This window comes from Rhinopithecus bieti, unplaced genomic scaffold, assembly GCF_001698545.2.
Source record: "Rhinopithecus bieti isolate Rb0 unplaced genomic scaffold, ASM169854v2 scaffold_15087, whole genome shotgun sequence".
Lineage (NCBI taxonomy): Eukaryota > Metazoa > Chordata > Mammalia > Primates > Cercopithecidae > Rhinopithecus > Rhinopithecus bieti.
Window position 1 is genome coordinate 332,844 of NW_016808547.1, and position 72,089 is coordinate 404,932.

The window sequence follows — 72,089 nt, forward strand, 5'->3', positions numbered from 1 at the left end:
GATGCATAAGCTACATTCTCAAAGAATTTCACGTCAAACCAGTGGTTATAAATGGAACCCGATTTTCAGTGCTTGGAGAGAACCTACACACTTCTGTTAAAATCTCTTAGCAAAGTGAAATACAACCTGTTAATCAGCATTTATATAAGGCAATATTTTAAAAATCAGAAAAAAACTTTTTTTAAAGGCAAAGTTGACAAGACAAGCTGGATGAATCAAATTTCTGCTTTGTTCTGCTTTCACTAATTCCTGACAGAGCCAAGTTGAGGCCTGATTATAAAGCTGTGCTTCAGCTCCCTTAGCAAATCTGTTGCTGGAAGAGAAGGAGCAAGCACTTACTTTTTGAAAGTAAACTGTATTTTAAAAGCACTAGGGGACTGGTCTATTTAAAAGAACAATGGGGTGAGTGGCACTCTAATGATGGACTCCAGCTTGGGGGCTTTGACTATCCTAGTTCCTTCTTGGGTCCCTTTTGGCTGAGAGTGAAGCAAATAAACAAACACCCCTGATGAAGAGGTCCTTAACCAGGGTGTGCAGCAGCATCACCTGGGGAGCCGTAGCCCAGAACACACGCCCAGTCCCACCCACCAGCATTACTGAGAAGGGAAGGGATCCTGGCTGTGTGAGCTGGAAAAGCTCCCCAGGTGATTCCGCTTCAAGCTTCCGGTTAAGCACCCAGGCTAATGAGCCTTATTTAAAAGCTCAGGTTACTCAGCAAAATCTGCTGCTTTTAAAATGGACCACCTTTAGAAAAACCAGCAATGTTGCATGCCAGGATGGGACTCTCTCCCCGGAAATGAAAAAAGCAACCCCTGAAAAACGGCGCTGGGACAATAGGAGGGCCAGTGGTTTCTCCTCATGTCCTAGGAAGGAAAATCAAAGGGGGAGGCTGCAGGGAGTTAAATGACTTAATATGCAGCTAACCAGCCTTTTATTTAACTTGACATGCCAGATAACAAAGCTATTACTAAGTGATAATTTCTTAATTGAAAGGGGGAAGGGAGATTTGTTTCATATTTTCAAAATAATCTATAATGAGCATTACTAATTTGACAATCAGAATTTGTGTGTGTGTGAAAAATGACTATTTTGAGCTATTAAAAGGGAGGGTGAGCAGACCTGCATACGGCAGCTTAACTTGCTGTGTTTTTGCCTTAACTGGTAGCCGGTGCCTGATAGTGCATGACTGAAAGTTGGTGTGGTTGATTCTATTAGTATGCAATTGTTTGCAGGCATTTTACCTAGAAATCACTTGTGCCATCATGGCCATAGTATTTTTCCAGCCTCATCTCTTACTGAACTGTACCTCTAGCTCTGAGTCCAGTCACAATGAACTAATTTGTAGTCTCTCAGTCATCCATGCTTTGCACATGCAATTTCCTCTCCATGGAATATGAAATACCTCCCCTTCCCTCCTCTTCCTTCCCTTCAGCTTCCAGACTCCTGCCAGCAAGCTTATAAGTAACCTTTCAAATCTCAGTTCTCCTCTGAGACCATCTCTTACTCCACTGGCAAGACTCGGGGGCTCCATCTATCTCCTGGGATCCCTGGACCAGGCACTCTAGACTGTCATTATAGCAACTCATTGAGTGTATTACAATGGTGTGTTTTTGTGCCTGTCTCCCCACCATTCATAATAGTCGACACACACTTGGTAGATGTCATTTGATCACTGCAGCAATCCTACAGGGTACCTTTTACTGTGACTCCCATTTCCTAGTGGAAGAAACTGAGGGTCAAGCATAGTAGCCTGCCCAGCTCTCACTACAAGTAGATGGTTTACCTGTGATACAATCCAGGTTCATCTTGCTTCTGAGTTTGTGCTCTTAACTGCCATATGAGCAAACTTCAATCAGAAACTGTCTTTTCTTTTTTCTTTTTTCTTTTCTTTTGAGACACAGTTGCTCTGTCGCCCAGGCTGGAGTGCAATGGCACAATCTAGGCTCACTGCAACCTCCACCTCCCAGGTTCAAATGATTCTCCTGCCTCAGTCTCCCGAGTAGCTGGGACTACAGGCACCCATCACCATGCTCAGCTAATTTTTGTATTTTTAGTAGAGGTCAGGTTTCACCATGTTGGCCAGGTTACTTTCGAACTCCTGACCTCAAATGATCCACCTCGGCCTCCCAAAGTGCTGGAATTACAGGCGTGAGCCACTGCACCCTGACTGAGAGAGACTGTCTTTTCAAATTTGTATCTTCAATGCCCAGCCTACAGGAGGTGCTCAGTGGATAATGATGGATAATTATTTGGCAGTTATCCATTGCCAAAAGAATGGATAACGTCACTGCTACCAGCTTTGGCAGATCTCACTCCAGGTAAATCATCCTGGGGGCATTAATTACCTGCTGGAGTTCCCTGGTTAAAACACCTGTGACACCAGCCTACACATATGCACAGGGCTCTGAGGTGATTTTTTTTTTATGACAATAAAGACATAAAAAGATGTAAGGTGAACCTACGTGGGCTGCTTATAGCACTGTCAGTTATGTGTGTATTTTCATTTGCTTGAAAAACTGAGGATATTAAAATAAATATGACTCTATTCCATCTAGTTGAGAGTGTCATTTTTTTTTATTCATAAGAGAATTTAAGAAATGCTGACTTTATTAACAACATTGGCATAGGACAGTAGCAGATTGGATTAAAATACTGTATCAATGTTGAATTTACTAAAGTTGATCACCGTAGTACAGTTTTGGAAGAGAATATCCCCATTCTCAGAAAATATATACTGAAGCATTTAGGGGTAAAGGGCTGTAATGCACACAACTGACTCTCAGATGTCTCAGAAAACAAGTGTGTGTGCATGTGTGTGGTTTGTATGTGTGCCTGTGTATGAGGAAGTGAAAGGGACTAATGTTAACAACAGATGACTCTGTGTAAAAAATAAATGCATATTCTGGCCGGGCACAGTGGCTCACACTTGTAATCCCAGCACTTTGAGAGGCTGAGGCAGGAGGATCACTTGAGGTCAGGAGTTTGAGATCAGCCTGGCCAGCACAGTGAAATCCTGTCTCCACTAAAAAAAAAAAAAAAGAAAAAAAGAAAAAAAAAAATGCTGGGCATGGTGGCATGCACCTGTAGTGCCAGCTACTTGGGAGGCTGAGGCAGGAGAACCACTTGAACCCAGGAAGTGGAGGTTGCAGTGAGCCTAGATCGCTCCACTGCACTCCAGCCTTGGAGTGTTTTGGAGTTTGTCCACCTCAAAAACAAAACAAACAAAGAATGAATGCGTATTCTTCATATTATTCTTATTTTTACAAATGTTCTGCAAGTTTGAAATTATGTCCAAATGAAGAGCTAAAACAAATTGCTGACCTTGGAAGAAATGAACATCCCTGAGAGGAAGGTGTAATGAGAGTGTTTCTTTGAAATACAGTGAGCAAGAGCTGGTAAGGCTGGTCAGTGCCTGACAGTGGAATGAGGTTTCTTTCGGGCTGACTTGTAATGGCTGGTTTTCTTTACCTATTGATGTGTCTTGAATATGTTTACAGTTCAGCTGGCCCAGTTCTCTGAGAGGCAATTGGGTTTCTTTGCAGATGTGCCGCTGGGAGGACAGTGGTGCCTGTGCCTGGAGAAGCCCCTGGCCACGTGCTGGGACAGAGGGACATATGGTGGCACGACTCCAGCCACAGATGCAACTCCCTCAGGAACAGTGGGGCCTGCAGTTGGAAGGGGCCCCCTCCGGCTGACAGCACTGTGTGGACAGTAGCATCTGTGTGACTGCAAACTCGCCCACTGTGAGTGGGAACAGTCAAGGCTATCTGTGGCCTTGCATCTGCTGGTCCCATTCACCAGGGCAACACTGTGCATGGCCAATTCTAGACCTCCTGGACGCAGTACATGCAACTCAGCATTAGAATGTCAGTTTCAAAGTACTAGAATGACATTTTGCGGTTACAGTCACCCCACAAGCATTTTCTGAGCATCTTCTACTTGGGATTGCTTCCTTTTTGCTAGGGACTGTGTCACGTGCATACACATAGCATATTTTTAGCTCTCATGCTGACTTTATTGAACACGGTGCAGTTAATATGCCCCCCATTTTCCATAAGTAGAAAACTGTGACACAGAGGTTAAGTGGTTTCTGAGGTAATGTAGAAAAAATGTGTAGCAGAGATTTCCTAAACAAACTTGCAGCCTGGCAGGAGGGGTAAGAAGATGCACAAGGAACACTGGACCAGGTGGAAGGAAAGAGGTGCCAAGAGAGACCCAAGGTCTTGGTTGGGAGGTGAAAAGGAGTGTGTCCACTTTTGATTCTGGGGTAGGAGGCTTTCTTTGGGAGGTGGCATTTGTGTGGAGTCTAACAGGATGATAAGAATTTTGAAAGGAAAATCATAAAAAAGAGCTTTCCAATGGAGTCGAGAGAACATGGTAAAAAAACAAAGTAGGAGTTGAGATCATAACAACTGTCATTTATTGAGTTTTTTCTATATGCTAGGAACTGTGAAAGGCACTTTAGATAAACCAACTCATTGAAACAGGAGTTTTCTGAAGTGAGCCCTATTACCATCTTCATTTTAGGGTAAATGGAGGCATCCGTGGACGGTGACATGCATCTAGTGTGGTGACAAAGCCCACAAGCTTAGAAAGTGCTTCATGATAATAGTGAAATGATGATCACAATAGGAAAAAGGAGGGAGAGGAGGAGGAGGGAGAGGGGAAGAGGAAGAGGTGTGGGGGAAAAGGAGAGGAACATAAGGAGAAGGAGGAGAGGAGGGGAGGGGGAGGAAGGAGGAGCAGGAGGAAGAGTGGAAGGAGAAGGGGAGAAGAAAGAGGGGAAAATGGGGAGGAGGATGAGAAGAAGGGAGAGGAGAAGGAGGGGAGGAGAAGAGGAAGAGGGGAGAAAAGAGGGAGGAGGGGAGGAGGAGAAGAAGGCAGGGAGGAGGAGGAGTGGGGGACAAGGAGGGAAAGGAGAAGGGGAAGAGGGAGAGGAGGGGGAGGAGGAGGAATGAGGAGGAAGAGGAAGGGAGAGGAAGAGGAGAGGAAGGAGAAGGGGGAAAGGGAGAGTAGAGAAAGGAAGAGGAGGGAGGAGAGGGAAGAGGAGGAAATGAGAAGAGAGGGGAAGAGGAGGGAGGAGTTGGGAAGGAGGAGGGGGAGAAGGGAGAGGAGAGGGAGGAGGAGGAAGGAAAAAAGGGAGGGGGAGGAGGAGGAAGAGGAGAGGGTGGAGTGGGGTTAGGGGTTAGTCCTGGAGGCATCAGAAGCTTCTCTAGGGAGCGTGGTTTCTATCCTACTCTGCCTTAGCCTTGAGCAAGCAGGCAGATAGCAGTAGTATTCACTCCTTGCTTGGGGGCACTTGAAAAGTTTATAAAAAGTTGTAGGCTGTTAGGATAAAAGATGCTCTGGAGACAAGACGGTGCATCTTCCTCAGTCACTTCCTCATTCTTTTGTCAGCTCTGATTCTGGCGTTTGATGTTTACCCAAACCCGGCAAAGAAAAAATCCCTCTACTCACTGTGCGGTTTCTAGGTAACTTAAAGTAAATGCATTCAGGTGGTTACTTGCCTGGCAGGGTGCAGGGATGGTGTGGGATGCAACCAACCCCTCAGAGGGCAAGGGCAGTTCACTCACAGTGGACAGGATCCCTAGGGCAGCCTCGGGCGTCTGTCCCACAGCACAGGACACTCTCATGAGGCGCTGGAAACTCAGCCCAGGGCGTGCCAGGTCCCACGGGCGCCTTCCAGCCTGGGACACCTGTGCCAAACCTGAACAGGGAAGGTGCAGAAAACCGTGTGTGTGCTAAAATGTAAATTAACAATTAAGGGTTTCCTCTGCTGGATATTCTCTGCAGTGGGGAGGAGCGGTGGGAGAAAGAGGCTGTTTTTGCCCCTTGGGGTATGTTTGCCCAATTGGTAAAGGTAGAATCGTTCTTTTCCAAAGGAAAGTTGTGTGGGAGTTGCTTCGTTACTGAAAACAAAGAAAAGCATTAGTGAAAAGATGTAAGATCAATAGACAATCAAAAATGCACACTGCCAGTGTTAAGGGCACAAGAGAATTTTCCTTATAGGATTCTCAATACACAGCTATTTTGAAATAAAATGCTTCTAGGTCTTCCCTGCCTAAACCCATGTGGAGACTACTAATAGCCAGGTACAAACTTCATTAAACTGGCCACAGCTGAAAGGAGCTGGTGCCAACCCACTGCTTTTCGCTGACCGAAGTATCCGGCTGGGTTTTTGCCTTCATTCTGAAGTGACCGCTGCCCATCCCCTAAACCTTGAGCATTGTTTTACTAGACATCTTCTAGTGTAGGGTAATTGGAAGAAAAGTAATGGAATGTATCCCTGCCTCTTCTATTTCGTGGTGCAGGGACACTGAGGGGAAAACGAGTTTCCTATAAGTGCTTGGAGATCCTCCCCCACTCCACCTCCCGATTTCCATAAGCATTTGGCATCAGAGTCTTCTGGTAAACCCCCCACCTTCTATAATTGGACAATTGGCTTTGTATCACTGCAGGAATTCGTGCCTCTCAAGTTTCTAGGGAAGCTCTACAGCAGCAGTAAAGTAGTAGAGTTGTTTGAATAAAATTAGCTTCTATGCTTGTAGGAAGCATACCCAATTCCAGTTAGCTGTATGAGATGCATCCATTTTGGAGGTTTGTGAAAATACGCAAGGCTCCTGTCTTCAGGAGAAAAACAGATTTACATTCCTCCCTGTCTCAGCAGGGAACCTTCAATCAAAGGCAACCAACAAATCAACACATGATTATGTCATCACATTGGTCCTGGTTTGTAATTATACATTTATTTGTGTGTGATCAATGCTAGTCTCCTCACTGTATTCTAAACTCCCTGAGAGCTTTTCTGTCTTAATTACCCTGAACTCCAGTGCCCACACAGTACCTGGCACATAGGTCATGCTGTAAATATCTGTGGAAAGAAGGAAAAAATGGAGAAAAGGAAGGGAGGAAGGAACAGAATGGAGAAAGGAAAAGGGAAAAAAATAAATGTTCCAGGTGGAAGGATTTTTTTTTTTTTTTTTACAATCATCCTGTCCAACAGTATATCCAAAGATCACAGGTTTACTTGTGATGTTTTCTCATACATAAGATGGAGACAATAGTCTTTGTCTCAATAGTTATTTTATGTTATTTTCTAACTCAAATAGTTAAAAGTCATTTGTAGGTCCCTGCTCTGGGCCCATGCTTTGCAGGATCTCACTATTGCTGTCCTCAGCTGTGCCCCTTCCTACAGTATGAAGTCCCGGTGGGACTTTAAGCTTATTCTTCCCTTCCCCTTCCTCAGCATCTGTGTGGACTTCTCCCCGACAGTTCACCCAGGTCTCCACCACAAGTGTGCATGCCCTAGGCCCAAGGGGTATCCAAGGAGTGACTATTTGCAGGGGATGAGGCATGGATGGAACTGTGGTGTGCCTGAGACCCTCTCTCATTGTGGGATGGAGCCCGCAGTGCAGTAGGGGGAAAGAAGGGAGGTGTGAGTTATGGCTCTTGACCCAGGCCCACCTCTCTCTGCACGGCCAGGGTTCAGGGCAGAACCTCAGGAGGCTGGAGGTTTTAGATTCTAACCTGGCCTTTCAGGTCATGATGAAGGTCTATTTATCAGGGTAAGAGGTTCAAACCTCCTACAATAGTCCTATTTAGCATCTGATAGCTTGGTTTATAACTTTTGAATATTTAGATACATTCCACGTGGGCGAATAGGAACACACACGTATATATGTATATGTGTGCATTTGTGTGTGTGTGTACATGTATAATTCTAAAGTTCACCCGTCAGTGTACTTTGATGATGAAAAGTGAGGGAGGACCCTGACTTTGGACAGCATGGATCTGCCCACCACTTACCAGCTAAACTGTTTCCTTAGGGCAAAAATAGAGACAACAATAGTACCTATTCAGTTGGATTATTGAGATTATTAAAAGAGAGTAACTAACATACTCCTAAAATATAAGTGCTCCATGCATATTATAAACTAAAAATTTTTTCCTGCTCCTTTCACTTCATGCATGAAGACATATTCACTCACTCATAAATACTTGCATTGTATTTATTATCTATCTATCTATCTATCTATCTATCTATCTATCTATCTATCAATCAATCACTCTGTCGCCCAGGCTAGAGTGCAGTGATGTGATCCTAGCTCACTGTAGCCTCGAACTCCTGTGCTCAAGCAATTCTCCCACCTCAGCCTCCAGAGTAGCTGGAACTACAGATGTGCACCACCACGCCTGGCTAATTTTTGCATTTATTTGTAGAGACGAGCTCTCACTATGTTGCCCAGGCTGGTCTCGAACTCCTGGGCTCAAGTGATCCTCCTGCCTCAGCCTCCCAAAGTGCTGGGATTAGGGGTGTGAGCCACCATACTCGGCCATTATGTATATTTCTTATTCAATCTGAGAACTAACTATAGTATTATTCATTTACTATTTTAGTTCAAGTTGATTTCCCTTTAAAACATACACACCAAGTTTATGGGTATTGATACCAGTGGTTTCCCAGGTGGTTTTTTTTTTGTTGTTGTTTGTTTTTAACGGATTCTGTTGCCAGACTGGAGTGCAGTGGCACTATCTTGGCTTACTGTAACCTCCGCCTCCTGGGTTCAAGTGATTCCCCTGCCTCAGCCTCCCGAGTAGCTGGGACTACAGACACATGCCACCACACCCAGCTAATTTTTGTATTTTTGGTAGAGATGGGGTTTCACCATGTTGGCCAGGATGGTCTTGATCTCTTGACCTCATGATCCGCCCACTTTGGCCCCCCAAAGTGCTGGGATTACAGACGTGAGCCACCACGCCCAGCCTCATATAGGTATTTCACAAAATGATTTCCTCCATTAGGATCATATTCAAAAAGCCCTTCCCCTACTCCACAATTACAGAAACAGTCACATACATTCCATCTGATTCTTCTCTATGATTTCATTTTTGAAAATTCCTTAACCCACCTGGAATTTATTGTGGTGTGGCTGTGAGGTTAAGAAAAAAAAATTCAATCTAATATGTTTCTAAAAAGCCAGTTGTCTCAGCATCGTTTTTGGAATAATCTTTCCCCTCATTCATTTACATTTCTACCTTTGTCACATAGTAAATACTTTTTTTTCAACTTGGGTTTCTTTCTAAACCTATAAGTCCATTTTAATGATCTAGTTAACTTTTGATGCCAGTATATACCGTTTTAAGTTTTGCAGTTGCATAACATAGTTAATACAGAAGAGTGCAAGTGCTGCTTATTTTTCTTCTTTTTCCCTTTTATTTTGGGCGGCGGGGGAGGGAACAGGGTCTTGCTCTGTTGCCTAGGCTGGAATGCAGCGGCGTGATTACTGCTCACCACAGCCTCAACTTCTTGGGCTCAAGCCATCCTCCCACTTCAGCCTCCTGAGTAGCTGGGATTACACGGATGCACCACCAGGACCAGCTAATTTTTTTTTTTTTTTTTGTAAAGACAGTGGTCTTGCTTTGTTACCCAGGCTGGTCTCAAACTCCTGGGCTCAAGCCCACCTCAGCCTCCCAGAGTGCTAGAATTACAAACATGAGCCACTGTGCCTGGTCATTTTTCTTCTTTTTCAAAGTTGATCAATTATGTGAACATCAACACTAGAATCTGCAAATGTCACTTCCTGTATCAGCAACGAGGAAGCACCCTTATTTTACAGATAAAATAAGCACCCTTATTTTACAGATGAGGAAACCGAGCACAGAAAGAAGAGACACTTGCTCAAGGTCACAGAAACAAGGTAGGTCCAGGAACAGTGAAACACAGGTAGTCTAGCTGCAGGGACCATGATCATAAACTTTGCAAAGTGGGGCAGATCCAACCTGAGAATCAACCTCCTTCAAGTCAGAGCATTTTCTCCGCATATCTACTATTACTGACTTCTTGGTATTGGTTTTATCTATTTGGTTGTTTTATGATTTCATATGTTTCATTGTGTTTTGTTATATACTTTCTATTTATAACGCTTCTTAAAATTTTCTGAAGAAATTTACAGACTATTTTCTTTCTTCTATTCTGAGATGTGGAACTTATCATGTTCATACTTTAAACTTCTTGGCTAGGTTTACTAATAATTGTGCTTACCCAAAAGCATTAACAGCTACTTCTTTGGTTTTCAAGGTCAGTGAATCTTCCTATGGCCGCATACACATTTTAGTACAATGATAACTGGAGAATTTTAATAAATAAAGTTGTAGAAGATATGGTTTATGAACATAAAATGATTCTATTATTAGATAAAATTTCAACAGCACTGTGACATAATTTTTATTGTTTTAATTAAATTGCATGGAAAAGAAACAATTTTATCACGAGAATAAAGAGGATGATAGTTCAAAGTTATTTGTGAGAATATCATGGCTGTACTGCATTAGCATCTTGACTTTTAAGGTGATGTTTAATAGAGACACAACAATTCTTTAGGTCATAAAGGCAATTCTTGCTGTTTTAAAAAATGTTATGAGAACAGGTGTGATCACATAAAGTATTAAAAAAGTGAAAGAATTTTAAATATTTTCCACTCTATATTCTACTGCTTTATAAGAAGACTGACAAGAAAACCCTCATTTCACTAGATCATATCTACATCTCACTGGCAGGAAAGAAGGGCCCATATGAGTTACCTACCTAAGTAGGAACTATTATTCCTGCTTTACAGATGACAAAACCAAAGCTCAGAGGCTAAGTGACTAGTTGAATGTAAACAGACCAACTGAAGAAAACTCAAAATGTCACCACTCACCAAATTCACCTGTCTATCCAGTCAGTGCACATATCCTTGGCAGATGTCTCCTAATTAAGTGGAGTAAGTGTGTGTGTGTGTGTGTGTGTGTGCACAGTGAGGTGGCCCACCATGCCTGCAGGCACCTCTAAGCTTAAGGAAGTTCTTATCCTATTCCGGTATCCATCTTCCCCTAATATCTATCCATGTTCTGCCCTATGGAGTATAAGCCTCCCATTGAGTAGTTTTTAAATATTGGAAAACTACCAATTTCCTCCATCGGTTACTATCCCTTTTCAATTGTGACTGTTTTAAACCTTATTTACTGAGTACTTTTGACTATGTGGCATTTTACCTTGTATTTATTTATTATTAATCTCATTGTCATTCTCAACTCTGAGGAATAAATGCAATTAGCCTCTGTCTAAAAAGTAATAGTTTCTTTATTTCTTTTATATGATGATTTTGAGTCCTTTTGCAGTCCTGGCTGTCTTTTTATGAGCACATTTCTACTTGAGAAAGTCGGCAGGAATCTGGATTCTGGAGTCACTGAAGTCCCAACGCTAGTTCCAACTCTTCCTAGAAACGTGATCTTAGAAACGTTAATTTATATAACAGAAATGATAATACATATATTACAGGTATGGTGTGAGAATTAAATGAGAAGGTGTCCATGTATTGTTCCTAACTGGTTTCATGTGTCAATGCATACTGCTCATTTTATTTTGCTTTATTTCCATGCTATGGAGGTTCTTTTAAGAATATTTGCCCACTGTGGCCGGTAATCCCAGCACTTTGGGAGGCCGAGGCAGGTGGATCACAAGGTCAGGAGATCGAGACCATCCTGACTGACACAGTGAAACCCCATCACTACTTAAAAAAAAAAAAAAAAAAAAAAAAAAAAAAAAAAAAAAAAAAAAAAAACGTAGCCGGGCGTGGTGTTGGGCGCCTGTTGTCCCAGATACTCAGAAAAAAAGAAAAGAGAAGAAAAAGAAGACTATTCCCCCACTGTGGAATGACTTTTGCTGCTGGTGACTCCTCTGTCTCCCTCAAGCAGGGTTATATAGTTCCTTGAGACATTCCCTTCACCAAAAGGCATTCCTTAGCTCAGGGAAAGGAAAGTGGAGAGGAATGGTGAGTGAGACCATCTTTAAATGCCCTGAACTACTGCCCCCTTCCTTATTGTCTACTATGTAGATTTGGGGAGTGATTCTCTTAGCAACCTCTTAGGTTTGATATCAGCAATATTGACCCATGAGGCTACCCCAAAGCCAAAGCATGAAACATGGAAGGTGTTCAGTAGGGACAATACCAGATTTCCTTAAATCACAAAGCAAGAGAGCACATCACACTGGATGTCTCACTCTGGCTTCCTGCCCCGCTCCATATCAACGGGCAATTGACGTTTGGGGGGGGGGTGCCATTTCCTATTCTGGCCTTCAGCTTGCGGTTAGATGAGAGTGTTGGACCACACACTCTCTAGCATCCTGCGATTCTAACTTTCTATGGATTTCATCAGTTTTATAGATATGAGTTCAACCTACGACTTTGGGAAACAAATGATTCAACTGCAAAAAAACGCTTGAATCCCACTGATCTATTTTATCTCTGCTCAGGAAGAAAAAACGACACCTTCTTCCTGAAGATTGTGTTTCCAGGCTCCTTGAATTCTGAGAGATTTAACAATTACTTTCTATTTTTCTTACTCCTTTCTGCTATTGCAAAATGCTTATTACCAATTATTAACTAAGTGATGTTTAATTTTAGAAGTCAAGCTACTTGTAAGGGCCCATATAAATGTGTGCTAGGGTTAGCTTTAGATTTGTTTTCTGCTTCTATTTACAGCAAGGACAGGATTGGGATTGGTTTTATTTTATTAAGCTTTTTAGCATGATTTAATTTTTTAAACTCAGCACGTATTACTTTAAAAAGTTAACTGAATAAAGATTTATGTTCATAACTTGAACCACACAGAAAAGTAAAATACAAATAAAATTGTGATCTCATTACTTAAAGAATAACATCGTTGGCCATGCACAGTGGCTCACGCTTGTAATCTCTGCAATTTGGGAAGCCAAGGCGGGCACATCACTTGAAGTCAGGAGTTCAAGGCCAGCCTGGCCAACATGATGAAACCTTGTCTCTACCAAAATGCAAAAAAAATTAGCTTGGCATGGTGGTGTGTGCCTGCAATCCCAGCTACTTGGGAGGCTGAGTCAGGAGAATCACTTAAACCCGGGAGGCCAAGGTGGCAGTGAGCAGAAATCGCACCACTGCACTCCAGCCTGGGAGACAGAGCAAGACTCCATCAGAAAGAAAAGAAAAGAAAAGAGAAGAAGGAAAGGAGGAACAAAGGAAGGAAGGAGGGAGGGAGGGAAAGAACCATTGTTAAAATTTTGATGTAATTCCTTGTAGCCTATTCATTCACTGTTTCTAATGCTTAGTAAGTGTTTAGTAACACATACATGCACACTGCACACACATTGTCTCCTTTCTTCTTCACTCAACATAAGAAAAGCATTTCCTATATTAAAACATTTTAAAAAATATGTGTGTGTGTTACATGTGTTATATGTCACACACACTTTAACCACACAAAGACAACAGGAGAACATCAAAAATCAAGATGCTTTCACGTCCCCTCACACATGTGATCCTTATAATCCTGTGTGAGAAGCAGGACTGGAAATGTTTTCAACTTCCAGCTGAAAATGCATAGCTCAGAGACAGGAAGGAACTTAACATTGGTTAAGATCACAGGCTTGAGGTACCACACACCAACTGTATGACCCTGGGCACAATAATGGATCTAAGATTTGTGTACCATGAAGCCTGTATCATTTTAGGGGTTCTCCTTCAGGAAAATAATAAAAAATTTACTTGTGAAAATTTTAGTGATTTCATGTGATCTTGTAAGTATATTGCCAGGACCTCTCCCAGGGCCATGGAAGGGTCTGTGTTAAGTGAGGAGCCCTGTAGCTTCATTTCACCTGCTTGGAGGCAAATCTGCCTCTGTTTGGGTAAGTGACTTATTTTCATCTGTAAAATGGGGATAATAAAAGTATTTGACTCTGAGTGGTTAGAAAGATTAAACAAGATACTGTATTGTAAAGCATTTTGTAAACTTCCTGGCACATAAGCACTTAAGGGTCACCTGTGATTACTAATTTTATTCAAAATCGTGTCATTGTGGTTGGTGTCATTTGAGCTGCTTCCCAGAGACTGAGCGATTTATGTACATACTTAAAGTTACACCTTCAAGATGCTACAGCTTGGCTCACTCACTCATTTAATAAGCATTTATAGAGTTCCTGCTAGATGCTATGCACTGTGCTAGGCTCCAGTCTCAATTCATTCTCACACCACATTCATTGGAAGCACAATTCAGGTATTCCCTCCTCTGGGAAGCCCTTCTAGGACCCTAAGTGGACTCACTATCTGGGCACTTATCTCGCTGTGTGACTGGGTTTGGACATGACCAGTATTCAAGGAAAAGACACTCTCCTGCCCCTCTGCCACCCTGTTCATTTCAGTTCAGTATAATCGATACTTTTCTCTGTGCCTATAATACATTATGGAGGTGCTCAATAATCTTAAATGAGTTGACTGAGAATGTGTTTGTTCTCACAGGAAGATTTCAGTTTCTTTTGCAAGCTACTTAATTTGCAAAAGTAAGCAAGATGTGCGCGAAATAGTTTGAGACATTTGAAAACAAAACAAGGTTGCCTCATTGTTCATCTTGTTTTGTGTGATAGCTTTTCTCATTTTATGACAACTGAAATTCTCTATTATATTGCCAGACCTCATTCTGCAAGCTTCTCTCTTGTGCTAATAAAAAAATATTATGGCCACATCGGGAAGTCCTTAGGGAATGTGTTCCACATCAGGAAAAGTAGTTAAGCTCTGGGGTCCTAAGGGAGCCTGGGAACGTCTATCCAGAAACTATGGGGTTAGGATGTATTATCTATTTAAAAACAGAACTGGACTTTGCAAGTTTTACGATATCTTGGCTTATTAAAGCCATTAACTGAGAATTAAAATTTCTGGATTGTTACTTTTATAATAGCAGTCAAGTGTCGGAAAATATCCTGACCAGTCAGTAAGGCATACAAATAGAGCAGGCAAGGAGTAGCTGTGACTAAAGCGCCAACTACATTTGCTTGGTACCTGGGAATTTACGAGTTAGCTTTTGCTATCATTATCCGTCTCGCTAAAGCAACCCTATGAGGCAGGTGGGAAGCTGGATGCCAGCCTCTTTTGACAGACAACACTGAAGAACAGCTGGGGCTGGAAACCAGATCTGTCAGACATCGTACCGCTTCTATCACTCTCACCACCCTCCCATGCTCTTGAGAGTGCCTTCGATGTTGTGGGTGTCTTCAGAAAAGCATGCAGATCTCTGTTTAGGTTTTACTCAAGTATTCCTCTCCTTGGAGGGTGACCTGGGCTACATGAACATGGGCACCTCAGGATCAGCAGCTTTCCATGAATTCCTATGGTAAGGGGTTCAGCTTATCCTTTATGTGGGTGAAGATGTATGATTTCACTGAACATTGGCAGTTATAGCCAAGTACAATTCCTGCCTTCAGGATCCAGAAGGGAAGAATGACATTAAGCATGTCACCTTGGTGAAATGTTGCAATCACCTTCCGGGTAATGACCTGGCAACCCCAGGGACTCCTCTGAAATATCCAATCCTCTAAGTTTAAACACATTTCAGAATTAATCCATCTGAATTCTTATCGCTGCCGATGCAAGCAGAAGGAGTTATGGCAGGTCTGAAAATACTAGTGGCCAAGCTCCCTAGCAGAAGCAGACTCTCCCTACACCCCATTATCCGTGCACAGCTCCTCATCAGCGGAGGAACAACTTTACCTTCATTACATTTTCTACTTGGAAAAAAAAAAGAAATCTCAGTGGGCCCAATCCGAAGGCTATGAAATTCAGAGAAACAGAGCTAAGAAGCGAGAAACTAGCCCTTTGTGTTAAATAGATGGAAATGCTCCAAGCTCCTTTCCAGTCTGCTTTCTGTTTAAAGGCCTTGCGTGAGCGCCGGAGGCTGGGCCTCATCTCTGGCTCTCCCCAGGCAGGACCCCTTACTCAAAACCCTCCATCTCGGCAAGAACCCTTATTCCCAAGTTAGTTGGATTCCAAGTCCATAAACCGGGTCAAAAGAATACAGAAATTTCCTACTGGAGCTCTAAGTGGTGGCTTTCACGGAGGACTCCGCATCATCCTCCCACCTGCCTCCTCCCATCGAACACTCCCTTTTAAGAAAAACACACACCAGGCTCCGGGAAGCTGACGTAAACATCCTGAGGAAATAACCACTGTAAGTGGCTTCTAAACCCATTTCCCCAAGGAAATAATCAGCACCTCTTTCCCAAGACAGCTCCAGGTGAGCAAGAGGGGAAGGGAGCGGCACCTCCGCGTTCTCAAAAGTAAAGGCGCTTGCGGAACTGTCTACTGATTCCCAAGCGCGCGCCCATCCACTGTCGCATTTAATCTTCCGAACGACCCACGAGGTGGTAAGGGCGGGGATTTTTTTTTTTTCATTTTACAGTTGAGAAACCAACGCCCACAGCGCTCGTTCCCTCTAGCCGGGGTCACGCAGGGCACACCTAGGGTAGCCTCTGCCTTCAAGCTCTGGGACCGCCCCGCGGCACCACGAGGTCTCCGGAGTTAGCCAGTGTGCGGCTGCCGCCGCATGTCCTCATTGTTTTGGGCAGGCGTCCCGCTGTGCGGGCCTTGGGCGACTCTATGAACCGCGGGCCCAGCCGCTCTGCGGAACGGTCCGCGGTGGGACGCAAAGGGCGCGGCGAGCCAGGCGGCTTCAGGAACAAAGGACAGGAGAGCGCGCGGGGACCGAAGGGGCGTCCGCCCTGGTGGGCAACAGAGGGGGATGCGACCGGAGAGGAGCAACGCGCAGCGCTCCGGCCCGCCCCTCAAAGCCTCCTTCCTTCTCTCTCGCGCTCGGAGACTGTCCCTGGGAGATCCGGGAGGGGGCGCAGCTCGCAGTCCTCGCCGGCAGGTCCCGTCGCAACCTCCCTCTGCCGCCACCTCCACCCCGAGGAGCGCACAAAGAGCTGCAGGGCACTGAGCGCTCACCTCCCGTCGGGGCGGTGCCGCGGTCGGGGCCGACGCGCGCTCTGCACTGCCCGCCTTAAAGGGCCCGCCCGCTCCGCGCGCGCACTGCGCATGCCCGGCCGTGGGGCGAGGAGGGGAGGGATAGGGGAACAGCGGGCGCGCACGCCCGCGCCGGCCGCTGGCGCTGTGGCCTGCGTCCCGCGGGGGCCGGGCGGCGCTCGTGCGCCAGTGTCCAGAACCCGCAGGGTCTCGGCCGGGCGCCGGCGTGTGCTGGACTGTGGTGCCACTGCATTCCAGAGGTCGCCAGCGGCCCCCGCTGGCGAGCTCCGCGGCCAGCCCAGCTTTCCGTTCTCAGTTTCAAGGGCCAGAATGGGCGAAGTGCTGGCCCAAGGAGACAGAAATGCAAACGCGGGAGCGGCGCGCGCTCAGTGGTGGGGGCGGGCTTGTGCTTTTGTGTGTCTCCTGCGCTCCCGCGCAAGGTGGACAACCCGCGCCGGGAGTCACTCGTGCCGTGCGTCCAAGACTTTGTGTCCCGTTTTCCATGTCCGAGTAATCGGGTCGCGTTTTTGGCGGGACTAGAATCTTCTCCCCAGAGGAAGCTTTGGCTCCACGGAAGGTTTATTTGGAGCCACTAACTGGACTTTTCGTAGGACCGCTCATCTATAAGCCCGGGCCAGGCACGCAGGTTTGGGCGCGTTTTCTTCTTCTGAATCAGGCGAGGGAGAGACTTGGGAAATGATTGTCCTCGCTGTAGTAAATACAAGTGTCCCTGGCCTGCCAGTCCCGCATTAGACAACAAAGACGTTAGCGGCGGCGGGGGAGGGGCGCGGCCCGGGAGGAGGACGGGGCGGGTGCGGCCGAGCGCGAGTGGGGTGAGGTGCTCTCCCTTCCGCTCGCGTCAACGCGGCTCCTCCCCCCCGCTGCGCGCGCCAATGCTCCCCCAGCGATAGTGTCAGTAGCATTGTGGTGTCAGCTCCGCCTGTGAGCTTGCGCTCCCTCGTCCCCCTCCGGAGGTCGTCTTGGCTGCAGAGGCTCATCAAGAGGCCGGGAGGAGAGGAGGAAAAAGCGCTGAGGGCGGGCCGCGGGCGGGAGTGGAGGAGCCGGGGAGGGGCTCCTTAAAGAAACGCTTCTGTAGCTCGCCTGCTCGCTTTTCGCTCGGCATCGCGGCCAGACAGCCGGGCACTCGGGGGGCACGCGCGGCCACCGCTAGAGCTCTGCCCCCACCCCACCCGCCAGCAGATCTGGGGTGGGGACCCAGGCGGGGCCTCCTGCAGCCACTGCCCGGTGGGGACCGCACAGAGCGACCCACTCCTCCCGGCACCGAGGAAGAAACAACGGAACCCTCAGCAGGCGGCCGGCCTCCCCGCCCCTGACCACTCGCTTCCCGGCTGCCTTTGTGGCCGCAGCTTCTCGTCGCCGAGCCGAGGGCCGGCGGGGGCGCGGCGCGCACGGCCGAGCGATGCCAAGCTCGCTGTTTGCAGACCTGGAGCGCAACGGCAGCGGCGGCGGCGGCGGCGGCGGCAGCGGAGGGGGAGAGACCCTGGATGACCAAAGAGCCCTGCAGCTCGCGCTCGACCAGCTCTCCCTGCTGGGGCTGGACAGTGACGAGGGCGCCTCTCTGTACGACAGCGAGCCGCGCAAGAAGAGCGTGAACATGACCGAGTGTGTGCCGGTGCCCAGTTCTGAGCACGTTGCCGAGATCGTAGGGCGGCAAGGTAGGTCGAGGAGGGATGGGGAGGTGGGGAGCGGTGTAGGGTCTCAGGCCACTGCCTCGCGGGGAAGGCGTGTTCAGTATCGGGATCTGCGGCGTGGGGTGCCTTGGGGAGAGAGGAAGAGCCTCGCGATGGACCGGCGCCCCAGACAAAGAAAGTGCAGGCAGGCTGTCTCCCGGAGCCGCGCCGCTGCCCTGGCGGGATGCACTTTCTTCTGCAAAAATCACTGTCTTCTCCCCTAACGCCCCACACCCAGCCCACCTCCAAAAAAACATTTTAAATGTAAGATGCTTGGGGGAGGGGGCCTTTGATCAATCCTTTGGGAGGAGAGAGGAGGAGGAGTGAGCATAGGATGGGAGGAGGATTCTGGATTTCTGCAAAGCGGAATGGAGCCCACAGGAGGAACAATGCGTCCCAGGACTCACACCCCACCCCCTGCCCCCAGTCCACCAGCGCTGAGGCATCGTGCCTGCAGCTGCATTCCCTGAGCCCCTTCCCCGTGTCTTCAGAGCTGACGGCGCGCCCAGCTGGATCCCAGCGGCATCTCCCCAGATGACTTTCTGGGATTCTCGGGTTTGATTCGGGACGACTGCAGTCACTGGGGGAGGGCCAGGCAGCCAATGGGCTGTTCCTCGAGCGTCTCGCGGGTGGGATTCACTGCCCAGCCCGTGGCGCGGCCCGAGGTCAGTGAGGGAGACGCCCCCTTTCCGCCCATCTCTTGTCCTGCCATCTCGCTGTCCTGAACGCGGGCTGTCCCCGGTCCCCGCAGTTACCCCAGGATAATGGGCGTGTCTGTCTCTTTCCCACTTCTTCCTCCGTACCCTGGTTCCTAGGTTGTAAAATCAAAGCGCTGCGGGCGAAGACCAATACTTACATCAAGACCCCGGTTCGCGGGGAGGAGCCTGTCTTTGTTGTGACGGGCAGGAAGGAGGATGTGGCCATGGCTCGGAGGGAGATCATCTCCGCTGCCGAGCACTTCTCCATGATCCGCGCCTCTCGGAATAAGAACACGACACTAAACGGCGCGGTGCCTGGGCCGCCCAACCTGCCCGGGCAGACCACCATCCAAGTGCGGGTGCCCTACCGCGTGGTGGGGCTCGTGGTGGGGCCCAAGGGCGCCACGATCAAGCGCATCCAGCAACAGACGCACACGTACATCGTGACACCTAGCCGGGATAAGGAGCCGGTGTTCGAGGTGACCGGCATGCCAGAGAACGTGGATCGCGCTCGAGAGGAGATTGAGGCGCACATTGCGCTGCGTACCGGCGGCATCATTGAGCTCACAGACGAGAACGACTTCCACGCCAACGGCACCGATGTGGGCTTCGACCTGCATCATGGGTCCGGCGGGTCCGGTCCAGGCAGCCTCTGGAGCAAGCCCACCCCCAGCATCACACCCACCCCCGGCCGCAAGCCCTTCTCCAGCTACCGCAACGACAGCTCCAGCTCGCTTGGCAGTGCTTCCACAGACTCTTACTTCGGCGGCGGGACCAGCAGCAGCGCAGCTGCTACCCCGCGCCTGGCAGACTACAGCCCCCCCAGCCCCGCCCTGAGCTTTGCGCACAACGGAAACAACAACAACAATGGGTACACCTACACAGCGGGGGAAGCCTCAGTGCCATCCCCTGACGGCTGCCCTGAGCTGCAGCCCACTTTTGACCCGGCTCCCGCTCCCCCACCTGGGGCACCACTTCTCTGGGCTCAGTTCGAGCGGTCGCCGGGAGGTGGACCTGCAGCTCCCGTATCATCTTCCTGCTCTTCCTCCGCATCTTCATCTGCTTCTTCCTCCTCCGTGGTCTTCCCTGGGGGTGGCGCCAGTGCGCCCTCCAATGCCAACCTGGGGCTACTGGTGCACCGCCGGCTGCACCCTGGCACCAGCTGCCCGCGCCTGTCCCCGCCCTTGCACATGGCCCCGGGGGCGGGAGAGCACCACCTGGCTCGCCGGGTGCGCAGCGACCCAGGCGGAGGAGGCCTGACCTACGCCGCTTATACCAACGGGCTGGGGGCGCAGCTGCCTGGTTTGCAGCCGTCGGACACGTCGGGCTCCTCCTCTTCGTCCAGCTCCTCCTCCAGCTCTTCATCCTCTTCCTCCGGGCTTCGGCGTAAAGGCAGCCGCGACTGCTCCGTGTGCTTCGAGAGCGAAGTGATCGCAGCGCTGGTGCCCTGTGGCCACAACCTCTTCTGCATGGAGTGCGCCAACCGCATCTGTGAGAAGAGCGAGCCCGAGTGCCCGGTCTGCCACACCGCGGTCACTCAGGCCATTCGCATCTTTTCTTGAAGGCAGCGGTGCGCACCGTGCTGGGGGAAGGGGGAACCCCTCCCCATCCTCATTCCCCAGCGCTCGCCTGCCTCCCTGGTGCCCCCCTCCCTTCTCCTTCCCGGCCCCACCAACACTCTTGAGATCCGAGAGGAGCTTGGAAAGCTGTAGTATCCGCTCATTTTTAAAATTTAATTTTTAAGTAAAGGAATTTGCCAGGATATCTGCATCAAGAGTACTGTAGCCTGGGAAACCTCTGAACACCTGAAATGCATGCTCTATAAATAATAGGAACGGCGACATTCTAGTAATGATAGTTTTTACACTGTATTTAATAGGAAGCTTCCAAAAGAAGAAAACCCCACAAGTTTTCCATTTTCTTAAAGTAGGAAAAAATGAACAGTAATGATGATGAAGATGATAGTAGTGCTGTGGGATGTGTGGACTGTTTAGTGTGTTCCCCTTTGTGGGTGGGTTCCTATGATACTATAGAACACAGTGGATCCTTTTTGAATGTTCGTGGAAGGGCCAGGAGTTCCTGTGAAACCAGGATACTGCAGCTTTATTAAAGTTAAAGAAACTGTAACATATCTCTTATATATTAAAAACGTTTAAAAGTTTTAAAGAGAAATTGCATTAATACAGATTGAAGTATTTTATTCTTTTTTGACTTGAAAAATTATATTTCATATTGCAAAGATGTTTACAAGTATTTTAATTTAAGTTCAGTGAACTTTTTTGTAGCTGGGTTAAATCTTTTTATTTTAGTATGGCCTTATGGCAAAGAACACTGTATTATTTTAATAATCACACAATTGTGACGGAATTACAAACCATAAAATGTGTAATGTTTTGAACAGTATTCTGTTGGGATGGAGATTTTATAGGTTCAGACAAATCTTCTAGATCTGCTTCACCCAGCATATTTTCTATTCAGTGATATAAAGCATATTTTATTCTATATTATTACAAAATGGAAATGTATAAACATGTCAAAAGAATTGTTGATGCTTTCTAACATTTGTATAAATAGAATTCAGTGCAAGTTACAAAAATTCTGTTGCACCACTATAGTTTTAGTATTTCTATTTTAATACATTTGTTTACCACTTGTTTATGTATATGTAGGTGACGTTACTTGAGCTTAAATGTACTTTACTGAGCAAAGTTTAAAAAACAAAGTATATTTTATTTTATGATAAAGGGCCTTTAACCTCATGGTCAAATACTAATATTATATTTGCTGAGACAAGATTTGAAATTGTATCAAGAGTTTTATTTTTCTGACATTTAAAGTTCTACATAATAAAGGTAAAACTTAAGTAATGGTGCTACTTCATTTTTTAAGTATTTCTATATAAATAAAATATTGAAAATCTTACCTTGTGTGGTGACTTGATTTTTTTTTTTTAAGCCTCTTGGAATCTAACTAAGGGATCACTTTAAATTGATGAGTTGAAGTACAGAATTCCCAGGTACCTTTTGTATATTATGAATAGAATGGATTTTCAACACAGCCCAGGGTTGTGCTCGGTTGGATGGGTGGCCATGGATGACAGCATTTTTTCTAAAAATTGTAGTTATCTACTGAATTAGGGCCTCCATTAGACACACAAGTCACAGTGCCTAGGGCCCATGATACTTTTAGGGGTTCAGGAAACTATTTTAAAAATTAGAGAAAAAGGAAATTAAAATATTCAAAAAATGTTTTAGTTTTCAGCCCCACAAAACATAGCATTTTGCCTAAAACATTAAGAAAAAATATTGAAATGTTTTAAGTTATATCAAAAACGAATACTAATATGGATATTAGGAAGGTAAAAAGGGCCAGGGAATGTCATCATTCCACCCAGCATGGGCCCCTGGGAGGATAGTGGGTCTAAGGATCTTTGCCTACTTGGTGGCAGGGAGAAGTTGGTTTCAGCTCAAGGTCACTCCCTTGGGGAAGCTGAAGAAGGAAGAAGGGATGACAGTTTCTGCTTGCAGAGGACCCTGCTGGATTTGGGCACTGGTCTTAATAGGCTTCTGCTTGTAGGGCAGACTAATTGGTGTTGACAGGCTGCGGGTGTTAAGTGTTTGTTGTTGTTTGAAGGAAGTTTTTGTTTGCTTTTGGCAGGCTCCACCTGCTCCCTGGCTGTGGGGCTTTGTCAAGGGGAGGAGCCACGTGCTTTCACTTAACCTGAAGTCAGTCTTCTAGAGAGTATTTAGGAATGACCAGAGCAAGTCACTGAATTTCCAGCAAACTTCCTGGCTGAGTTGCCCCTGGAGAACAGTATCTGACTGGAGTATGGCAGGTATTTCTTTTCATCTCAGCAAGTGAATCTGAAGAGTAGACTAGTATAAGTCGATCTTGGTGTAGTCCCTCTTCCCTTTGTGTTAATTTTTACCTGTTTGATGATTTAGTCACTGCCTACATAGCTCCTGATTCAGTTGGTTTACATGATGCTGTGTGAAGGCAGTAGACAGGCCTTTGGGGTGGGAGGAGTAAAAGGAGTGGCTCTGCTTGGAAAATTTCTGGCATCATCTTCAGCTCTGGAAAGTTCCCAGGCAGTGTTTACCCCCTTTGCTTCTCTCTCAAGGACTGGAGGTTAGCTGAGGCCTGGCAAGGGGAAATGTCACCATGTCCAAGTCCCCCTTTCCTTCAGCTGTCTGGAAATGCCTAGAACAGAACGAAGATTCTTTTTGCATGTAACTTTCTTTAGTCATGTAACTTTGCTCTTCTGCTTTAGCAGAATCATTACAGACAATGCAAGGAAAAATAATAAAGCCTTGATTGGTTGATATCTAATGGGCCCTTACTCATTCATATAAGATTTTTTTGTGGTCCATGTGCCACTTTGGGAAATGAAGAAAGATCAGATGTTGAGACTGCCAACATACCTTAGGATGGCCTGTTTTTTTTTTGTTTTTTTTTTTTTTTTTCTTTATAGTGAGAGGTTCTCTTTGTTGACAAAAAAGTTTGGGGATATATTATTAATAAAATTAGGATTCTTGAGAGGAGAGCCTGCTCTCTAATATGGGTCTCCCCTGCTAAGCCCAGGTCCCTGTTACCAGCAGGGGATGTGGGCACATGCTAATATTATAGATGGCAGTCACTTTTGGTTTGAGTTACACCTTTTGTCCCCTCCTCCAGCTTCCCCAGGTGACTTCCATGGACATGACCATTGACTGTGGAGGTGACAGTCCTCTGGCTGGAAAGACCAGAGGTGCCACATTCATGTCCTCCAACTACCAGCAGCTTCCTTTTCTACTTCTCCACCCCTCTGAAATCTGTCTTTCTGCAGCAACAAAATACCAGCTAACAGACATCTTTTCCCCTAATTACTGTTCCATGTTTTATTTCTTTAGGTAGAATCGCTTTCAGTGGAGATAGGGGAGGGGATGATTTTGCACCCCTCTATTTTGGCAATCTCTGGAGACATTTTGCTTATGATAAAATGGGTAATTGTACTGACATTTAGTGGGTAGAGGCTAGGGATGCTGCTAAACATCCTACATTGCACAGGACAGCCCCCACACACGGAATTATCCAGCTCAGGGATGAGAAACCCTGATGTAGAGGAAGCAAATGTATCTTTCTGCTCCCTTCATTCATTGCCTTGAAATTGGTGGATTTCTTCCAGCATTTACATGCCTAAAGGCGTTCTAGGATTACCCACGACCCAGTGTGGCTCTATATCAGGAACATTGTAGGCAAGATCAAGGCTGATGTCTGAGCATAGGAGGTCACAACAAAGGGACTCTTTTTATTCACCCTAGTGGTAGATTGTGCCCAGTGAATGATAGTAATGATTACATAGAATGCTCAAAGCATTCTCATTTCCATTCTCTCCTGTGAGCCTTTCTGCAACCATGAGGCAGGCAGCCCTGATATTTTACTGTGCCTATTTGCAGTAAAACACATATTACTCAAAACACAGTCCCAAGCCCCCTTACCCAGAATCAAACCTCCGTTTCCTAATCTAGCTGGTCTCTTTATGTTTTGTTCGGCTTCCTGTAACTATGAGATAAAATGTACTGAGAAATTTCCAAGTGGATCTGTGCTAGCATGCATCTCTTCCCCTTTCCCTATTTCATGGGTACTCCTGATACTACCAAAATGGGCTCTTGGGAAAAGTTCTGATATCCTCAGTGAATTTCAGTCACTAAGTGATGCAGCGCTCTTATCTCTTAAGTCTTATCTTTCTAAGAAATATGAACAAATTTGGCCAGGTGCAGTGTCTCACGCCTGTAAATTTGGGAGGCCTAGGGGGGCAGATCACGAGGTCGGGAGATCGAGACCATCCTGGCTAACACGGTGAAACCCTGTCTCTAATAAACATACAAAAAATTAGCCGGGTGTGGTGGCAGGCGCCTGTAGCCCCAGCTACTGGGGAGGCTGAGGCAGGAGAATGGCGTGAACCCGGGAGGCGGAGCTTGCAGTGAGCAGAGATTGAGCCACTGCCCTCCAGCCTGGGGAACAGAGCGAGACTTCGTCTCAAACAAACAAACACACAAGCAAACAAGATATGAACAAATTTGTCTTCTCTCAAGCGGGTTTTGAGCCTGCTGGCCAATGCAGTGACTGGGAGTAGTAGTCCAGAAGCTTTGTTGGGGCAAGGTAACTCGGGAAGGGAGGGAATTTGCATTGGGCACACTCACTCTTTTTCGCCGTAAAAGAGTAATTCCCTCCCTGGCTAGGGAAAAAGGGCCCTTCTAACACTGAACACTGCCTCCCCTTTGGCTTCCTCCCTTCCCAGACCTAGTCAAACCTGACCTTGCCCACAAGCGATGCTTAAAGTGTTAAAGGATCTCTTCCCCCACTGTTAAAGGATCTCTTTCCCCACTGTTAAGACCAACCGACTTTCCAGGAAGGGAGAGTGGGAAGAGTTAAGCATCACTTACATTAGCTCAGGGAAGGTCAATGATAATTTCTGTAGTTTACTGAGCCTCTCACTCTGACCCAAGCACTTTACTTTACATTGGTCCAATCCAATGGGGCAGGTCTGAGTAAACCCATCTCAAAGATAAGGAAACGGAGGTAGAAGTTACACTACTTACCTAAGGCCACATAGTCAATAAATGTTGGACGTAGGACTCCAACCTTGGGTCTACCTAAATCCAATGCTTCTATCTTTACCACTTCAGAAAAAAAAAAAAAAAAAAAAAGGCTTTTATAGGAGGTATTTTGAGAAAAAGCAAGCACTTGTTTGTCACAAAATAGTCAACTATGAGAATGATGTTCCTTTTAGTGATAACGTGAAACTGACTTGAAAAATGAAGCCCCGCTGAGTTACTGTGATGCTGCCAGGCCACATGAGGAGAACCATGAACGTGAACAGCACCTCATAGGCACAGGGCATTTCTTTGACATTAATTCTAAGTAAAGACTTGACTGCCTTGTAAACAATCAAACATTATTCTGTAATGTATTCTTTTCAGGTGGACAAAGAAAAATTACCACTGGATGAGAAGAAAATGAATACAGAAATCTCTCTTTTCAAAAAAGCTCAATAAAAATGTCACATGAACTAATTTAGACAGTGACTAAAAGATGCCAGAACCCTGACTGAAAAGTGTAATGTAGTCAATTGTTTGGTCTCCTGAATGCCAAGGTCTTTGTTTGACTGATTTTTTTTTTTTTTTTTTATTGACTTCATTTTTCAGAGCATGTATTAGAATTGCAGGATCTGTGCTGGGTGCGGTGACTCACGCCTGTAATCCCAGCACTTTGGGAGGCCGAGGTGAGCGGATCACGAGGTCAGGAGATCGAGACCATCCTGGCTAACACAGTGAAACCCCATCTCTACTAAAAATACAAAAAATCAGCTGGGCATGGTGGCGGGTGCCTGTAGTCCCAGCTACTCGGGAGGCTGAGGCAGGAGAGCAGTGTGAACCCGGGAGGCAAAGGTTGCAGTGAGCCGAAATCCAGCCACTACACCCCAGCCTGGCAGACAGCAAGACTCCGTCTCAAAAAAAAAAAAAAAGAAAAGAATTGCAGGATCTGAGCATGGTCTAAGAATGGCATTATGGGTGCTACCCACCCCATGAGTCTTTAGCGCTGGTTCCAACTGTAGCACATGTTTTTATGGAAGGTGTGTGTGAAACAAATGGCAAATCTGTGACTCGGTTTACTCATCTGTGCAAAGTGAGATGGTGTCCTTACTTCTGGAGTTATCAGACATGTTCAGCCCCTTACCTGATACCTATACCCCTTCCACAGTGATATCTTCCAGACCCTTTCACAATTGCTTACTTAATTGTCTTTTCTCCCTCTAGGCTGAGAATGTATTCAGAGCAGGGGTCTTATCCCTCATCTCTGTGCCTCCAGCACCATCTGACACAGAGCCTGTTTCACAGCGATGTTCAAGGCACACTTAACAAATCAGTGAAAGGGGTGTTTTGCTTGAAATAACCTACATACCCATCTATAGGGGACTTGCTTATGAAGATATGTAGCTTCTGCACATGGAATTCTAACTGTACTAGTAAACGAGGGGATCACTTTGATATCTGTAAAGGCAAAATGCAAAGGATATAAATTCTGTAAAAAAAAGTTTTATTTGTATAGAAAAGTTCTAGAGGACTGTCATGGTGCACAGTCTTTAAGATGGCCCCCAGTGATCCCTACCTCCTTGTGTGACCCTCTCCCCTTGAGTGTGGTTTGGACTTTGTGACTTGCTTCTAATGACCGTATATGGCAGAAGTGAGGGGATGTCACTTTTGAGACTAGGTTATAAAAATACTATGGCTTCTGTCTTGGTGTGATCTCTCTCTTTCCTTCTGTCTCTCTCTCTCATCACTGACTCTGGATGCAGGCAGCCCTGTGGAGAAGTCTATGTGGTGAGAAACTGAAGAGGGCCTCTGCCTCTGGCCACAAGTACTTGAGGCTCTCAGTCCAATAGCCCATGAGGAACTGAGACCTGCCAACAACTACAGGAATGAACCTAAAGCAGATCCTCCCCAAGACAAATCTTCAGATGAGACTGCAGCCCTGATCAACATCTTGATTGAACCTAGCAAGAGATCTTAAGTCAGAGGCACCTGGCTAAGCCACACCCTCATTCCTGATCTATAAAAGCTGTGAGCTAATAGATGCTTATTATTGTTTTGTTGTTGTTGTTGTTGTTGTTTGTTTGTTTGTTTGTTTTGAGACAAAGTCTTGCTCCGTCCCCCAGGCTGGAGTGCAGTGGCGCGATCTTGGCTCACTGCAAGATCCACCTCCTGGGTTCATGCCATTCTCTTGCCTCAGCCTCCCGAGTAGCTGGGACTACAGGTGCCCACCACCACACCCTGCTAATTTTTTGTATCTTTAGTAGAGATGGGGTTTCACCATGTTAGCTAGGATGGTCTAGATCTCCTGACCTCATGAACTGCCTGTCTCAGCCTCCCAAAATGCTGGGATTACAGGCATGAGCCACTGCGCCTGGCCAGATGCTTACTGTTTTAAGCTCTAAATTTTAGGGTAATTTGTTGTGCAGAAATAGAAAACTAATACAGATGTGGAATTGACTGTGAAACAGTGGTCATCTTTAGAGAATAAGACTAGCATTTGGGGGTGATGACAGAAAACCAGCTCTGACACTTACTAGCTGTGTAACTTGGGAAAGTTACTAAATTTCTCTGTGCCTCAATTTGACCATCTATGAAATGCAGATAATAATAGTAACATACTCAAAGAGTTTCTCTCAGGAGCATTTAGAATAATGCACGGCATGTGGTTAATTAAGTGCTATCTATCTATGTCTATCAATCCGGTTCTATGCTATTGTTATTATCTTTTCATTTTATATTCTCTTGACCTTTAGATTTTTAAAACCATGTGATTATATTACTTTCATAGGTTAGAAAGAATTTTAAAAATTTAAAGCAAGGTGCATGGATGGTGTTAGTCAATTTGGCCTGAGACAAATCTCCATCAGAGCATTTCATTGGATGCATATCTTTAAAAGTGATAAAATGCTATTATTTTATTTTGTACAGGAGATATCATGCTTTTGAAAATCCTTTCATATAAATTGTCTCACAGCAACCCCATGAGGTAGTGGATAATACAGATAGTACTATTATCCTAATTTTATAGCTGAAGAAATTGAGCTTAAATGCTAAAGTAGAGACTAGAGATTTCTGGAAACCAAGATCTTTCTAGAACATTCCCTGTGCAGATATACAGAAAACTTCTGTTTTTATGGCGTAGCCAGAAGTGATTTTAATGAGTTATGAATAAGTTTAATATGCTGTTTACTGATAATATGCAAGCCTATCACCCATGGATTTATGCTTTAAAACACACTTCTTATTAAAGCCATGATGGCATTACCTTACTATCCCTTTGATGACTCAGAAGGCACTTCAGGGTGCTCATCATGAACATCAGCGACTGTACTGCAAGAACACTATCACTTAAAACCTCTTGATAAATGGGACTAGGGTATTTGGGGTTACTTATCCTAGTCACATTTTTATGGTGTATATCCTAGATGAATTAATTCCTCCACACCTCCTATTCAGGGGGCCCTGTTGTACAGCTAACTCTGCCTCTAAATTCTCTGCTATAAGATTTTGAGAAAATCGCTTTATATCTTTTAACCCTAGTTTTCTCATTTGGAAAATTAGAAGGATGGGCTATTTTATTGCTTTGTAAACTAGTCTTGTGAGATGCCTACATGAGAGTAACCTAGAGAAGATGTATGAAATACAAATTTCTGGGTTCACCTCTTTAAATTCGTATTCAATAATTTTGGGATGAGATCTGGAAGCCTACAGTTTAAAAAGTTCCGTATATCTGTCAATAGGGGATGATGAGTTAAAGATATAAATATATACTTTAGATGACTTGGCAGAATGCTGTTAAAAAGAATGATGCGGTCTAATTTGTATTGATATTGCACAATCTTCAATATGTATTAAAAAAATTTTCCCCTAATCCCTGCACTGATCAACAATATGTATTATTAAGAGGAAAAAATTGGCTGGGCGTGGTGGCTCACGCCTGCAATCCCAGCACTTTGGGAGGCTGAGGCAGGCAGATCACGAGGTCAAGAGATCGAGACCATCCTGGCTAACATGGTGAAACCCCGTCTCTACTAAAAATACAAAAAAAAAAAAAAAAAATTAGCCGGGCGTGGTGGCAGGTGCCTGTAGTCTCAGCTACTTGGGGGGCTGAGGCAGGAGAATGGCATGAACCTGGGAGGCAGAGCTTGCAGTGAGCTGAGATCATGCCACTGCACCAGCCTGGACAACAGAGCGAGACTCCATTTCAAAGAAATAATAAATAAATAAATAAATTTTAAAATAGGAAAAAATAAAGATTCATTACAGGTGTATGGCATGCTTCATTTGTATTAAAATTATAGATGAAGACCTACCTACAAGTATAATCATATACTTGTATAATATATCTCAGGGAGGGAGACTGAGGCTTCAGGGATCAGGAGCTGGAGAGAGACTTCTGTTTCCCTGTATATCTTTTTATACTGCTTGGATCCTTTTGTGTGTGTGTGTGTGTGTGTGTGTGTGTGTGTGTGTATTGCCTATTTTTTTCTTTGGTTGGTAATGATGTGTCAATGTTGGTTATCGATTGTAACGCATGCACCCAGATGTGGGATGTTGGTGGTAGAGAGGCTGCCTGTGTGTATGGGATAAGGCAATGTGAGAACTCTGTGTACTTTCTGGCTAATTTTACTGTAAACCTAAAACTACTCTAAAAAGTTGGCCAGGCACGGTAGTTCACGCCTGTAATCCCAGCACTTTGGAAGGCCAAGAAGGGCGGATCATCCTGGCTAACAAAGTGAAACCCCATCTCTACTAAATATACAGAAAATTAGCTGGGCGTGCTGACGGGCACCTGTAGTCTCAGCTACTTGGGAGGCTGAGCCAGGAGAATCGCTTGAAACTGGGAGGTGGAGGTTGCAGTGAGCCGAGATCGCACCACTACACTCCAGCCTGGGCAACAAAGCGAGACTCTGTCTCAAAAAAAAAAAAAAAAAAAAAAAGTCTATTAATTAAAAAAAAAATTTAAGTGCTAGGCATGATAAACCCATATATAAATAAATGTATGGCTAGATAGCTAGATAGAAGGACTGATAAAGTAAAAGTTCCCCGGGAGATTCTGCTGTGAAGCTGAATTTGGGAACCATGAGACTAGGTGAGCTCTAGGGTCTCTTCCAGTGAAGATTTCGGGTGAGCTGAAGAGTAGAAAATAAGTTTGGAAAAGGAAGTCAGAGGCAGATTGTAGAGAGTCTGGGAGACTCAACTGAGAGTTTTGGGGTGTGTCTTGCAGGCACTGGAGAACACTGTTTTATATTGTTTTCTGGTAACTGTGAGCTGGATGGACTGGGAAAGTGCCAGGAGGCCAGTGAGGAGCCAAGGCCTTGATCCAGGAGGTGGCTGGAGAGGCAAGAGGCAGAAGAATATCTGGGATGGTGAGAAGAGAAGAGGGGAGAGTTTTAAGGACCTAAAAAAACTATTAGGTTGAATCATGTGAAATTGCTTATACAGACCACTTTGACCTTCAGTAATGGCATTTTCATACGGTTCAACACAATTACATTGACATTGTTAGGTGGCAGGGGTCATATCTGGGAGCAAAGACTGACAGGGAGATTTGAGGATTTAGAGCCTTGGTGGGTTGGGCACTATTATTAAAAATAGAAGAATGAGGATGTTAGAAACGATGACTAAATGTAGTGTTAGACCTAGATAGGAGTCATAGAGCAAATGCTTTTGCTTACGATTTCCTGAATACATCTAGTGTTTTTACATATTTGTGTCTTTTCTTGAAACATTTCCTCTGCCTAGGAAATGTGTTGATTTAAAAAAAAATTAAGATCCCTGTGAAGGACTATTGAGATGTGGGGGCGGAGGAGGGTGTGGGTAGGGGGAAAAGACAAAAAAGCCACTCTACCTGGAGCACAGTTCATGATCTCATGGGGTGGGAAGAGCTTATCAATGATAAATACAAGCATTTACATTGGTGTGGCTGGGAACTGGCCTTTGAACAGAGCAGGCCTTAACGAAGTGACATTTTAGGAAGATGAAGTTGCAGGTGGTAGGCAGGACTGATTTCTTGCAAAAGAGATCAGTGACCCAAGATTGAGGTGGTGAGGGCACCAGGCCAGGGAGATAGCAATTGGAGTGGGGATGAAATAGCATGCTTCATGGCTTCACAGAATCTTGGAGCAAGAAGGAAGCTTAAATGACATCCAGTTCAAACAGCACCTCTATCAATGCTCAGATGGCTTCCTCAATCTACTGTTTTCTTGAAGAATTTTGGGGCCATGAAAGTAATCTCTCATCTGCCTTGGTCTACCTATGAGAGAGCTCATCTTTGTCAGAAGTGAAAAGCCAAAACTTTGCCCAGTAACTTTCATTTTTATAGATCAAGTCAAATTTCTTTTCTTTTCTTTTTTTTTTTTTAACCTGACAACCCTTCAGAGATTTGAAGTCACCAACCATGAAATGCTGAATCTTCTTGTCTTCTTGTTTCTGTGCTACCCAGCTCCAGGGCTGTGGTTTTACATGATTGTTTCCAACCAATGCATACACAATTAGATGATCTGAAATTTTTCATTGTGAGTTTATAGACATATTGACACTATTTAGTCTTTTTTTGAAATGAAGTTTAGAAAGCCTACAACATAAAAGGTTAAACATTTGTTACCTCCTTTGAACATACGATGGCCAATAGTGTTTTTTTTTTTTTATAGAAATCTTGTGTTTCTGAGTATTTATTTACACAATCGAAGCTTGAAGATTTTAAAGAAGTATAGATTTGTGACTTCTGAAAATGAGCTTAGAATTCTTATGAAGTACAACTTGACTGTGGAAGTCAGAGAAGGAGCCACAGTGACCTTGGGGAGGCAGTGCAAATGGAGCAGCAAAGATGGACAAAGGACATTGAGAAATGAGGAGAATCATTGGAAATAGGAAGAAAAATTGAACATTTAGATGTGCAAGATGCAAAATAATCCTCAGTAATTATGAGAAAGGGCATAAAATAGGACATGTGCTTCAGCTGGGAGCACTGAAATACAAGATGTTGGGAACAGGGGTTAAAACACATTAGACAAATACTCTAAAAGCTGCATGATGGACAAGCTTCATTTGAACATCTGTCCAAAATGCTTTCTCTATTATAAGAACCACTCACACGGTTTGCACACAGCCAAAACCTGCAAAGAACATATGCAATTCCACGCTAAGCAGTATGAACACATATTGGAGACATATCTGATCCTCAGACTCACTAAGAGTTTTCTCTGAGAATAAAAAAGGATTGCTAATTGTATTTAAATGACATATAAGAATGAATATATGCATTATTATTTTTAAAATAACTCTTAGAATTTGCTTAGCAGTATATCTTACACTGGATCCAGTGAGCATTAAGTATCAAAGACCAACAGTTGTTAGGATGCTTTTAAGATCCATTTATTAGTAGTAGTATTTTAAATCCCTTTGTATGAACACATACATCAATGTGTTATTGTTATAAAAGTTTCATTTCCATAGCTCAGTATCTATTAATACCATTTAGGGTCAAGTGCCAGTCAGATTCTAGCAATTCCACTCCAAAGAAGAGATTAAAATGAATGAAAACCTCCAATCTATATTTCCCATTTAGGGAGAAAAACCTTCTTGAATTTCACTTGAAAATTTATGAGAAGTTTGGGACTGAGTAAATGGTGGAAGGAGTGGAATTTTGAATTTACTGCCTAAATATCTTGCCCTCTGCTTAGTAAGATTGGGGCTGCCAAATAGCTCACTATAAGAGAGTGAATAATCCAGGTTCTTTGTGGAACTAGGCCATATATTAAATTTGGAAACCAGTCCAATGAAGTCCCTTCCAGGGCAACTCAATTAATCCTTCCTTAATGATCAGAACATCGAAGCTTTTCCATCCAGACCAATCTCCAAAATGAATCAATCAAACTCAGAAGCTTCTTACAACAGCAAAGTATGCAGGATTTAGAGCACAGGACAGTAAAAATGCAAAACCACATCATTGTGTGGTGCTATCTTACTGCGTCAAGACCTAGCTAGGACTCTATGGCCCACAGGCAGTCTGTACACAAGTTGAAGCAATTAAGGAAGGCATGGGCTCCCTGTGTGAGAGAGAGGAACTCAACCCCTGCCCCTTGCTAAGAACTCTGAGGCAAAGTGCAGAGAATCTCTCCAGCTATTCAGTGTTCTTAATGGCTCATTAAGCTTATATTTACCGGCTGTCCCTAGAAGTCCACTGGACAGTTGTCTAGTCACTGAGATTCTTCCAAATGTTGAATATATCTGATGATTGTTGAGGTCACATTTAGGGTGGGTATAGGGTTGGTGGCAGAGCTGGGAGACTGCCTGGCTGTATCATACAGAGATATATCCAGTTTCAAAGAACATAACATACTCCTGTATTCATTTGGCAAGGGGGCCAAGTACCACAAACTGAGTGGCTTAAACAACAGAAATTTATCGTCTCTCAGTTCTAGAGGCAAGAAATCTGAGATCAAGGTGTCAGCAGGATTGCTTTCCTCTGAGGGCTGTGCGGGAAGGATCTGTTCCAGGCCTCTCAGACTTGTATGTGGCTGCCTTCTCTCACCTTCACTTTGTCTTCTTTGTATATGTACATCTACAAATTTCCACTTCTTATAAGGACATCAGTCATATCGAATTAGGACCCATCCCTCATGACCTCATTTTAACTGGACTGTCTTTGTAAAAAGATCCTATCTTCAAATAAGATCACATTCTGAGATACTGGGGTTTATGACTCCAGCATATCTTTTTTCAGTTTAAAGATTCATTTATTATTAGTAGTATTTAAAATCCCTTTGCAGGAGTACATACATCAATGTGTCATTGTCGCAAAAGTTTCATTTCAACAGCTCAGTATCTATTAATGCTATTTAGGGCCAAGTGCTAGTCAGATTCGAAGCAATTCCACTCCAAAGAAGAGATCAAATGGATGAAAACCCCTTATAGTGGCTGAAGCAGGGTTTGACTGGCCTTACACACAGGCAGCCCCAAATTAAGCAGATCAGGGCTGGGCTGGTTTCTCAGAGACACAATCGGTAACCACAGCTCTTTATGTATTTCTGCCGTGTCATTTGTTAAATGCTTGATGCCTCAGGGTCAAAGGATGGCTGCCACAACCCCAGACCTCTTGTGTGTAGTCCAAGCATGAAGAAGGAGGAAAAAGCTTAGTGAAATGGCAAGGACAGCCAGTAAAGAGGCACTTTCCTGGTGAGCCTCTGCCTTTTCATTCAGGGACTATGTCTCATTGACCAGAACTGTTCATATGGTTGGGAAATCAAACAGTTATAGTTAAGCAATGTCACCCTGAACAAAGTCTGTGTTATTTCTGTAAAGATAAAAGGTAAAGAGGGATAAATATTGGATAAGTAGCAGTAATACTTCCGAAGCTAAGACTGGAAGAGATAGGAATTTGCCAAAGTAAGGGTCAAGGCTAAAGTCACCAGCCAGGTAGTTTAATAGGATCTGTGAGTGGGGCAAGGGCCAAACTAGGGAAGGGAATGAGACCTGAAACCTAGAGAGAGGTTGAACAGCTGTCTCTTACAAGATGGAGGGGCCCAATACAGGCTGACTTGTCACTCTGTGGCCCTGTGGTCTCCTCCAGGAGCAGTGCCATTTCCAAGGCCTAGCTTTGACCTCTGTTGCTGGTAGACTGGACATTCAGAGGTGACAGTGGCTACACTGGTCACAGTCAGTGGGAATGCATGCTGTTGGGCCTATGCATAGCTTCCATCTCTCCATTTATGTGCCCATCATACCACTTCTGGGGTAGCCAATGACAGGCTTGCCACCTGTCCCATAGAACATTACACTGATTCGGCCAGGTGCGGTGGCTCACGCCTATAATCCCAGCACTTTGGGAGGCCTAGGCAGGTGGATCATCTGAGGTCGGGAGTTCGAGACCAGCCTGACCAACATGGAGACACCCTGTCTCTACTAGAAATACAAAATTAGCCAGGTGTGCTGGTGCATGCCTGTAATCCCAGCTACTCAGGAAGGCTGAGGCAGGATAATCACTTGAACTCAGGAGGCAGAGGTTGCAGTGAGCTGAGATTGTGCCACTGCACTCCAGCCTGGGCAACAAAAACGAAACTCAGTCTCAAAAAAAAAAGAACATTTCACTGATTCATTATACCGATGACATACATCATGCAGATAAGACTTGACCAGCAAGAGCTGACTAGTGCTCCAGAGGTCTTACAAGGTAAGATGTTTGCAATCTAGAGGTGGTAGATAAACCCTACAAAAATTTAGATTTTGGCCAAATGGTCAAATCATTTTGTCTTCTTGGTTGTCTATATTCTCTTCCATGATGGATGTTTTCTGGTGGGCATTAACTTATAATTCAAATATCACCAGAGGTTGAGCCATGTTCATGTTCATCTACATGCCTCTACTGCAGACTTCCTTGTCTCCAATCTTTCAGTCCTTTCTTTTTGGTTCCTAACCAGCTAGTTCGGCCATTGGCCCCTGCTCAGGAATCTGTGTATGTTTTCCTCTTGGCCACTTTTCTTCCTCACAAGGTGTATTAGGAGGATCCAGCTCTTCCACGGGAAAGATTTGTCCCTCTTGCCTGTCTTCCAGTGGCTGTAATACAGCTGCTGCCCATTTTCAGCTCATGCCTACATACCAAGCTGATATAGCAGTAACCAAGCTTAGACATTTTCTCTTCCTTCAGTTGATCATATGGGACCCACATAGCTTCGATGAACTGAAAAAACTGTTGAGAGTACCTTGAGCTTCTGGTCTACCTGCTCATGCAGTTTATTCATGGCCCCGGTCCTGCTCAGACCAAGTCGTAGAGGTATAATTTTCACCTTATGATGGACTGCTGCTGAGCCTATTTCAACACAGGACTTGGAGAATTCAGCTCATGATGGACAGTGGTGGATGCATGGTCATTTGCCCCCAAATCCAGTATTCCATTTCTACCTGGGTCCAATGAGTACCAGGAGCTGTTTCTTGAAATGTGTATAAATCTTTGCTGTAGACAGTGTGGCATTGGTCCACCTGCTTGCAATTTTTCCAATGGGCCTTGCAATAAGCTCCACCACAGCATCTTCTAGTGCACCAGATACCTCCAACATCAGTCTGCTAGACCGGACTATGTGGCAGGGCTGCACAGAGCTGTTTCCTGACCTGGGCCCCACTTGAAGCTGTTAATCTTTTGTGTTGACCAGTATGTGGGCCCAAGCAGTATTCCTAGATGTAGAACCCAAAAAGGCCCACCTTTCTTCTTTAGGGTAGGCAATAAAAGATGCATCAATTAGTTTTTTACTTCAGAGGTAATATCCCAGAACATGCCTGACTTCTTGACTCCTAAAAAAATTATTGAAGTGACCGATTTCTGAATCTTTGTAGGGTTTATCTCCCACCTCTAGATTGCAAATGTCTTACCTTGTAAGACCTCTGGAGCTCTGGAGTACTAGCCAGCTCTTGCTGGTCATGTCTGATCAGCATGATGCCATTGGTGTAATGAATCAGTGTACTGTTTTACGGGACGTCCGGGTGCCTTAGATCCTTTAGACTATATTGTGATAGAGACTGAAGAGTTAACATAGCCTAGAGGCAACACCGGAAATGAATACTATTGTCTGATCTATGGGAATGAAAGCTGTTTCTGATACTCTTTTCTGAGTGGAATAGAAATGAGTTTGCCAACCAATGATGGTATATCTTGTACCTGAGGCCTTATTAATCTGTTTTAGCAATAATACTGCCTTCTGCAGGGCAACTGTAATCAAGGCTACTTAGTTGATCTTATGGGAATCTATAGTCATTCTCCAGGATCCGTCTGGTCTCTGGAGGGTCTATACTGGTGAATGAAACTGATATATGTTATGGCCTATCAGCCCTGCCTCCTTGAAATCCTTAAAGATAGCATTAATATCTGGCATCTCCCTAGATGCCACATTGTTTCTGATTAACTATTTTGGCCAGGGCTAGTGGAGGGCTTGCAAATTCAGAGGGTTCCACTTGGTCTTCTTTACTATGATACCTGTTACTCCACAGGCAAAGAACCCCATGTGGGGCTGTGACAGGCTGTGACAGGCAAAGAACCCCATGTGGGGCTGTGATTGCTCCTTGAAGATACTCATGTCCTAAATCCCAGAACTTGTGAATATGCTACTTCAACAGCAAAAGGGACTGTGCAGATGTAAATGAAGGACCTTGAAAACAGGAGATTATTCTGGCTTGTCTGCCAGACCCATTATAATCACAAGGTTCATATGAGGGAAATAGGGAAGCAGGAGAGTCAGAGAAGGATATGGGATGATGGAGGCAGAGGTTGGAGTGATGCAATTGCTAGCTTTGAAGACAGAGGAAAAGACCTTAAGCCAAGGAATGTGGGTGGCTTCTAGAATTTAAAAAAGGCAAACAAACAAACAAACAAAACCCTGCAACAGATTATTCCCTAGACCCTCCAGAAGGAACACTGCCTTGCTAGCACCTTGATTTTAGCCCAGTAAAATCCATTTTGAACTTATAACCTCCAGAACCATAAGATAATACATTTTTGTCATTTTAAGCCACTTATGTTTGTGGTGATTTGTTACAGCATAATAGGAAACAATTATAGGGGCTACCCCAACGGACAAGTGCATCAACCTCAACTATGCACTCTAGGACTGGGAAAATGACCACAAGTTGTATCAACTGACCCAGTGGACCAACTGAAAGCTAGACCTTAGCCAGGACTCTACTGACTACGTGGTACTTGTAAGCCCTCACTCTAACAAGGAGGTCATGATGAAGCTTTGGATCTTTTGGTATCAATGTCAACTTAAATCCTGTGTCCAGCAATACTTGAAATATCTGGGCATTCCCCCTTCCTCAGTGTGTAGTCACCAGGGTATTGCTCGTAGGTACTTTGATGAAGGACTGAGAGATTCATTGCAATATATACTTGCTGTGGTGTTGCAGGGTCCTTTCTCCAGGGCACCTGGCCAACTCCTTAATCAATGTGTTTTGGATCTGAAATTTGGTACCAGGTCTGGGAACTGAATGAAAGATCATGACTTTTTTTTATTGGGGTGATTGCCATCAGGTTTTTACTCGTTCATTCTTGACCTCTTCTGATTATAGATGTCAAACAGTACCCTTGTTGGTTCCTGCCCTCTGGGGCTCCATGCTTTATAAACCATCTCCACAGCTCCCTGTGGGTCAAGGCCTCTTGGCTACCCTTCTGACTTTGTAGTAATTGTGGCCCCCCACTTCTGGTGGTGAGGGACTGCTACCAGGTCTCCATTATTTGGGGCCCCATTCTGCAAATAACCATTAACAAGTCCAGCTTTGTCAGTGTCTCACCTACAGTTAGCCCTACCTCGCCTGCTGAGGACAGGTATCACTGAATTGATTAGTGTTCTTGGTGAACCTCTTGCCAGCTCATTCCTGGTGGCCTTGTTGAATGATGAGTTCACTGAGCCTACCCATGGAGCATAATCTTCTAGTGGGTCTCGTATAATATAACCATTCCAGCATGTCTTACTTACTAATCTTACTATGAGTCTAAGACAAGACTAAGCATAGATTAATTCTTCCACTGTCATTTAGTTAGCCTATGCACAGTGATACGTTGCATGTCAATAAACGTCAGGAGGGGACCACTGCCTGCCACGACTCTCAATTAATCTATGCTGGTTAAATATTCTAAAACCTGCATTTTTATTATCAACTTTCTATTATAGGTGAAAGGGATAGGAAGACAAATATCTGAAACCAAGGAGTGTGAGATGGGGAAATTTGATCCGAGCTGAGCTCTTAGAGAAGTGGTTGTTGGTTGGATGGGAGTTAAGAGGCAGAGGAGAGGAAGAAGGTAGGGAAGACCTGAGGATTCCAGTGCCCAGGAGGAAGGAAGTAGCTCAGCTGATTAGACTGCCTGCAGCCTGCTGCAGGAGGCAGGAGTCTGTTTTTAGGAGTTTTCTCTGCCATGAATCCTGTTCCCAGTGAAGAGTCCTCAAAAGGTGGGTTGTGAAGAAAAATCAGAAACTGGCTGGGAGCGGAGGCTCACACCTGTAATCCCAGCACTTTGAGAGGCTGAGGCGGGCAGATAATGAGGTCAGAAGATCAAGACCATCCTGGCTAACACGATGAAACCCCGTCTCTACTAAAAATACAAAAAAGATTAGCTGGGTGTGGTGGCACGCATCTGTAGTCCCAACTACTCAGGAGGCTGAGGCAGGAGAATGGTGTGAACCTAGGAGGCGGAGAGGCTGCAGTGAGCCGAGATGGCGCCACTGCGCTCCAGCCTGGGCGACAGAGTGAGACTCTGTCCCCCCACCCCCCAAAAAAAAAAAAAAAAAAAAATCAGAAACTTACAGGTAAGGGGCGTGTGGTACCCTATCCCCTGCCACTCCAAAAGGGAGAGGGAGCCTTGTGGTCATCACTGGTGTCTGGCAAGGCAAGGATGGGGTGTCTCAGAGAAAATGCCCAGGATAAATAAGAAAAGAAGAAGGTGCTGCGAGTAAGGATATATGTTGTGATGTTGTGGGGTGGGCAAGGCGGCAGTGCTGAAGTTGCCAATTAAGTTGGTTGGTGGGTCAGCATAAAATGGATAGAAGATAGAGAAAAGTCACTGTCCAGATAATTTTTTTAAAAAATAAAAGTGAAAGAGAAAAAGAGTTAAGAAAGAAAAAGTTAAAAATAATTTTGTGGCTATTTTGTCTATATTCACAAAGAATTACTGATACAGACGTTTCTAAAGATAATATCAAAAGGATCACAAAAATATTTACGAAACATAAGACATTTAGCCTGTCTTAATATTTATCATGTGTATGAATGAGCTACAACTTACTTCATACTTGGTGATCCTTCTTATTCCTTTCCCCACTTGCAAGGAGAGCACTTTTCTAAAGCTAATGAGCTCTGAGTTATAGAAGTCTACACTATGCTCGCATCTCTCAAAGAGAAGGTCTTGTTTATCTTTACACCCCTAGTGCTTACTGCCATGCTAGCACATTGTAAGTAAGCAATAAAATCTTGTTAACTCAACTCAAACGTCAACTGGTGAATAAATAAATAAAATGTGGCATGTGATATATTATGGAATGTTATTTGGCAATTAAAAAAAATGAAGTCCTAATACATGCGACAACATGGGTGAATCTTGAAAAAACACTCAGTGAAAGAAACCAGCCACAAAAGGCCAGAAACTGTATGATGTCATTTGTATGTAATGTTCAGAATAGGCAAATCTATGAGACAGAAAGTAGATTAGTGGTTTCGGGAGGCTGGGGTGATGGGGGAGAATGGGGAGTGATTGCTGATGGGTGCAGCGCTTCTTTTGGCAGGGGATGATACAAACATTCGAAAATTGATCATGGGGATGGTTGTACAACTCTGTGAATATACTAAAAACCATTAAATTGTTCATTGTAAATGGGTGGATTATATGATATGTCAATTATATCTCAATAACACTGTTATACAAAAAGAAGAAGAAGAAGAAAAAAAAGAAGTGCTTTGGGGCTAAATGGACTTGACCTCAATATAAGCTCAGAGAAAACCAGAAGTTCAAGGGAGTAGCTGGGGCAAGAGCACACAGCACCTCAACAAAACCTAAAGCTCCAATGTTGTTGTATTTGGAAAGCAAGAGTCCTAACACTGCAGAGGCAAGGATGGACTCAGGCCAAGGATTGTGTCTGGGAAGGCCCTTCAGCCTTGGCTCCCAGTCTCCCTACCCTTCTCTGTCTCTCCCATCCACCCAGCACTCAGGGATCAAGAAACTCTCCAGGAAAAACTTCATCTTTTCCGATTAAAAAAAAAAATCCGGGCCGGGCATGGTGGCTCACGCTTGTAATCCTAGCACTTTGGGAGGCTGAGGTGGGCGGGCCACTTGAGGCCAGGAGTTCAAGACAAGCCTAGCCAACATAGTGAAACCCCATCTCTACTAAAAATACAAAAAATTAGCCAGGCATGGTGGCGGGCGCCTGTGAACCCAGCTACTCGGGAGGCTGAGGCAGGAGAATCGCTTGAACCCATGAGGTGGAGCTTGCAGTGAGCCGAGATCGAGCCATTGCACTCCAGCCTGGGCAACAAGAATGAAACTGCGTCTCAAAACAAAGAAAGAAACAAACAAAACACAAAACTGCTTTGCATAACTGGAGAATGTGGAATTTCTAATTCTGATTTCTAATTCCACATTGAGTATGCTGCCACGTTTTGTTCCTTGTGCATCTCTCCTGTTCTCTCTCATCCCTGTGACCCTCTGCTATCCCCTTTCCTTGCTCCATCCCCTGGTTTGTTTGTCCTTCTGTCCTGTATCTTTTCTGGAACTCTCCTCTTTGACCATCACCATTCTCTAGCCCTTTCATTCTTCCTGCTGCCTTCCTTTCGCCTTCTTTTCTCTCCTGATAGACACCCTCTCTCCTTTCAGAGGCCCTGCTCTCCTAACACACACGCACACCTGCTCGAGGCCACTGCAATCACACACGCCACTCTCACACACTCTTCTTTCCTTTGCATTTTCTGGGACCTGCTTTTGACTGAGCAATTGGCTTCTGACGTCAAAGTTTTCAGATACAATAGATGTCAATTATTTAACGTCACTCTAGAGGCTAATCTGAATTCAAGAACTTTGGCTTGAGAGGAAACATTTGGAGAAAGGCAATTTCACTACTTTTCAGTCTATAGATAACCTCTTCTACCATTGTCAAGGGGAAAGAAGAACACCTCTACATCTTGTCAAAAGCCTTTACAGAAAGATAAGATTCATTCTCATTCTTTAAGCATTGTTGCTGATGTAAAACATCTTACCTTCAAAGAGGTCAGTATTTCTTCTACTTCACTACAAAATTACTAAGGAAAATCACATGTTCCTTCATTGAGATAAAACTGCATCACGAAGTTTTAGTAAAACAGTTTTTTTTCTCCAAGTCTCAAAGGACAGCTTCATCCAACATTCAACAAATGAGTTGAAATGTTAAAAAGTTTAAACTAACATGTACTCTACAGAATTTTCAAAATATGGCAACCTACATATAAGCAAGGTTTGTTTTCTTTAAGGTGAATCAAATTTTGTCATTAGGTTATTACTATTACTGGTCTAGTTGAAATCAAACACTGTAATTGGATATTTGTCTGAAGTTCAAATCAGGTGAGGGGAAGCCTCTGGGCTCAGGGTGGGAGGAAATTGATGGGGTTTCGTAGACTGCCAGGTTGGTGATAACATCATGGATTCCTTAAGACCAAAACCTTTAGGGCACGGTTTCTCAATCTTTCCACTACTGCGATTTGGGAAAGGGTTATTCTTTGTTTTCAGGCACTTTCCTGTGTGTTGTGGGATGCCTAGCAGCATGCTTGGCCTCTGCCTCCTAGATGCCAGCAGCATCCCTCCTCCCCCATATGACAACTAAGAATGTCTCCAGACGTTGCCAAATGTTCCCAAGGGGTGTGATGTGGGTGGAAATCACCCCTCGTACAGAATCTGCCTTAGATTATAAACAAGGAAGGAGATCCAGAGACCTCATGGGGATTTCCATTAGTGGAAAACGAAAGATATTCTTGGCTAGATCCTCTAGATCCTCCAAACCAAGAATCCCAGTCCCAGGAAAGCCCAGTGGGTAGCTGTGGAGAGGTCTCCCTCAAAGCCAATAAGCTGTACCTGTGGGGCATTAGAGAAGCAGGTGGGGGCAATTGAATGGGAAGCAGAGATCATGTTTATGTTCATTGAGGAACCCTTTCCTTCATACCAAATCTTTGAGCTTGCAGGAGACAGCAGCATTTGTTCTCCAACAGGCAAAACCAACACAAGACCCCTGGTCAGTTCTAATGGGACCTCTGAAGATGAGACAGAATCTGAAATAGCAGAGCTTGTCCCTGAGCGGGAGTAGGAGGAAAGCCCAGGCAGTGACCCTGACTGGAGTAGCTGGTTACTATTGGTGTCTTCTTTTACTGGGCCTGCTGCCAAGATAGGAGAGGAGGCAAAGGAAGAAACATGTTAAGACCTGCAAGAGCAGTTGGGTGAGCAGAGACAGCAGCTGCTCAGGCTGGAAAAACAGCTGGACAGGCAGCAAAAAAGAAAAAAACCCGAAGGCTTGGAATGAAGAAAAGGAATCCACTGCTTTCAAGATGAGAAGAACTATTGCCTAAAGACTGAGGATAAGATTCTTCAGCTTTGAAAGAGATTTCAATAGTGGGGCATTGCATCCTCTTTTTCAAAAATCTCCACCAGAGGCCCTTGAATCTAGCACACATCCGCTCTCCGGATTGCAGGGCAAGACTGAGCCCAGGCGCAGGTGTTCTCAGAGGAGGCTTGGAAGAGCTGACTTTAAAGGGACACCTATGCCCAGGGAACCAGGGCCTCCTGTAAAAGGCAAAGCCTTCAGCATCTAAGCGTGAGCCTCACTGTCTTGTGTGAGGGAGATTTTGATGAGAAACAAGTGGATAGTAGAGACCCTCAAAACATAAGCTTTGTGTGTGTGTGTGTGGGGGGGGGGTGTTTATGTTTGTGTAGGGGATTCATCTTTGACCCAATTCTCTGCAATGTGAAGAGCCAGAACAGTCACCAGGCCATGTGGATATCTTACTGGGTAGGAAAAATGGTCTATATCTCTTTATCCAAATTCCATCGTGTTCCCATTTCTTCCCAGCGATCTCCATTCAGGGAGCAGAATCTATCTCCTGAGAACCATGCAAGGAGCTGAGGAGAGCCCATATTCAGGAAAATATTCAAGTTCACAGAGTCAAGGCTATTTGGCTTGAAGAAGATTGTTTTTATTTAAGTCTCTAACCCATACCACCGGGGGGAAAATCCATTAAAATTTTTACTTCTAAATGATGTCCTATGTCCTGTGAAGGGGACCTACAGAACACTTCAGAAAAAGGATTGTGCTAGAATGGACCAAGAGACTCCTGGTAGGAAAATTCCCTGGGATGAGTTGTTGGAGGAGAGACTGTGTGAGTCATCCTGTCTCCATTGCCCAGCACAGGGACTGGCAGAGAGAAAACATCAGCATATGTTTGTGGATTGATCAGATGAATTAGTTAATTAATTAGAGGGTGAATGCCTCTTTGCACAGTGGAGCCCTGCTGGGCTCTGTCAGTGCACTCTCCACTGGCTTCTGGGGGCTGCCTGATTCCTCTTGTAGGGAAACATGGGGCTGGAGGAGGAAGCCCACTGTGATGGTCCTTTGCTCCCAAATCCAATTCTGATTGCTCTCTGGTCACTGAGGCAAAGATTGCTTAGAGTGGGGAGGAGCTTAAAGGCCAAAACCAAATCCAAGGGTGACTGGATGAGCTCAGCCTGTCACAGAAAAGGCTCAGAGACAGCTTGTGGAGCAGTAGCAAAGGAGGAATCTCTTCATATGGATATTGACTTTATGACATCATCAGTCTCTCTGGGCATTGCTTTGACCTGCTGTTCCCTGGAATCCCCAAGGAGCTTCTTGGATGAAAAGACTTATCAATGACTTAGAACATTTTATGGGTTTGGCTGGCTTTGGACAGGAATGTGATCATATTTGAGGTTTCCTTTTTCGTTTGGGATAGCTTGATTTGTTCTGAGATGTGAGGCCTGGAATGAAACAAGCTGTGCCCGAAGGGACAGGAGAGAAGAGAGGCTGGTCGGGTATTGGAGCAAAGAGACCATCTGAATCCTAGAGGAAGGGATAGGGACATGCACCCCTTTCAGTTGGCTCCAGACTAGTGGGAGGGCAAAGAATGTCCAGGTTATATTTGCCAGATGCCCTAGGAAGCCCTAGAGCTTTCAGTATTAGCAACCCAGGCCTCAGGAATAGAATCTGAAGTGTGGCTCAGGGAAGCCATTTTGGAAGGCATTGGGTTTCTAATGAGACAGAGAGGAGTGGGCATAGGGAAACATCAATGCCAGTCATCTACTGACTGCCATGTTTGAACTTCTTGGTAGGACAGAGAGAAGAGGAGAGGCAGGGAGACATCTGCCTATCCCTGAAGATCAGCAAGGAAAGTCTTGATGCCCGGAAGTTCAGAGAGGGAGATAGATGATGTTTCTGGGGTGGGCAGTACTCCCTTGGAAATGGAATTATTTTAGGAGCATTTAGCCAGACCATTCCTTTTTTCCCCCACTAAAAGGGGGCTTCGGTCAAAACAATTGCTTTCATCTTCCATCCTGAAATAAGGCCCAGGGCACACAGGGTGTGTCTTTTCTTCCTGCTTTTGGAAAGAAGGCAGTAACAAATCATACAAGGATTCTTACAGAGGGTCTTCCACTCACATACATTGTTCCAAACAGATTTCATACCCTGTCTAGCCCATTGATTTGCATATAGTATATGCTCAATAAATGTTTGAAGCGAAATTGCTTTAAATAGTCCTTAATTATTTTGGCTTTTTCTATATCTAGACACCAGAAGAGAATGCTAAATTAGAATTTGGGAACTGGATGTATATGGCATAGGTAGCTAATTACCACATACCTTTTCTCTTCTTCCTGGGAATACAGCTAGATGACACTTCCTAGCTTCCTTTGCAATGAACGTGGCCATGTGATCAAGTTCTAGCCAGTGGAATGTGAGTGAAAGGGTCTTGCTTTATGTTCTGGGCTCCCATACATTCTTGACCTTCTGTATTAACCTTGGAGAAGGTAGAACTACAAGATGGAGGGATTCTGGGTCCCTGAATCACCACTGGAGGAGTTACTTGCTGACCACAAACACCTATTTTGGATTCATATGAGCCAGAAATAAACTAATATTATATGATGCCACTGAGATTTTGTGATTTTGTGCTTTACCTGCTACATTACAGCTAGTGTTACCTAGTTGAGAAACTGGTACTTGGTACCTTGAAGTGAGGTGTTTCTGTAACAAAACTCAAAATATGTGGTGTTGGCTTACCATCTAGTCATTGAGTGAGAAAATTGCTATCAGGTGTTGGAAAGATGGAGATCTGTGTCATGCAGTGCCATAACATCTGGTAAAACTATTACCTTTGATTATTTTAAAGGCAGGCTACGTATTGAATAAACCTGTGGCTCTAGAAAAAAAATGTGTTGGTTTTTACTTTTTACTTTTTGTATTCTACTATGAAATACAAACACACTCAGGAAATGTTTGGCCAATTAGAAAGCATAAATGAAAAAGAATATAGAGAAAAGCCAATGCTTTTAGACAATACATATAAAAAGTAAGGCCAATATCAGTGAAACACAGTGATTGAGTCCTGTGGTGAAGATCAGATGAAAGGTATGGCCTTATTACCTATTGTTTGCGATGGCCTCAAGGTAGCAGCATTAGGTAGAGAGATGGAATAGAGGCAAAGCGGCAGTAAAGACATCAGACTTGAGAATTATGTCTAAGAAAGAGTTTGGGGTATGATTCCTGGCACATGGAACTATCTGGAAGAAAATGCATCAGAAACCTGCCAAGTTTTTGAGATCTCTTGACTGCCAAGGAAAACCGGTAGCCTACATTTAAAAAGGTTTTGACTGAGACTTAAAACAATCCCCACTATGCAAGCCTTGCACAAGTGGAGGTGGGCTGATGCGAATGCAGGACCTCATACTCACCCATACCTACTTCAACAGTGACCCCTCCCAGAAGGTTGAGCCAGTGGCCATGAGAACAAGGGACATAGAGTATTTCCCTGAGGCAGAATCTGGGTTAGGAAAGAAACTTCCCCTAGGGCCAGGGGAAGGGGCCAGGCAGGATTGCATCACTGCTTTGGACTTGTGACGCTGTGGGTCTCCCATTCTTTTCATATCTGGCTGGGACTTATTGTGGTTTTCTGGTTCCTACTCCACTATGGTTTGACTGGCATATATGTGGAGGCGAGATAGGCTGTCCTCTGGCTCTTTGGTTGTTGCACCACAAAGAGCCTCATCTAGACCCAGAGATCCTGGGCTGTGAGCTGGTTGTTGTGGCTGGCATTGAGCATGAGTCTGTTTTCTGCATCTCGAGAAGGGAGAAACAGATATTCCGTGCCCAGAGAGGTGACCTGTGGCAGACACTACTGGTTGTTCACAAAGCCCACTTCTCTCTGGACACACAGCTACACCACATTGCCCAGCATCCCTTGCCACAGGCATGTCTGAGTTTTAAGCCACTGGAATATGGGTAAAGGTGACAGGTCCATTCCCAGGCCCAGCCCATAAAACTTTCCTACCCATCCTCTCTTTTCCCAGTCATGGCAGCCGTGGAAGCCACGTGTTGAAGTTGGCAGAGACACAGGAGAGAAGGAGCCTGGGCCTTGGAATCACCACTTGGAAGAAAGCTACCTGATGACTGAGAGTACCTCTTTTGCACTTCAAATGAAAAAGAATCCCCTGTTTGTTACTTTGCTGAGATTTGGGGGTTTATCTGTTTCATCAGTAGAGTGACCTCAACTCAACATAACTGTAAAGGAACAATCTTTGCTTTCTCTCATTCACTGGAGATTCTCTGCTCCTTTCAGAACCATGCTCACTTCCATGGATGAGTCGATCTCCCCTCTTTCCTGTCAACTCTGAAGAAGTGTGGAAAATAATGTATCAGGGAATTGGGAGATTTAGCCACAGCCACAGTTCTGTCACTTTCTCCTGGCTGTGTGACTTGCACCCCTGTTTATTCATTTGTCCCATGAGAGTATTAATAAATCATCTGACTATTTTACTAGGTAAATGTTTAAAGCAAATGTAACAAGACTCATCAAGCTGTTGTCAGACTTTGAAAGCACTGTGTGATTCTTTAGGTCTTGTTCTATTTAGACACACACATCACTTTATGTTTGACCATGAAGAAAAATATTTAATCTCCTTCAGAATTATTTTTCCCATCTGTAACAGAGGAATAGAGAAATCTCCCTTTCACAGGCTAGTTATGAGGATTCAAGGAAATAACCTGTGCATCGTGCCTGGTGGAAGGCATGGACAATCATGGCTCAATAAATGCTAGTTTTAGAATTATTAGTCTTATTTTGTTCTGTCCTATGTTAGGCATTTATTATGCCTGCTTACGTGGATGAAAATGTATATAACACTTTCCCCACCTCAAGAAAAATTTGGAACTGGAGGAAAAGAACTTACTATCCATTTCTCTCCCCACGAGCCTTCTCTTCCTTCTTCCTGTTGCTCTGACCCAGGCATCCCCTTGGCCCAGAAAACATCCCCTTGTTTTCTGTGTCCTAAGAGGGGAGAAAAAGGTATTCTGTGCCCAGAGGGGTGGCTTGTGGCAGATACTGCTGGTTGTTCACCAAGCCCACTTCTTCTCTCTGGACACACAGCCATGTGACATTGTCCAGCATCCCCTGCCATAGGCATGTCTTCTCTCAGGTTTTTGGTTGGCTTTCTGTTGTTGTTGTTTCTCACTCTTGCTTCCCTTTCTCTTTTTCCAAGCTGCATCCTCTACTGCCACAAGGCTCTCCTTTTCCTTACGTTGTTCCCATTTTCCCTTGGCCCTTTATTCTGTCTTCCCGGCTTCCGTCTTCCTTGCTCCTCCTCCTTGGTGCTTCCCTGCTGCCCAGGCCATGCCACAGAGGCATTCTTACCCTCTGCACTATGGACGTTCTCCTTGTGACTATGTGGACTTGCTTCTGGTTTTCCCAACAAAGCATTCATTTGCCTCAATGCAGGAGGTCAATCTGCAATAGGAGTAGGTGAATGTGCTTAGAGAGATGAAGTTTTATTTTTCATGGATCAATTATGTGATGTGCAGATGATCGAGGAGGAGAAAGAGCTTTTTTAAATGACGAATTCTTATAAGAGCCTTCACACAAACATTATTGCTAGTGATTAAATAGAAACACTACTATATAAAGCTATTTCTTGAAAAGTGGTACATGGGCTGGGCATGGTGGCTCATGCCTGTAATCCCAGCACTTTGGGAGGCCAAGGCAGGTAGATCACAAGGTCAGGAATTCAAGGCCAGCCAGGCCAATATGGTGAAACTCTGTCTCTACTAAAAATACAAAAATTATCTGAGCATGGTGGCGTGTGCCTATACTCCCAGCTGCTAGGGAGGCTGAGGCAGGAGAATTGCTTGAACCTGGGAGGCGGAGGTTGCAGTGAGCCGAGATCGCACCACTGTACTCCAGCCTGGGTGATAAAGCGAGACTCCGTCTCAAAACAAAACAAAACAAAAAAGCAAAGAAAAGCGGTACATGTTCTTTTGGTTCAGCCACGATTTAGCATAGAAAAATCTAATATTTATCAATAAAAGTAAAATCCTTTTCTGTGCATCCTGTGAGGCATCAATATTCTGTTACTAACAGAATTAGATAACAGCATCAACAGCAGTGACAATAGCTAGCATTTACTTGAAGATGGAGGTGAATAAGACAGAGTCCTTGTCCTCAACAGCTCACAGTCTGTTTTATAAATCTGGTCCCAATTAAATTTAATTACTAGAACCTCTTAATGTCACCCTTTATTCTGCATAGAGAAAATACTAAGTTTTATCCTGTTTATTTTGTAATTCAGGGAGGACTGATAATAAGTAAAGCAAGCCATTCTCAGTTCCTTATTCTGCCATTAAGTAGCAATTAACTTCCAATTTTCTTTCTGTCCTTAATCTCTCAGCTCATCCTGATTCCGGGTAAAATGGCAGCTTTATCATATGCATCGAATTACTTTCTCCATTTTACTTCACTTTCATTGCATTTTGATTGAAAAACAAAAAGAACATAAAATCGGGGAGCATCTGCCTCAGCAAAGAGGTCATCCACAGGCCATACTTTGGAGGAATTTCTGGCAAGTTGAGTACAGAGGGACCAGCCTGAGGGAGGGCACTGATCACTCACTGATGGCTTCCCTTCTAAGAAGCAGTGGGCTGGTGAAGGATGAGAGGAAACACTATCCTGGCTTGGAAGACAGAACGATGGGCCATGGGGTCAGAAGGGGAATACTATCCCTGGAATCCTTTTTCCCACTGAATGGCCAGCAGCTGAGAGCAGCTGAGTCACATATGGCTTCACCAAGATGCCAAAGAACTGCAGTCCTGGGATGAAGCCAGAGAACAGCCAGACTGTGTATTTGGAAGAAATGCTGGAACTGGCCACAGAGAGTGTCCTCTGGGCTAGACTGTAAGCTTGATGAGAGCAGGGACAGTCTGTCTCTCTCATCACCATATCCTCTGTGCTTTGTTGACTGAATAACAGGTGTGCAATAGATATTTGTGGACATAAGGTGAGATCATTGAATTTATTTATTTATTTATTTATTTATTTATTTTTTTTTTGAGACGGAGTCTCGCTCTGTCTGCCGGGCTGGAGTGCAGTGGCCGGATCTCAGCTCACTGCAGCTCCGCCTCCCGGGTTTATGCCATTCTCCTGCCTCAGCCTCCTGAGTAGCTGGGACTACAGGCGCCCGCCACCTCACCCATCTAGTTTTTTGTATTTTTTAGTAGAGACGGGGTTTCACCGTATTAGCCAGGATGGTCTCGATCTCCTGACCTCGTGATCCGCCCGTCTCGGCCTCCCAAAGTGCTGGGATTACAGGCTTGAGCCACCGCGCCCGGCCGATCATTGAATTTATAATGTAAATTTATTTCAGTCAGTCTGTTGCAGTTTGCAGTGTTTTTTTCTCTAGGCCTTTGCATTAGTGTCATAATGGGACACCCCTTTATGGCTGGGCTGGGTTGGAGCTACTGTTTCCTGGATCTCATTTCTTCTGACTAATCAGTTATCTAAACTTTTAAAGAAATGTTTGCTTCATTTTTGGTGTTCTGAAATGTTGCAATGATGTGTCTGAGTGTGGGTCATTTCTCAGTCATCCTGCCCCGCACTTTGTAGGGTCTTTTAATTTGAAAATCAGTGTTTCCCTGTAGCTGGGGGAAATTTCTTTTCATTTTTGACCAGGTTTCTCCCTGTTCTAATAGATCTTTCTGGAATTTATATTTGAATTGTTTGATCTTCTGAGCTTGAGGCATACATGTACAAGAGTCTCTCACTTTTATCTTGCCACGCTTCAATTGAAAATGTAAAATAAACTCTGGCGAGCATATTTTTAAGATGCTAAAGCTTGTTCTTGTTTATCGGTTGTTGCTTTTTGTCAGTCCCATCAGGTCTTTGGTGGAGGAGGTAATGGCTGAAGAACATGAGCTTGTTCTTAACCAGGGAAAAGAGAAGAGACCCTGAAGTAGCTAGTCGGCACAGAGTGTGGCTTCTGCTGCATGGCCAGCTGCTGTCTGTCCCCCAGGAAACCATTCTAGAGCATGCTTGCATGGGCTGGAGGATATTTTCAGCTGCTGAGTCTTCTTCAAGGAGGAGTTAGAGTCAAGACTCTCTGTCTCAGAACCTTGGAGCCCAAATAGAGAAAAAAAAAAAAAAAAAAAAAAAGCTGGAAATGTGGTAGCATCAAGTGTCAGCCAAGCTAAGAAAACTAGATGCCAAAAATGATATGTGTAAAAAGCAAGCGGGCCAAGCAAACACAACAGTTGCTGAGGCAGAGATAAGAGGCAATCGGTTCTCTTTAATGGAGGGGCCAATGCCTACAGAGGACTCACCCAGACCCTTCAATCTGATATAGCAAATAATAAAGAGAGGGATTCGGTATCTATGAGAACAGCCTCTACTCAGTGACATTCAAGATATTTCAATGCGCCATCTGCCTCATCTACCCAGGTGGCACCACCAGTGTGGGGTCTAGGAGACAGTGCATTGGGAAGAGACAGAACAGCGACCTCAGAGACCAGGACAGGTTCAGAGGGACACCTTGACACTGGGGAAAGAAGAGGAGCCAGGGTCTTGCTTACATGTTGAAGTCCTCAGGAAGTCAAGGGCGAGCTATGCTGTGAATGGCTGAGAGGTGCAGGATTCTGATGGACCTAACGGGAAGCTGGAGGAGGGCTTTAGGAAATAAGGGACTCTGGTTTGGGTGAAGGAATGGTGGGCTGAGCTTTGTGCAGGGTGAGGCACCAGGGCTGACAGAGGGCACAGGGAGATGTGAAAACACATGAGCAATGAGTAGAATAACTTTTACCAGTTGTTTCCATGTTCTCCCTTCTTCCAAGAAATCCACTTACACAGAGATTTTCATCCATAGAAAGGAGAAAACCCCAAGAGCAGAGGAGGGTCTGCTATTCATGAAGAAACAAGGCTCAGGGCAACTAAGGCCAGAGGCCCTAGTTTTAAGAGAAAATTTTATGTTTATTATGTACTTTGTATTTTATTATTATTTTTTAAAATGGTGTCTCACTCTGTCGCCCAGGCTAGAAAGTGCAGTGGCACAATCTGATCTCAGCTCACTGCAATCTCTGCCTCCTGAACTCAGGTGATTACCCCACCCCAACCTGCTGAGTAGCTGAGACCACAAGTGTGTACCACCATGCCCAGCTAACTTTTTGTATTTTTGATAGAGATGGGGTTTTACCATGTTGCTCAGGCTGGTCTTGAACTTCTCAGCTCAAGCCATCTGCCTGCCTTGGCCTCCCAAAGTGTTGGGATTACAGGCGTGAGCCACCACGCCTGGCCTATAGCTAATACTCTGAGGATACAGAGAGATAAAATTCTAGTGATAGGAATATTCCAAGATGAGAATTGGTAGGAAAATATACTGAGTGCAGTCTGGGGAAACATTACAGTGATTTGGAGAATTAATGAGAAAATGAATTGAGCTGATAAAGAAGTTTGCATGAGAAAGAGAGGACAGTGTTTGAAAATTAGCTAAAGAGGGATGTGAGGTGTATTAGTTTCCACTTTCTGCCCTAACAAATTGTACAAACTTAGTGGCTTAAAGCAACAAAACAGTCTGGGCGCAGTGGCTCCTGCCTGTAATCCCGGCACTTTGGGAGACCGAGGCAGGCGGATCACAAGGTCAAGAGAGCGAGACCATCCTGGCCAACATGGTGAAGCCCCGTCTTTATCGAAAATACAAAAATTAGCTGACCACGGTGGTGCACACTTGTAGTCCCAGCTACTGGGGAGGCTGAGGCAGGAGAATCACTTGAACTCAGGTGGCAGAGATTTCAGTGAGTTGAGATCATGCCACTGCACTCCAGCCTGGGCGACAGAGCAAGACTCTGTCTCAAAAACAAACAAACAAACAAACAAACAAAAAACAACCACCACCAACAAAAACATTATTGTCTTACAGTTATGGGATATCAGAAGTTCAAAAATGGGTTTTATGGTGTTAAAATTAAGGTGTCATCAAGGCTGTTTTTTTGTTTTTGTTTTGCTTTGTTTTGTTTTTTTGAAGGCTCTAAAAGAGAACCTCTTCCTTGCCTCTTCCACTTTATGGAGACCATGGCTCATGGCCCTTTTCCAGCAATGGCATCACTCTGATCTGTGTTTCTGTTGTCCCATCTCCTTCTCCTTCTCTGACTCGGACCCTCCTGTTTCCCTCATGTAAGGACCCTTGGGATTACATTGTTCCTACCTGGATAATTCAGGACCATCTCCCCATCTCAGGATCTTTACCTTAATCACATCTGCAAAGCCTCTTTTGCCATGTAAGGTGACATTCATAGGTTCCAGGGAGTAGGAGGTAGATAGATTTTGGTGGAGAGTGCAATATTCTGTCTACCATACAGGATTAAGGAAGGATTTTTTTTTTTTTAATGGGAGATACAGACATGTTTATTCACTGAGGGGAAAGGGCCAGGAGGGAGGGAGAGATTTCAGGCCTAAGGCAGAGATGTAAAGACTGATGAAGAAAGCTCCTCAGGAGGTGAGGCAGGGGGGATGCCCAAGGCACAGGTGTGGGGAACAGTCGTAAACAGGAAGAATGAAACTGGGGTGAAGATGAAGATGAATGCAGAAATAATGTAATTTTCAGTTGCCTGGAAGGAGGTAATATTCTTAAGGGAACTGGTTCTCTTAATGAGGTTCTCAGAGAGAAGAGGGCAGGGTTAAGAATGGAAGCTGAGGATGAGATGCTAATGAGTGATATGTAGGGGCAGTCAAGCAGTCCACAGAACCCCTTCAGGAGCAACTTCTTTGCAACCAGCAATTTCTTTTCTACTTTCTCTTTCTTCCAATTGTGCCTCCGTCTCAGCGGGGGGCTCCCACAATTAATACTGTTCCAGTTGAAGCTACTCTTGGTTCTAGTAAGTGAAAGAAGAGAAGAGAGATGTGTTAGGGGGATTCAGAGGTAGATTCTAAAAGACTTTATTGTGATGAGATCTTTACTGAGCCTGGAAAATATGACAATTTTATGTTTCAGATTCCAGTGACATTTTCACATGATTCAAACACCGTTTCCATGGAGTTAGAATTTCTAAGCCCGGATAGTTCAACAGCAAGTTTCCAAGATGCCGCCCAAAGGAAAAAGTGGTTCTGGAAAAGTGGGGAGAAGGGGAGCAGCCTCTGGGAGTGAGAGCGCTAACAAGAAGGCTCAAGGTCCCAAAGGTGGTGGCAATGCAGTAAAGGTCAGACACATTCTATGTGAAAAACATGGCAAAGTAACGGAAAAGTTAAAATCTGGAATGAGATTCAATGAAGTGGCCACATAAAATGTGAAGATAAAGCCAGGCAAGGGGGAGACTTGGGTTAGATGACCAGAGGGTCCATGGTGGGACCATTTCAAGAAGCAACATTTGCCTTGCCTGTAAGTGGGATGGATAAGCCTGTGTTTACAGACTCACCAGTTAAGACAAAATTTGGATATCATATTATTATGGTTGAAGGAAGAAAATAAAATCATATGAAAGACTGAAAAGAAAAAAGATTTTTCTAAGCCCATGAAAAGGGCACACTTAGAAATTTCTAACCCCACAGGAAAGGGTGGTTGAATCCTGTAAAACTGTCATGAAGTTTTTCTGCCTGGCAGAAAAATATGAGATGGTGATCACCATTTGTTTCCTACTTTATTAAGAGCATTCATTGTGGCTAAGGTGAAGGAACCCAGAGGACAGGAACCTAAGGCTGAATCCAGTCCTCTGAGGATAAAAAGATGATAGGGAAGAGAGGAGAGTACACCTGTCACCTGCCCATGGACAGGCTGCATCGATGACATCTCTACTTGCTGGCTCAGTCTTTCAGCCTTTCCAGACCTGGGAACCTCCATGAGCAATGGGGATGGATGGAATCATTGCTGAGGAGGAGCTGCAGGGTGTGATGGTAGACATATAATGGTGCACACTTAAACTTTCCTCAGCAGCCCCATTAGGGCTACCTGACTGCCTCTATGATTTGAACCTGGAAGATGAGATTCCAGCAGTGGTTAAAACAGGAGAGCCACGAAACTGGAAGAGAGAGGAGACTGCCTGGGCCTCAGGGGTGGGACTGGAATGTGTGGCCTTTGGGTCTGACTCTGGCTTAGAGGGCCGGAAGAAGAAGATTAAGTCACTGCTGAGTCATGGAAGCAGAGGCTGTAGGAGGCCCTGGGGGTGCTGGGGTGAGTGACTTCTTTCTGATAGATGAGATGTGAGGTACCCCAGGAAAGCTGCATGGCTGCACTGACGAAGGGATGGATGGGGTTTCTGCAATTGCACAATTGTCAAGCTGATGCCAAATTCATTGCTTTTAGAATGAGAATTAAAGACTCTTGATGTGTCAGGAGAGAGGAAGGGTAAAAGTCTTGAAGAGGACGCTACGACAGCTAAAAGTACACAAAAGAGCCCGGAATTCCTGGGGTAGACAAAGATTGTCTGGGGGACCCTGACAGGGACATTTGGCTAGATCATGTAATAAATATTACTTTGTGTAAGACCATTTATTAATGTGCTCTACTTTTTATCTTGAAACAAGGAGTAGAAAATAAGGATATATATTTTCTAACAGAAGCTATTGAGAAAGAACTTGGTAGTAGCATATTTGGTGTAATCGTTCTTATTCTGTGAGATCTAATACACTGCCATGCCCATGTGCTGACTGCATCAATGAGTATTTATTCAGCACCACACAATTATTTTTGGTAGTTGAGAGTTTCAGGAAGCAGAAGTTTTCATCTTCAAGGGACTAAAAGTTCGGCAGGCTGTAGCATCTATCTGTCTTTTAAGACATCTGGAGGCTTGAACAAACATTTAGAACTGGACAGTAAGGAATAATCACAGTGTTTCGAAAACACGAAAACCAAACAAACCTTCAACGTGCTATTCTTTGTTTTGTTTTCACTCATGCTCCCTTCATTCTCTGCCTTCATATTCTTTTTTTTGAGAGAGAGTCTCACTCTGTCGCCCAGGCTGGAGTGCAGAGGCGTGATCTTGGCTCACTTCAACCTTGGCCTTCTGGGTTCAAGCGATTTTCCTGCCTCAGCCTCCTGAGTAGTTGGGATTACAGGCACATGCCACCCCACCCGACTAATTTTTGTATTTTTAGTACAGATGGGATTTCACCATGTTGGCCAGGCTGGTCTCCAACTCCTGGCCTCAAGTGATCCACCTGCCTTGGCCTCCCAAAGTGCTGGGATTACAGACATGAGCCACCGCGCCAGCCTCTGCTTTCATATTCTAATTGTTAGAGTCAGCTTTCTTATGCTGTCATTTAAAACAGTTAGAACAAGCACTGGCCAATGTGCCCAAAGGTATGGGGAGGGAGGGGATTCTTGTCTTCTTCCACTTCCTCCTGGCTGTATGCCCTCAACAATCACCTAACTTTTTTGAACTTCAGCCTTTTAATTTGTAAAATGAGAATAATACAAGGGTTTTTTTTTTCTACCTCTCTTGTTAGTTATTTTGAGAAATGAGATATTATTCGCAAAATTACTTTCACAGCTCTAACATGCTATATAGTCATTTCACATAGCAGAGACATTAAGGGCAGAGAGAAAGGACAGCAGAGAATAGCAAGAGATGGCCCCGGGAGTGAGAGTGGGAGGCCAGACAAGGCGACGTCTTGCGTAAAGGCCATTTGAAGAAGTGTGGCCTTTGGACATTTTAATTTTAATTTTATTTCCTTATTTTTTATTCTTTTGAGCACTCTGTCACCCAGGCTGCAGTACATTGTTGTGATCATGACACACTGCAGCCTTGACCTCCTGGGCTGAAGCAATCCTCCCACCTCAACCTCCCGAGTAGCTGGGACCACTACCACCACGCCCAGCTTATTTATTGATTGATTGATTGATGGATGGATTGATTGATTGTAGTGATAGAGTCTTCTTATGTTGCTTTGTTTAGGCTGGTCTTCAGCTCCTGGGCTCAAGGGATCCTCCCATCTCAGCCTCCCAAAGTGCTGGGATCATAGGCATGAGCCATTGTGCCCAGCTTGAACATTTTTAAGTAGGAGAGTGATTTGGTCAGATTTAAACTTTCAGTGTATCACTTTCAACTTTGTGGAGGTTGGATTTCAGGAGGACCAGTTGAAAGGCAGAGAGATTAGGGAAGGGAAGGTTGCAATAAAGATACTGAGGGTGAGAACTAGGATGGTGGTAAGTCACTGGGATGGACAGCAGAGGAAAAAATAACTTCGGAGTTAAAATAAAGAGCACGTAGTGATCAACTGACTGGTGGGAGAGAGGGAGAATTGAGGCGTTCACGAAAGAGGTCTCCTGAGTTTCTGGTATAGGTAGACAGCCCCTAATTCAGATAAGGGAATATATTATACAAGGAGGAGCAGGACTGGAAGGAATGAAGGTGAGTTTCCTCAAGATGCACATGGGGCATGGAAGTGGAAATACCCCATAAGCAGTTGGATATAGACATTTGAAGCCTGGGGAGAATGTCAGGGCTAAAGATGTTGATTTTGGAGGCATCAGCTTGTAGTTTTTTTTTAAATCTTAAAAGTGTTCCTAAGTAACTATAAAATTTGAAGGTCAAATGATCTTTAGGAAAACTAACGTTAAGAGGTAGTATATTATTTTCTAATTACAACAGTGGCTTACAATGATACAAATTGATTTGTCTTACAGTCCTGTAGGTCAGAAGTCTGACACTGGGCTTTTGACCACACTGAGCTAAAATCAAAGTGTCACCAGGGCTGTGTTCCTTTCTGGAGGCTCTAGGGGGACAATTCTTTTCCTTGCTTTTTCCAGCTTCTAGAAGCCACCTGTATTCCTTGATTTGTGGCTTCCTTCTTCCATGTTTGAATCCAGCATGGGTGGGTTGAGTCTTTTTCATGCTGTCATTTTGCAGGTTTCCCTTCAGCTTTTTCATCCACTTTTAAGGACTCATGTGATTAGAGTGGGCCCATCTGGATAATCCAGAATAATCTCCTCATCTCAAAATCATCTGATTAGCAACTCTGATTGCATCTGTAACCTAATTTATCTTTTGCCATGTTAGGTAATATATTCACAAGTTTAGGGCATGGACATCTTTGGAGGCATTATCTGCTTACCACAGATGGTAGAAAGAAAAGGCTTTCATTAAGGGGGTCAAGATATGGACAGGTAGGAGGAGAGTGGTGTCATCATTGTCCTTGAAATAAGGCCCAAAGATCTAAAGCCATCTTCTTGAAATGACTCTAGCTAAACCTAAAATGGGTAAGTGAGTAATGATGTGGTGGACAGCTAGATTCAAGTTCTAGGTTTTTTCCCCATGCTTTGGGACCTTGGGTCATCTACATTCTAAGACATTTTCTTCATCTGCATACCATGGATCGTGATTATACTTCCCTCATAAAGTAATGCACATGAAAACTTTTAGTAAATTATAGAGCGATTTGCACATGTCAATGATATGCTGTTCAGGAATTTCCCCAAGACTTTTTCAAGGTAGGTTCAAGTCTATGTCAATATTCTCTCAGGATCAACTACCTCTTTCAAGCTACAAGGTAAGCCTTCCTCAACCCTGAATTACTAGGCTTTAGTAAAAGAATCTGCATTAAATGAGTGACTCTGTTAGCCCACATATATAGGGTATATACATAAGCCACTTATGTATATAAGCCACCATTAGCAAAATTACTCCTGCTTTCAATGTTAACATCACCAGCTGGCGAATATTAGTTTGTATAAATGGAAGGTTCTAGAAAAGATGGGAGGGTATAAAGAGAGCCCCTAGTGGAGTAGGTCTGTGAGAACTCACATTGAAGAATTATCACCAGGAAAAGAGAGTTGACATAATGTGCACTAATTTAGAAGTCAGATAAAAAAGAGTTTAAATCTAAATAAGATATAGATTTTGATACTTAAGGTAGAATTTTCTAAGGTTAGAGATGTCCAACTCTAGCATTAATGGGTGCAGACTGTATTTTTTTAGTGTTAAGGTATAGGCTGTAATGTTCTTTATCATTAGGATTCCTGTGGTGGGTAGTGGGTACTTACTTGGACATTATGACTATTTACGCTCCAAATGTAAGATTTTATAATAACTTTGGGAGGCCGAGACGGGCGGATCACAAGATCAGGAGATCGATCGAGACCATCCTGGCTAACATGGTGAAATCCTGTCTTTACTAAAAAATACAAAAAACTAGCCGGGCGAGGTGGTGGGCGTCTGTAGTCCCAGCTACTCGGGAGGCTGAGGCAGGAGAATGGCGTAAACCCGGGAGGCAGAGCTTGCAGTGAGCTGAGATCTGGCCACTGCACTCCAGCCCGGGCGACAGAGTGAAACTCTGTCTCAAAAAAAAAAAAAAAAAGATTTTATAATATCTTTAACTTCCATTGCTACTTGGAAATTTCACAGTCAACTTCAAACTCAATACATCTAGAACCTTCTGGTTTAAGTCCAGTTTATTTTTGCTACTAAGCGTCCCTGTTTCCATCAGTGGTAGCTAGTTTCTCAAGCCCACAGGCTAAAACTCTTTTTCTCTTCATTCTATGATGATTAATTTAGCACCCACTACATACCAGACAGTGAATGAGACAAAAGGATTACAAAGATGAATAGGAGATGTCCATTCCAAGTAGTTTGGTATCCTGGATACATCCATAAAAGCCTTCTGCTGCAATACATCTCACATACTATATTTAAAAATTATTTAAGTGCTAAATTAGCAAGAAAGTAGGAGTACTCTTCAGATGCCCAAAGCAAGAAAATGCAGGAATTAAGACCGGTCAGGGCAAAACAAACATTAGCCATTTAACAAAAATAACAACTAATTTAAATAAAGACAAGATAAAGTTAAATTACCAATGGGATTAATCAGAGTTAAAGTATACTAAAGTCCTTGATCTGTTCAAGAGGTGGGTATTTAGTATCATAAGATTTTACTAAATTATATGTGTATGTTACAACTTCTAGAGTAATCATCAAAAGAATAGAAATTGAGTGCAAAGCTTTCAAACTAGTAAAGGAAAAAATGAAGCAAAAAATAAAATTAATTCACAAGAATGGCAGAAAGGAATGATAATAATAGTTAAACAAAAGAAAATGAAAATGCAAAAAATAATAGAAATCACAAAATATATCTTAACTCACCATTTATCCCCATATATGTGAATGGAATCGATTATCCTGTTAAAAGTAAATATTGTCACATGAAATTTTAAAGACAGATTAGGCCAGGCATGGTGGCTCACACCTGCAATCCTAGCACTTTGAGAGGCCAAGATGGGAGGATCCCTTGAACTCAGGAGTTTAAGACCAATCTGGGCAACACAGCGAGACCCCCTCTCTACAAAAAACAAAAAGATCAACCAGGTGTGGTGCTGCATGTGTGTAGTCCCAGATGCTTGGAATGCTGAGGTGGGAGGATCGGAGGTCCAGGCTACAGTAAGCTGTGATTGTGCCACTGCGCTCCAGCCTGGGTGACAGAGTGAGAGCCTATTTCAAAAACACAAGTATATATATATAATAAAAGATTAGCCATTTTTTGCTTACAAGAGACACACTTAAATATAAAGTTGAAAGTAAAAGAAAAGATATTCCAGGGTAAATATTAACCATATATAGGTATATGAGACAAACCATGTATAGGTGTAGCCATATCAGAGAAAACAGATTTTCAGGTAAAAAACATTATTAGAGGCAAAGAAGATCAATATGTAATAATAAAAACGTGCAAGTCATATGACTGACAATTCTATTTTTAATTTTTTGAGGAACTGCCACACTGTTTTCCATAGTGGCTGTACAAATTTCAGTCTCCACCAATAGTGTATAAAGTTCCCTTTTCTCTACTTCCTTGTCAACTTGTTACCTTTTGTCTTTTTGACAACAGATTCTTTTTTTTTTTTCTTTGTTTGAGATGGAGTCTCACTCTGTTGCATAGCTGCAGTGCAGTGGCATGATCTCGGCTCACTGTAACCTACGCCTCCCGGGTTCAAGCAATTCTGCCTCAGCCTCCTGAGTAGCTGGTATTACAGGCACCCACCACCATGCCCGGCTATTTTATTTTATTTTATTTTATTTTATTTTATTTTATTTTTGTATTTTTAGCAGCGACAGGGTTTCACCATGTTGGCTAGGCTGGTCTTGAACTCCTGACCTCGGCCTCAACCTCCCAAAGTGCTGGAATTACAGGCGTGAGCCACCCCACCCAGCCCGACAACAGCCATTTGAACAGGAGTGAGGTGATATCTCCTTGTGGTTAATTTCCATTTCCCTGATGATTAGTGATATTGAGACTTTTTCATATGTCTGTTGGCCATTTGTATGTCTTCTTTTGAAAAATGTCTATTCATGTCTTTTGCCTATTTTAAAAATCAGATTATTTGTTTTCCTGCTATTGACTTGTCTGAGCTCCTTAAATATTTTGGATATTAACCCCTTATCAGATGTGTAGTTTCCAGATATTTTCTCTCATTCTGTAGGTTGTCTCTTTACTCTGTTGATTGTTTTCTTTGCAGTGCAGAAGTTTTTAGTTTCATGCAATCCCATTTGTCTATTTTTGGTTTTGCTGCCTCTGTTTTTGAGGCCATATTAAAAAAATCATTGCCCAGATCAATGTCATGGAGTTTTCCTGTGTTTTCTTCTAGTAGTTCTATAGTTTCAGGTCTTATATTTAAGTTTTTTTTCCATTTGTTTTGAGACGGAGTTTCACTTTGTCACCCAGGGTGGAGTGCAGTGGCGCAGTTTCAACTCACTGCAGCTTCCTCCACCCAGGTTCAAGCAATTCTCCTGCCTCACTCTCCTGAGTAGCTGGGATTACAGGTGTGCACCAACACGCCCAGCTAATTTTTGCATTTTTAGTAGATACAGGGTTTTGCCATGTTGGCCAGGCTGGTCTCCAACTCCTGGCCTCAGGTGGTCCACTTGCCTTGGCATCTCAAAGTGCTGAGATTACAGGCATCAACCACTGCATTCAGCCTATTTAAGTCTTTAATCCAATTTGGAGTTGGTATTCATATATGTTGAGAAATAAGGGTCTAATTTTATTCCACATATGTATGTCCAGTTTTCCCAATGCTATTTATTAAAGGGATTGTCCTTTCCCCATTGCGTGTTCTTCGCACCTTTGTGAAAATCAGTTGGCTGTAAAAGTTTGGATTTATTTCTGGGCTCTTTATTCTGTCTCTGTTTTTATGCCAGTACCATGCTGTTTTGGTTACTATAGACTTGCAGCATACTTTGAAGTTAGGAGTGCAATGTCTCCAATCTACTTGGTTAAGTTTATTTCTAGGTATCTTTTTTTGGAGCCATTTTAAGTGGAATTGTTTTCTTGATTTCTTTTCCAAAAAGTCCACTATTAGTGTATAGAAACATTACTAATTATTGTGTATTAATTTGGTATTCTGCAGCTTTATCGAAGTTGTTTATTAGTTCTAACAATTTTTTTGGTAGAGTCTTTAGGGTTTTCTAGGTATATGATCATGCTGTCTGCAATGAGGGACAATTTGATTTCCTGTTTTCCAATGTGAATGCCTTTTAATTCTTTCTCTTGCCTACTTGCTTTGGCTAAGATTTCCAGTACTATGTTGAATAGAAGTGGTGAAAAGTGGGCATTCTTGTGTTGTTTCTCTAAGGAGAAAAAGCTTCAAATTTTCCCCATTCAGTATTATGTTAGCTGTGGATTTGTCATACATGACCTTTATTGCATTGAGGTACATTCCTATACCTAACTTGTTGAGAATTTTTGTCATGAAGAGATGGTTGAATTTTGTCACATGCTTTTTCTGCATCTATTGAAATGATCTTATGATTTCTGTCCTTCACTCTATTAATGTGTTGTATTATATTTATTGAACTATCCTTATATCCCTGGGATAAATCACACTTAATCATGATGAGTGATCTTTTTAATGTCTTGTTGAATTCGGTTATCTAACATGTTGCTGAGGATTTTTGCTTCTGTGTTCATCAGGGATATTGGCCTGTAGTTTTCTTGTGTGTGTGTGTGTCCTTGTCTGGTTTTGATGTTAGGGTGCTGTCCTTATAAAATGACTTTGGGGCTGGGTGCGGTGGCTCATGCCTGTAATCCTAGCACTTTGGGAGGCCGAGGTGGGTAGATCACCTGAGATCAGGAGTTCGAGACCAGCCTGATCAACATGGAGAAACCCCATCTCTACTAAAAATACAAAATTAGCTGGGCATAGTGGTGCATGTCTGTAATCCCAGCTACTCGGGAGTCTGAGACAGGAGAATTGCTTGAACCCAGGAGGCGGAGCTTGCAGTGAGCCAATATCGCACCATTGTACTCCAGCTTGGGCAACAGAGCAAGACTCCATCTCAAAAAAAAATAAAAAAATAAAAAAATAAAAAAGACTTTGGAAGAAGGGCCTCTTCTTCAGGTTTTGGGAAGAGTCTGAGAATAATTGATATTAGCTTTTCTTTAAATATTTGGTAGAATTCATCAGTGAAACAATCAGGTTCTGGGCTTTTCTTTGATGGGAGACATTTTATTATTGATTCAATCTCCTTACTTGTTATTGGTCTGTTCAGATCTGTATCTTCATAATTCAATTGCAGTAGGTTGTATGTGTCCAGGAATTTATCCATTTTTTCTAAGTTACCCATTTTGTTGGTGTATAATTGTTCATAATAGTCTCTTACAATCTGTTGTGTTTCTGTAGTATCAATTGTAATGTCTCTTTTTTCATTTCTTATTTTATTTGAGTCTTCTTTCTTTCTAAGCCTAGCTAAAGGTTTGTTCATTTTGTTAATCTCCAAAAAAACACCCAAGTCTTCGCATATTTTTTGTATTATTTTTTCTATTCTCTATTTCATTTACTTCTGCTCTGATTTTTATTATATTCTTCCTTCTGCTAATTTTGGGTTTAGTTTGTCCATATTTTTCTAGTTCCTTGAGGTGTAATGTTAGGTTGTATGGGATCTTCCTTTTTGATGTTGGTATTTGTTGCTATAAACTTTCCTCACAGAACTACGTATGCTGTATGCCACAGGTTTTGATACATCGTGTTTCCATTTTCATTAGTCTCAAGATATTTAAAATTTTCCTTTGAATTTCCTTATTGGCCTATTGTTTTCTAGGAGCATGTTGTTTAATTTCCATGTGTTTGTTAATTTTAAAAGTTCCTTCTATTATTGATTTTTAGTTGTAGTCAGAAAGAATACCTGATATTTGATTTCAGTCTTCTTAAATTTGTTAAGACTTGTTTTGTGATCCTAACATATGATCTATCTTGGAGAATGTTCCATGTGCTGTTGTGAAGAATGTATATTCTGCAGCTGTTGGATGGAATGTTCTGTATATGTCTGTGAGGTCTATTTGGTCTAGAGTGCAGTTTAAATCTGATATTTCTTTGTTGATTTTCTGTCAGATGATCTTTTCATTGCTAAAATGGGAGTGCTGAAGACCCCTACTATTATTGTATTACAGTCTGTCTCTCCCTTCAAAGTAATGTTTGCTTTATATATCTAGGTGCTGTGATGTTGGGTGCAGTAGTTACAATTGTCATATCCTCTTGCTGAATTGACTCCTTTATCATTATATACTGAACTTCTTTGTCTCTTTTACAAATTTAACTTAAAATCTACTTATCTGATATAAGTATAGTTTCTTCTACTCTTTTGCTCTTTTGGTTTCCATTTGCATCAAATATCTTTTATCATTCCTTCACTTTCAGTCTGTGTGTGTCCACTTACAGGTGAAGTGAGTCTTTTGTAGGCAGCACATATATGGGTCTTTTTAAAAAAATTCATTTAGCCATTCTATGTCCTTTGATTTGAGGATTTAATCAATTTATATTCAAGGTACTTATTGATAGGTAAGGACTTACTACTGTCATTTAGTTGTTTTCTAGTTATTTTGTAAATTATTTCTTCTGTTGTTACTGTCTTCCTTTGTGTTTAAATGATCTTCTCTAGTAGCATGTTTGATTCTTTGCTTTTTACTTTTAGTGTATTTATTACAGGTTTTGCTTTGTGATTACCACAAAGCTTACAAAAACATCTTACAGTAGGTTATTTTAAGCTGATAACAACTTAACTGATTGCAAAAAACAAATCTTCCACACTTTAACCCTACTCTCCATTTGAATTTATGATGACACAGTTTACATCGTTTTATATGTATATCCCTCAAGAAATTATTGTAATTATTTTTAGTTTTTAATAATTTTGCCTTTTAAACTTTATACTAAAAATTTAAGTGATTTACACACTATCATTACAATAATAATTAAGGTATTCTGAATTTGATTGTGTAGTTACTTTTGCCAGTGAGTTCTATACTTTCAGATGTTTCCATGTTACTCATCAGCAACCCTTTTATTTCAGTTTGAAGACTACCACTAGGGTTTCTTCTAAGACAGGTGTGGTAGTGATGAAATTCCTCAGCTTTTGTTTGTCTAGAAACATTTTATCTCTCCTTCATTTCTGAAGGATAGTTTGGCTGGGTACAGTATTTTTGGTTGGCAGTTTTTTTTTCTTTAACATTTTAAACATAGTATCCTATTGTCTCCTGGCCTGTCCAGTTTCTGCTGCTGCTAGGAGGATTGGAACCGCCTTATATGTTATTTGCTTATTTTCTGTGTTACTTTCAGGATCTTCTCTTTTTCTTTGATATTTGACCTTTTAGTTATAATGTGGCTTAGGATAATCTTATTTGGATTAAATCTGATGGGAGGTCTTTGACCTTTATGCTCCTGGATATTCGTATCTTTCTCCAGATTTGAAAAGTTTTCTGGTATTATTTCTTCAAATAAGATTTCTGCCCCTTTATCCTTTCCTACTCCCTCTTGAACACAATGACCTATATATTTGCTGTTTTGATGCTATCCCATAAATCCCATAAACTTTCTTTAGTTTTCATTCTTTTTCTCCTCTGAATATGTGTTTTCAAATAGCCTGTTCTCAAGTTTATAGATTCTTTCTTTTGCTTGATCAATTCTGCTCTTGGTGCAACTGCATTTTCCATCTTGTTCACTGTATTTTTTAGTTACAGGATTTCTGTTTGATTTTTAAAAATTATTTTAATTTCTTTATTAAGTTTCTCATTCTAGTCACTTATTATCACTTATTATTTTCCTAATTTCATTGAGGTGTTTCTCTGCATTTTTTGATGTTCACTAGCATCTTTAAAATAGCGATTTTAAATTCTTTGCTAGGCAATTAATATGTCTCCATCTCTTTAGGGTCAGTCACTGGCACCTTATTTTGTCTATTTGGTGAAGTCACACTTCCCTGGTTGTTCCTTGTGGTTATGTATTGATTTCTGTGCATTGAAGTAGGTACTTATTCCAGTCTTCATAGTCTGGCTTTATCTGGGAATGTCCTTTAGCAGTAAGCTTGTTCAGAGATTCTGGGCAGATTATCTGGTGTACTCCCTAAGCCCATGACTGCTGCAGCTGTTGCTGTGCTATGGGGTTGCCCTAAGACCTGGACTGCCATGCCAAGTGCACGGCTGGGCTAGAATTAAGTGGCTGCCAAGGCTGGCATACACTGAGCACACCCAAAGCCTATAGCCACTGAGACTAGTGCAACACTGGGGTATGTCTGTAGCCCTTGGCTGCTGAGGCCTGCCTGTTACTGTGGGTTATTCAGAGCCCTGGACCATTGTAGTTGGCTAGTGTTGATGCAAGCCAGGACTTGAATTCATCTTGCAGTGGCTATAGGTTCCTATCCTGTGTTGGAGTGGATCTATAGGCTCTGTCACTTGCCTAGAGACAGGGACCATAGGAACCGCCTGGTGTTGGATTTTACCATGGCAGGGCTGGTCTTGGTGTTCAAGGCAAAGTTTTATGTTTACTTTCCTGTACTTCTCCAAGTGAATGATATGTCTCTGCTGTGCTGCCTAGATATGGAGGAGGGGTGATGTGGGTACTGTAAAATTGTCCTTCCTATATCTTTAATGCATCTTTTACAATTATGATGCTATCACCAGGCACTACGATTTCTTATCTGGCTTCCTTAGCTCTTATAAAGGTATTTTTACGTGTGGATAGTTGTTCAAATTGATGTTTCTGGTGGGGGACGACCACTGGATAGTACTACTCCATGATCTTGCTTTGCTCTCCCATGGCCAACTTTTAACAAAATAGAAATAGAAGAAAATGTCATAATCCATTACAGATTATCTATAAAAAAATCTACTGCAGGCCAGGCGTGGTGGCTCACGCCTGTAATCCCAGCACTTTGGGAGGCCGAGGTGGGCAGATCACGAGGTCAGGAGATCGAGACCATCCTGGCTACCACGGTGAAACCCCGTCTCTACTAAAAATACAAAAAATTAGCTGGGTGTGGTGGCAGATGTCTGTAGTCCCAGCTACTCCAGAGGCTGAGGCAGGAGAATGGCGTGAAGATGAGAGGTGGAGCTTGCAGTGAGCCGAGATCATGCCACTGCACTCCAGCCTGGGCGACAGAGCAAGACTCCATCTCAAAAAAAAAAAAAAAAAAAAAAAAAAAAAAGATCTACTGCAAAGGTGAATAAGAAATAATTCCTGTCCTCAAGAAGCTCACAGTCAGGGGGAGATAGATGCAGAAGCCATGAACCACAAAATCATTCTTTGAAGTCCCCTTAACAAAGGAGAAGATAAAGGTAACGTCAATTAAGTCAGTCACCACATCTTAATTTCTTTTTATATAATAACATTGCTCAAATATTCCCTTTTCTATGACCTAAAAGTGCAATCTTCCTGCTCTTATTGCACCATTTTATCTGTAATTATGTCTTACTGAAGAGTTTTTAAATGCTCTGCTAAAATCAAGCTGTACTGTGAGTTAACACTCAACTAGTCTACATGACATTTTGTCTCAGATTTATTCAAAAAATTATGAGGAAATTTTGACAGTACTTTAAAACCTTAATTGTTTTTTTATTACTAAGTATCATGTGTGCAGGTACATTTACCACATCATGACTTTAACCATCTATGTTCTTCAAGGAAGATAGAGGCTTATGAACGGGGACAGAAATAGAATGAAGGTCAAGAACAGAATTGGAGGAAATTAAAGAGTAGAGGAGCAAGGTAAAGATGTCTATTGTGACCTTTATTCTGCAATGAAAATACTTGGTAGTTTGTCGTTCTTTTGTTTGAGTTAATTGGTAAGTACAAATGTCAGCATCTCTACTCTGAGATGCTGAGTTTTATTCTCGAGCACAGGATTGTCAGAAAATTGGATAAGGCTTAGGGACAGCCTTGAACACATTACTTGAAAATAAAATGCTTAAGGTTTTTGAACGCCTTTAATTTTTTTTATGTTTACATTAAGCTTTTTTTTTTTTTTTTTTTTTTTGGATTTTCAAAATATCAGTCCTCAATTGATTTGGAAAAAAAAAATAGGTGCCTTACCACAGGGAGTCTGAGAAACACTGAAATTGGCTCCATTAAAATCAAGGAATGCTATTCATAAAAAGATACTGTAAAGAGTGAAAAGACAAGCTACACAATGGAAGAAAATGTTCGCAACACATATAACTGACAAAGACCTAGTATTTGAAATATATGAAGAATCCATTCAAGTCAGTTAGAAAAATGGGTTAAAAAACTTACAGAGGCACTGCATATAAAAAGAAATTCTAATGTCCTATAAACATATTAAAGGCCTCCACCTCTTAGTCATCAGGGAAATGAAAATTAAAAACACAATGAAAATTACACATACAGTCACCAGACTGGCAAAGATGTAAAAGCTTCACAAGCCTAAACGTTGGTAGGAATCCTGAGTTACAGAAACTTTCAAATATTTATTGCCCGTGGGAATGAAAATGAATTAAACTACTTTGGAAAACCCATTGGTAGTATCTATCAAAGTTGAACATATACAACCCAGCAATTCTCGAGGACCCAACAGAAATGTGTTACATGTATTAACCAAAGGACATATACAAGGATATTCATGGAAACACTATAATAGCCCCCAATTGAAAACAGCCAAGGTGTCCATCAGCAATAAAATGAATAAGTTGTTGTATAGTCACACAATGAAACACTCTATAGAAGTTGTTCTTAAAGCATGGACCATAGACCAGAAACATCAGCATCACCTGGGAACTTGCTAGAAATGCAAGTTCTTAAATCTCACTTTGGACTCAGTGAATCAGAACTCTAAGAGTGGGGATCAGAACTCAGAACTTACTTTTTTAAGAAGGCTTTCAGATAATTCTGATGGACTTTAAAGATTGAGAACAATATTTCTGTTTCTCACTGTAGAATTTTATTTCTACAGAGATAAATATGAATGAATTATAGCTTTTGCCAACAACATGAATGAGTCTCAGAAACATATTCTGTTGTCATAGTGTTTTTTGTGGTTTCTGTAAGGTATCCGCAGGACATTTCAGAGGACTGACTCTTCTGTAAATTCAGAAATGTCTCCATGCTATGATGTTTCTCATCTAGAGAGTCAGTCCCACCTTGGGGCCAAAGTATTATGGCAGGGAACAGTAGGGAGAGATATGGGGGTCACTAAAGGGGTCTGCAGTAAAGGATGAACTTTGGACTCAGAGAAACATTCAGACTCTAAAATGAAGTCCATGGGTGCCAGAACCCCTGGTGGAGTTCTTGAACTGGGGCATCCCAGGCCTGGCTGTAGTTGAAGAGAATAAATCCTGCTGCTGAAAATTCCCAAGGGTCTGGATGGAGAAGGTCTAGGGAAACTGGATATTCCTAGACTAACAGATTGGTAGATGCAGAGGCTCTAGAACATCTGCTTGGCTTGTCCCTGGCTCTGCATTATTGGCATTGTTTTCTTGGTCATGGCTGTTGTTGCTACTGCCAAGACAATCTGGCCTGAGCCACACCTGTTAGAGAATTTCTACAACTTTGGTTGCTTTTTTTTTTTGCAGTAGACAGTGCGTTCTGGTGTTGCCTCAATAAAGACCACATGAATTCCTGAGGTTCTTGCTCCCCTCACTTCTATCCCATTTTCTCCAAGGGTTCCTTAAAGTTTAATACTTTTTTTTTTTTGAGACGGAGTCTCGCTCTGTCGCCCGGCTGGAGTGCAGTGGCCGGTTCTCAGCTCACTGCAAGCTCCGTCTCCCGGGTTTATGCCGTTCTCCTGCCTCAGCCTCCGAGTAGCTGGGACTACAGGCGCCCACCACCTCGCCCGACTAGTTTTTTGTATTTTTTAGTAGAGACGGGGTTTCACCATGTTAGCCAGGATGGTCTTGATCTCCTGACCTTGTGATCCGCCCGTCTCGGCCTCCCAAAGTGCTGGGATTACAGGCTTGAGCCACCACGCCCGGCCTAAAGTTTAATAATTTTTTAAAAGGATTATGAGGTAACCATAAAAGACAAAATGTTCTAAGGTGTAAAAATAATCCCATTAATGCACTATGGCCTGAGTGGCTCGTGGCCAAAGAACAGATCATGACTCTAATACATGTTGCACTGAACTCTTCTACTCTATGGATTTCAATACCTTCTATACACTATCGGCTCAAAAATTTACATTCTGAGGTCTTCTCCAAGCTGTTCTCTAAGCTCCAGATGCATGCTATCTAATTGACCACATGACACTTTCACTTTATCCCAAATAAATTTTCCTTCCATTGGCTTCCTATCCCATTCACCTTGTAAAAAATGCCCCTCCCCTAGTCTTCTCCATCTTCTAAAGGCCCCACCTTTCACCCAAGACCTAAGGCATGGGGGCCCTCCCAGGTTCTTCTGGTTTCCTCATCCCCCATATCCAATCTACTAACACATTTTTTCGGTCTTGTTTCCTTTGAAATTTAGTTTTTAGCCAACCACCTCTCTTTCCACTCTTTCTTCCCAACAACAATCCATAATCACTTCTCTTAAGTTTCTGCATACACTCCCTAACAGGTCTTTCCCCATTCTTGTCCCCTTTAATCCATTCTGCAGACAGCATCTAGAGTGACTTTTTGAAGTAAGTAACTCAGATGACTTAAGTTCCCTAATTTAAACCACGCTATGGCTTCTCATTACACTTAAGATCCAAATTTCCTGATGTATCTACAAGGACAGGATTTAGACTCTGCCTACTTTTTTAGCCTTATCTGTTCCTCTTTCTCCAGTTTACCACACTCTAGCCAGGCTGGCCTTCTTGCTCTTTCTGAAACAGGACATACTCACCCTTACCTTAGGGACCTTAACGTTCCTCTTGTTTCCCTCTGGAATGCCTCCCCAGCCAGATGACCACATGCCTCTCTTCTTTTCATTGTTTTCATCTCTGCTCACATGTCATCTCCTCAGAGACATCTTTTACTATTTCATCTAAAGTCATACCTCCCTTCCACTTCTTGCTTCAGTCCTCTTATTATACATTATTTCCTTCACAGCATTCACTATCTGAACATTAATCATTATATTATTGAGTGTCTAGCTGAAAG

The 72,089-nt window shown here is 43.4% G+C and overlaps 1 protein-coding gene across 1 annotated transcript; it reads left to right on the top strand.

The window, feature by feature from the left end:
- The first annotated feature begins 17,802 nt into the window (after window positions 1–17,802).
- On the top strand, window positions 17,803–22,111 carry MEX3B (mex-3 RNA binding family member B). Its single transcript, XM_017886878.1, has 2 exons — window positions 17,803–18,481; window positions 19,312–22,111. The coding sequence occupies exons 1-2, from the start codon at window positions 18,226–18,228 to the stop codon at window positions 20,754–20,756; spliced, it is 1,701 nt and encodes a 566-aa protein (XP_017742367.1). The 5' UTR covers window positions 17,803–18,225; the 3' UTR covers window positions 20,757–22,111.
- Window positions 22,112–72,089: the final 49,978 nt, after the last annotated feature.

Excerpts from the sequence above, each read along its gene's own strand:
- MEX3B (XM_017886878.1), top strand. The coding sequence starts at position 18,226 with ATGCCAAGCTCGCTGTTTGCAGACCTGGAGCGCAACGGCAGCGGCGGC. Across the intron at positions 18,482-19,311 it reads CGAGATCGTAGGGCGGCAAG|GTTGTAAAATCAAAGCGCTG; the intron begins GTAGGTCGAGGA and ends CCTGGTTCCTAG.